Below are 72089 nucleotides of genomic sequence, written 5' to 3' on the forward strand. Positions count from 1 at the left end.
TGTCTTGGTTATCGGTCTGTTTAGGTATTCTAAGTCTTCATGGCTCAATTTGGGTAGGTTGTTTGTGTCCAGGAATCTATCTATTTGTTCTATCTTTTCCAGTTTTTTTTTTTTTTGGCATATAACTATTTGTAGTAATTTCTGATGGTCCTTTTTATTTCTGTGTTGTCTGTTTTTACATTTCATTTTTCATCTCTAATTTTACTGATTTGGGTTTTTTCTCTCCTTTCTTTTGTTAATTGGGTCAATGGTGTGTCAATTTTATTTATTTTTTCAAAAAACAGCTCTTTGTTTTGCTGATCTTTTGTAATTATGTTTCAGTTTTATTTATTTCTTCTCGAATTTTAATTATTTCTTTTCTCCTACTGGTTTTGGGTTTGATTTTCTCTTGTTTTTGGTCTGGTCTCACCTCACTCTCCAAAGCTGGTGCTGAGGCTCTCATCTGCTGGTGTCCTGAGTTATGTGTGTCCATACCCTCTACACAAGTCCACAGTGTCCCTCTAATTTGCATGTAGTTTCCTCCCTAACTCTTCCCTGAGGCTTGTACCCTCTCCACTTTTTAAAAACTATCTTCTGGGGCTGGCGCTGTGGCTCACTTGGTTAATCCTCCACCTGTGGTGCTGGCATCCCATATGGGTACTGGGTTCTAGTCCCGGTTGCTCCTCTTCCAGTTCAGCTCTCTGCTGTGGCATGGAAGGGAAGTGGAGGATGGCCCAAGTGCTTGGACTCTGCACCTGCATGGGAGACCAGGAGGAAGCACCTGGCTTCAGATCAGCGTAGCACCAGCTGTAGTGGCCATTTGGGGAGTGAACCAATGGAAGGAAGACCTTTCTCTCTGCCTCTCTCTCTGTCTATAACTCTACCTGTCAAACAACAACAACAACAACAAAAACTATCTTCCCCTAGACTAGAGCAGTAAACTCCCTTCCTATTCTGCCATCTTGGATCTTTCTATATTTTTATCCAAATCCCATAAAATGCACAACACCTAGAGTGGACCCAAGCATGAACTGTGGATGCTGGCTGATGATGATACCAGTGTAGGCAAATAACCTGTAACAAATGTATATGCTGATGGAGGATGGAGATGATATGGGAGGGTATACGTGTGTAGGACAAGCAGTATATGCTGCATCTTTTTCTTAATTTTACTGTGAATGTAAACTTGCTCAAAAAATAAAGTTATTTAAAAACAAAGAATATTCTCACAGAGATAACTGAGGATAAATATAAAATGATTTGTAAAGAAGAAAATAATGCATATAAAATCTGCAGTCATTAAAGAAGTTGGGTTGAACTGAATCACAGAACTAATACAGCTGAAATATGATATAGCAAGTAGGAATAACTTGTTATGAGACTCTCCTGTTGAACATAGGTGAAAAATAAAAATTTGGAAACAATGATAGAAAGGTAAGAAATGCAGAAGAATTTAATTGATGTGTCTATATCTGCCTAAAAAATCTCAGGATTAAGAACAATTAGACAAAAGGGAAAAAACAGTATCTGAACATTTTCCTCAAGCAACAGAAGGATGTAAGAGATTATTGAAAGGAATTCTTAGGAGGCTCAAGACAAGTCAGACAAGTAAGACACTGGAGAAAGTATTTGTGGCATACTTTTTTGGCTTTTTTAGTCTTTTCATTCCTTCCCTTTTGTCAATAGCAAATTTTACATGTTATGAGATTTGAGAAAACAATATTTACCAATCTCTCTTATCATTAGGGTGCTATGCAAGAGAGTCCTGGCTAAGGAGATGTAATTAGACATGTGCTATGGTACTTCTTAGAAAATTTTAATAAATGCAATAGGTAGAAGTTACCAATGTTGCCTTTTTTTCTGCTTTGCACATAAAAGTGACCACAAGAGTTGTGGGAGCAACTTGAAGCTTGGGGGAAGGAAAATGAGAACAGTACAGGTGTTGTATTAGCCTGTTTTCTATTGCTCTAATATAATGCCTGAGGCTGAGTACTTTACAAAGAAAAGAGGCCTATTTAGCTTATCGTTTTAGAGGTTTAAGGACACAGCATCAATATCTTTTATCTCTGGTGAAAGTTTCCTTGGCTACATCCCATCATGATTGTTAGATGTATTGCACTTGTAAAAGAAAAAACGAGAGAGAGGAGACAGAGAGATCAGATGGAGAGACTAGAACCTATAGAGAGTGGAGGGGGACAGTCTATTTCTATCATAACAAAGGTCTCATGGGAACTAACTGGTACCTCCCAAGACCTATGTTAATTGTTAGGCCAGTGCCTCCAAAGACCCAACTATGCTGCTCTGAGACCCACCCCTTAAAGGTCCCACCACCTCTGAACATTACTACATCAAAGATGATGCTTTCAATATGTGGACACTTGAGGGACAAGTCACATCCAAATCATAGCAGAATAATCCTAACATTATTGAACTGGTAAGCTATTGTCCACAGTCCCTTGACTCAAGTCCTTTTTACATTAGAAAAAGAAACTTAGGTCAATATTAACTGGTTTTATGTTATTTATACCTGCATATAAAAAGTCCATCAAGAAAAATAAATAAAGTAGATGTGAACACATACTTTGGGAAGGTTTATTGTCTAAATAAGCGATGAATGCAGCAACACAAGGAACAATTGACAGAAAAAATTATAGAATGACACCAATCTGACAGAGACCAATGTTGTGAGGGATAAGGAAGAGTGTAGGGAAGTTGAAATGAGAAAAGAAAGGAAATAGAGTAACTAGTAAATGCAAAATAAAAAGTAGAAATGTGTCTTTACATAGCAGTTTCATGATAAAAGTTTGCTAATTCAAGATTAATTCAAGCATTAAAATGTTTCCAAATATGATTAAAACTGCAATATTTATCTAAAAGTGATGTTTAAAATTAGGAGATACAGATGGGAGAAACAAAAAAAATGGCTTGTGATAGATTCTTCCACAGTCAGGTTAATGGTTGCAACATTTAATATTAGACAAATGGAATGATGGCACTGGTAATTGGAATAATAGGCAGAAAAATGACAAATATTTACATACTAATGCTATGTGAAAAGTTTTAAAAAATTCATGAGAAGTGTGAATTATGAAAAAACTGCATAGATTTCAACTTTTTTTGGCTCCAAAACAAAATTATCTTTTAATCCTTTCAGAATACCTTCATATATTTGCAATAACCAATAGTTCTATGGAGAGACAGACAAATAAAAAGTCATACCTGGAGAATTTAACACAAAAAATCAGAAATTGTTAAATCAAGCAGACCAAAAACATAAATGATCATTGAGCTTAAACAAAAAGATATGTAGAGTTTTACAGAATCAAACAGAAGATATGTGACCTTTAAAAACAAGTTAAAAACAAACAACTGCTAAAATGAACCAGATAGTGGCCACAGAGGAAGGCCTCAATATAATAAAATTTACCATTGCCATGTAGGTTCAAATCTCAATGCAATAAAATTAGAAAAAAAGTACAAAGAGAAGCTAAAGCAATTCAATATGTTTAAATACTGAACAACGTTCTACCAAATAACTCTTGTTAATAGATCGAAGAGAAATTATGGAATCCTTAGAGCTAATATACATACTATTTGCAGAATGAATCTATAGCTTTAATAAATGCATAGATTTGAAAATATCACCAAGTCAGTAAAATAGAAAAGAAATTAGATTAACATTCAAACCAGGAAACTAGGAAATAACGCATCATAGTAAAGCCAAACACAAATACAGATAGAATTAAAAAGGCATACATTTTAAAATGAAATAACAAAATCCCCAATAAAGAGGCTTAAAAAGACAAGAACTCAGTTCTTTGAGCAAGACTATAACTTCTGACATGAGGTGACTTCAAAAGTTCATGGAAAGTAGCATTATGAAAAGGCAGCGTGGATTTCAAAATCTTTTGCACCAAAATAAACTTGTCTTTTGATTTTTTTCTATAAACTTTTTAAAGTACCCTCATAAACCTGAGAGTAGATACAAGTTGTAAATGCCACAAAATCCAATGTAAAAGAATTTCCTAGACACAATAAACATAGAAATCATGAGGCTAAAATATCTAAACATACCTAAAAGAATTTGAAAATCTTGATGAAATAAATTCATTTATGGAAACCCAACATTTGTATGGAAAGTATTTTAACACCTGAATATACTAATAACTGCTTAAGAAAACAAACTATCTAGTTAGAAATCTTCCTGGGAGGGCATTTGGTGTGGGGTAAAGATGCCATTTGGGATGCCCATATTCTCTGTAGACGTGCTTGATTCCAATCCTGGCTCTGCTTCTTATCCATCTTCCTGCTACACATACCCTGGAAGGAAACAGATGATGGATCAAGTGCTTGAATGCCTGTCACCCACTTGGAATACCCAGATGTAAATGCCACAAAATGCAATGTGAAAGCCTCCAGACTTTGGCCTGGCCAGCCCCAGTTTCTATGGGCGTTTAGAGAGTGAACCAGCAAATGGAAGATATCTCTCTCTCTCTCTCTCTCTTTCCATTTTTCTGCCTTTCAAATAAAGTGAAAATACATACATACATACATACTAAAACAAAGCCAAAAAAGAAAACAAAAACCCCCTGTTTCCTTATTCTCCTTCCCCACAAAAGGGCAAAGCATCAGTAGTTTAAAGATGGGTACTACCAAATTTTCAAGTCAGAGAAACCCACTACTATAAAGAAGTTGGTCTATAATGCGAAAAAGGAAAGGAAAGTCGGACAACTCACAAGTTGAAACTCTGATGTCCTTTCACTGTTGCCTCTGAGTAGGACCCACCTGCCTTGGCAACAACAAAACAGGTTGTTTTGGTTTCTTATATCACAGCTCACTTCACAGACTGCTTTTCTCCACTTCCTGTACAGTGAGGCCAATTAGCACAACAGCTAAAGCAACACTAAACAATTGCCTGGTTTATTTCCTTCTCTGACACTTACATGTCAGTGGAAGTGTCAGCAGTCAAGTAGCAGGCTACTTAAGGTGCTCTAACACAGGCAGATTAGCACTGAAAGTTTTATACAAAATTTGAAAGAATCCTGTTTTTATTATTTCCTCTTTTTATGCTACCAAAGTTCTCTCTTGCAGTCTACCTTGGGATGTGTCAACATCCTTGGGAGTTCATCAGGCCAGTACAGGACAAGATGGGTTTGGGAGCCCAGGTTCTCTTCTTTGTGTATGTACAACCCTTTCATTGGGGTATGTTTTATACCGGGTAGGGTAGCTTTCTTCTTATTGTTGCTATTGTCATTGCTATGTAAATAGAATCTGTGTGAGAGCTGGATTTTCTCTTTTTGTTATGATAAGAATTGTCATGTAAGAGTTGCTATTAAGCTAACCTTTTTACTTTTCACTGTCCTCTAATTTGGTTTTATTTCATGACTGAGTTTTTTTAATGTAGATTATTTTTTACATCTCAATGCTTGTTTTTAAACAGCTATACAGCAACACTCACATTTTATTTAATCTTTCAAAAGCTCTGATTTTTAAACAAGAAAATGATAGTTCAAGTACATTAAATTATAGGCTGATTTCACAAAAAACAAGATGTGAAAATTCATAAAACAAATCATAGACTTTATTTTTATTTATTTACTTATTTATTCAATTACTTAAAGTATATCATGATCAAATAGAGTTTTTAGCAATAATTAAAGTATGTGATAATTCACATGACATAAGTATATAATAATTCACATTTATAGTCCATTGAGTACAAGTCCTATAATTATTTCAGTAAGCATCTCATACAACATACTTATTAAGGTAAGTATTAGTAGAAAAGTTTCTTATCCTAATATGAAAAACTAGTGCCAAAGAAGAGTAAATATAGTATGTGGAGTATTTAGTGATCTTTCCCTTAAGATTATGAGTAATATTACATGTATGTGATAGCATCATAAGGTTCTATGTAATATTTTTAGAACTAGAAAAATTAAAAGAAGAACAAGCAAAGTACATGAAGGAATAGAAGAAATAATTGGCATAAGTCTTCTTTCCAGATATCTATACAGCAAACTGAAGAGATTCAAATCCACATGTGCTGTGTTGCTTATTTTCTCTCTTCCTTTGAAGGCTTCTTTGATATCCGACTGAGCAAGCTGAGTTAGCTCAGTGAAAAAACAAGATGATCTGGTTGCTGAGATTCAGAGTATCTCCATTCCTAAGAACACTGCTACATTTATCAATGCTTTTCTTTAAACATGGTAATGTAACCAATCTTTGCCCTTATAAATGTGTGAAATATTATAGGGAGAATAGTCCTTTTATTTAGAAAAATTGGCAATGCATATGCACTACAATTTTGTGTTGTCTGAGCTGTGGAATAATGAGAGTTCCCAGAATTTTGTGTGTTCTACCACTTTTCTATCAATACTATTTCCCCACAATTATATCTAAAGCATGTGATACTAATGTTCCAAGTCTATTATTCCTTAGTATAACACCAAAGCAAATTCATAGGGAAATTACTATGATTAATACATTAGTTTGGCTATTTGCTAGATACAAATTCAACTTACAAAATCAATATCAGTAACACTAACTAACAAAAATAATAAACAATAAAATATTTGCAAGAACAATAAGAATTATGAATATATAGGACTATTCAACAAAGGAGGAACAAGACCTTTATGGAGAAAATATTAATTTAGCAAAGGGTATAAGAAATTTCCTTTATAAATTAAAAGTATAAAACTATTATGGATTGAATGATACTTGTTTACTGACCAAAATGGAATTTAAAAGATATAAGTAGAAGAAAGCCAACTGGAAAATTTTAAGTACTTAGAAAGTAAGCAATATTCTTCAGATTAACCTATAGTCAAAAAATAAATCAAAGGGAAAATAGAAATAAATTTTGTAATGATTTATTTATTTATTTGAAAGACAGAGTTGCAAAGAAGGAGGGAGAGAAACAGCTTCCACCTGCTTGTTCATTTCCCCAAATGGCTCCAAAGCTGGAGCTGGGCCCATCCAAAGCCAGGAGCCAGAAGCTCCTTCCAGGTCTCCTACATGGGTGCAGAGGCCCAAGAACTTGGGCTACCTTCTACTGCTTTCCCAGGCACAGTAGCAGGGAGCTGGATGGGAAGAGCAGCCAGGACTCAAACTGATGACCATATGGAATGCCAACATTGTAAGTGATGGCTTTACTCATTACGCCACAATGCTGGACCCAAATAGAAAAAATTTTAAATGAAGAAAAATAAAATGAAAACATATCAAAATGTATGAGTTGCAGATTGAACAGGGCTAAAATGAAATTCATAACATTAAACAAATGTGTGGCATATACTAGAAAAGAAATGCTAAAAAATGTGATTCATGAATTGGATGATAAGCTCCCCAAATTCAGAGTAAATATATCAAAAAAATGAATTTCTAAAAATTATTAAGTGATGATTGCAAGTTGGGATTTAACTAAATACTAGCTATAGAGCATACAAAGTTATAAAATATCTTGAAGATATATTTAACAAAATATGTAAAGAACCATATCTTTAAAGACTCAAAATCCTATTGAAAGAAATTTAAAAACAACAAAATAAATAGGGAAATAAACCATATTTAATTCTCCCCTAAATAATTTCCAGAGTCAGTGTAATCCCATGCACAATCTTGGCAGTCTCTATTTTCAAAGTTGGCAAGATATTTGTAAAATTTATATAAAATTTAAAGAATCTTTAATATGCAATGCAAGCAATTTTGGGGTAAAATTTTGTAGAACTCATGCTATCTGATGTCAAGACTACTATAATAAAAACAATTTGAGGTTACTATAAGGGTTTACACATACCAACAGAATATAAATGAAAATCCAAAAACAAATGAACTTTATGCCAGGTTACATTAACAAAACTGCCAAGATTTTCATTAGGGGAAACAAAGTCCTTTCCAGAATATGCTAAATAATCCAGATATGATACAGGAAAAGGAAATTTCCATTTTTATCTCATGCCACAAATAAAAAATGGACCGCATATTTGAATGTAAAAGTTAAGATTGTAGAATCACTAGAAAAAAAGCCAGAGAAAAATACCCAGGTCCTTAACTTAGGCAAAGATTTCTTAGCCAGGATACAAAAACATTAACCATTAAAAAAAAAAAAAAAACAAAAAAAACTTGATAAATCAGATCATCCAAAAAAAAAAAGTTTTTTCTTTCAAAGGTACCACTGAAAGACTGAAAAGGCAAGTTATAGACTGGAATAAAATATTCTTTGTACAGTCTTCTTAGATGTGTAACCAGGATATTTAAAAAAACTCTCAATCCTCAATAATACGACAACCGAACTGAAAACACAGCTAAGGATTTGAATACTTTCTAAACAACATACACAAATGACCAATACGCTTAGGAAAGCCTGATATAAATCACTCATCTTTAGGAAAATCCAATTAAAACCACAATTAAGTAACTACATACCACTAGAATGGCTAAGATTAAAAATATGATATCAAGGGCCGGCACCGCCGCTCATTAGGCTAATATTCCGCCTGCGGCGCTGGCACCCTGGGTTCTAGTCCCAGTTGCGGTGCTGGATTCTGTCCCGGTTGCTCCTCTTCCAGTCCAGCTCTCTGCTGTGGCCCGGGAAGACAGTGGAGGATGGCCCAAGTGCTGGGACCCTGCACCCCATGGGAGACCAGGAGGAAGCACCTGGCTCCTGGGTTCGGATCGGCTCAGCGCGCCGGCTGTAGCGTCCACTTGGGGGGTGAACCAATGGAAAGGAAGACCTTTCTCTCTGTCTCTCTCTCTCTCTCATTGTCTAACTCTGCCTGTAAAAAAAAAAAATGATATCAAGTGGTATTGGGTGTATCTAGTAACCGGAATGGTGATGAATTCCTGGTTGCAATGTGCAAGATATAACCATCTTGGAAATCTGCAGAAATGAAAACCTAAGTCCACACAATGACTTAAACATATTTAAAGCAGAAACACCTCTAATGTATATTAACAGGCAAACAAATAAACACGATGTGGTATATTCATTAAATTGTACACTATTTGGCAATGGGAATAGCAAACTATTGATACACATGACATGAATGACTCTTAAAAATATTCTATTGAGGAAGGCAGAGAGTAAGAGTATGATTCCACCTTTGAGTAACATTGGAAGAGACAATTCTAATTTGTCATATCAGAAAATACATCAATGGCTGGCGCCACACTCAATAGGCTAATCCTCCGCCTAGCGGCACCGGCACACCAGGTTCTAGTCATGGTCGGGGCACCAGATTCTGTCCCGGTTGCCCCTCTTCCAGGCCAGCTCTCTGCTGTGGCCCGGGTGTGCAGTGGAGGATGGCCCAAGTCCTTGGGCCCTGCACCCCATGGGAGACCAGGAGAAGCACCTGGCTCCTGCCATCGGATCAGCGCGGTGCGCCGGCCACAGCGTGCCGGCCGTGGCGGCCATTGGAGGGTGAACCAACGGCAAAGGAAGACCTTTCTCTCTGTCTTTTTCTCTCACTGTCCACTCTGCCTGTCAAAAAAAAAAAAAAAAACAAAAAACATCTGGCATCCTGGGGTTACTCTGATCCAGAGACTGAAGGTACAACAGGATACCAGAGATGTGCTTGACCAACCAGCTATTGAGTTTCCATGCATTTGCTGGTAAGTTCCCTTCATCCACCTATTTGCTCTTAGGTGGTAGAAAACCCTAAATCAGTAGGTTCCAACTTATTGGCCTGAGAACTATGTGCTCTGAAAAGAGAAAAAATAATCAAATGTGAGAAATTTTTCAAAGTGCTAAATTTATTCAATTGTAACTGACAATTCATTATTATGAAATTATCTCTTGTAATTTGGTGTTAAAATATCCATTTATTTTATGCAGTGGTGTCAGTTTGTAATGAAGTTGAATTTTTAATTCCCATAACTTGACAAAATAGACATTAGACAGGTTAGGATATCTTAAAAAAAAATAACAAAGGAGAGGAGGAAGATAATAGAGGATAATGTCTTGTTCTAGAGAAAGGTTTCTTTATAGAAAATCCAAAGAGTCAAAAGTACTAAAAACAGTGAAAAAGAATAAGCAAAATAACTGAAACAGAAACTTAACTGAGAAATTTAACTACAATCCAAATAAAAGTTTATGTCCAGTAAAACATATCATGGAAAGTGTTAACATATGGACTTTATAAAACTGCTTAATTTTGGAAAATACTTTTTTTAAAAAAGATTTGTTTATTTGAAAGGCAGAGTTACAGAGAGGCAGAGGCACACACACACACACACACAGAAAGAGAGAGAGAGAGAGAGAGCGCGAGTGAGCGAGCGAGTGAGAGAGATCTTCCATCTGCTGGTCAATCCCCAGATGGTCGCAAAGGTTGGAGCTGTGGTGATCTGAAGCCAGGAACAAAGAGCTTCTTCTGGGTCTCCCACACAGGTGCAGGGGCCCAAGGACTTGGGCCATCTTTCACTGCTCTCCCAGGCCATAGCAGAGTGCTAGATCAAAAGGAGAGCAGCCAGGACTTTGAACTGGTACTCATATGGGATGCCAGCACTGCAGACAGTGGCTTTACACGCTATGCCACATCGCTGGCCCACAAAATGCATTTTTTAAAATATGCTATTCACGTTAAATTTTTTTTTGAAAATTTGAGCATTTATAAAAATGAACATCATAGCTGAAAAGTACAATTCACATGAATGGCTAATAAATATGTAAATTGATTCCCAGAACCACTACCTCTTATGGAAATGAAAATTAAAACAAAATGGTATTTGAATAACACCAATAGCAGATGGTAGAAGGTGGGAAAGGATGTTGGGAGGAAGAAGACTCTACATGCACAATGTAAAATGCTACAAGGATGCTGGAGTGAAGCTGACAGAAGCTGTATTGTAACCGTGCCTGGACCCTACAGCCTGGCTCATGAGAAATCACAGGACTTAATGGGAGGTTTTTACAGGAGTCCTGCTTGAGATAGCAGGAAATTGTGGGTGACCTGAGGGACTGGCCAAGTAAAATGAGGTGTATGCATGTACCAGACTGCTACAATGCTATGAGCTACATTGACATAGGACAGCAGGGAATGATCTCAAAAAAGTGGTGAATGAGAAATAGTAAGAAACACAATATCTAGCATTACCATTTATTCAAATTAAAAGAGCATGTAAAAGATACTCTTCCATTTTTAAGGAATGCAACACATCTAAACAACCACTTAGATGGAACGTTAGAAGGGTGACAGAGGTCGAGAATGGATAAAAAGGAAAATGTAACAGTAAAAGCAAACTTATGTAAAACAGATCAGTCCTTAGTATATTGGTGGTGAAAGTGTGATGAATGGAAAGGTATGATGGATCTTATATGCTTTAAATCTTAACAAAATAAACTACAATAAATCAGTACCCTGCGGATTATGTGAGAATGGAAGAGTATGAGCTCTCTCTCTTTTTTTTTTTTTTAATTTTTTGAGAGGCAGAGTGGACAGTGAGAGAGAGAGACAGAGAGAAAGGTCTTCCTTTGCCGTTGGTTCACCCTCCAATGGCCGCCGCGGCCGGCGTGCTGCGGCCGGCGCACCACGATGATCTGAAGGCAGGAGCCGGGTGCTTCTCCTGGTCTCCCATGGGGTGCAGGGCCCAAGGACTTGGGCCATCCTCCACTGCACTCCCGGGCCACAGCAGAGAGCTGGCCTGGAAGAGGGGCAACTGGGACAGAATCCGGCGCCCCGACCATGACTAGAACCCGGTGTGCCGGTGCCGCTAGGCGGAGGATTAGCCTAGTGAGCCGCGGCGCCGGCCGAGTATGAGCTCTTGACCACGTGTGTTTTCGATCAATCCTTCATTCAGACACTTTTGTATGTCAGTACACAATGCTGTGTGTGTGTTTGTATATTGCTTATCATTAAAGCTCATCGTTAAGTTTTTTTCAATTCTGATTATTCCAAACCCCTTCTTAGATAGTAAACTCTTGAATAGCAAATTCTTTGGTTTTTCTTTCTGATCCTTCACATTGCAAATATCAGGCACATAAATAATACAGCTCCTTTGATTAACAGAACTAAAAGGCTGGGGTTCTTGAGTGTGTGACTTCCTTAGATACATTTGTAAACAATTGCATATTGTAAGCAATAACTATTGAAATAGCTTTACCTCCATTCATCCTTATCAAATATTCTTATCTTATCTGTGGTTTCCAGTTTATTTTGCTTTAGAGAAAATTCCTGTGCTAGGTGTTTCATGGCACTTCAACAGGTTTGTTGTAAGGTGACACTCTAAGACCCTAATAGTTTTTCTCATAACAGTATCAGATCCTTTTTTTGAACATGGGAACAATATTTCTGGGTTATTTCGCTTGTAGAACTTCTTCAGCTCTCCTCCTTTACATATTGGCTTCCATTTTTTCACTGTGTTCTGAATGCTTTATTTCTATTCCTCCTCCATTTGTTCTATGAGCATTGTTTCTACTACTGGAGGACAATAAAATGAAAAAAAATCTCTTTCTTCTTACACTTCTGACACCAAATAAGTAGGCACCACAACCTATAAACATCACTCAATGACTTTGGGACTTCAACATCTATCTCATGCACTGAGGAGCCAGATCACTTGTTAATGCAATTTCTAGTCCCTCAGGGGTGGGTGAAGCTCCATCCCCAAGTCCCCTGCTTCTAGTCATTGCTTGGTCTTTCTGTTGACCAGTCCCTGTTCTGAAATCATTCTGGTGCCCACCATCAATTTTCTCATTAAAACAGTAAAGTCTCTTATCACTCAGGACACACCAAAGAATTTAGGAATTCTGTATAAAATCACCTATCACTCCTGTCATTCAGAAAATCCCTAGGGTTTCAGTAGCTCTGTGACAGGAACAGAGGGAAAATCATGTTCATACTCTGTCATAGTCATGAAGTGGAAAAGTTAGCAGTCATGCTTACACAGAGTCAAGTCTTCAAGTCAGTTATTGACTGTGGGATCTTGGGTAAGTTCCATTAGCTTCTCTGGCTCAGCTTTCTCATTTATAATTAGAAGAAAATTTTACTTTTAAAATAGGACTCTATTAATAAGGAAATTCTATTAATTCTATTAGTGAGGGAATAATGAAATTATATTAATAAGGAAAGTTTGTTTAGGGGAGCTTAACCTTTTAGATATACTCATTTTAACCTTACAAAAATATTGATACTCTTATATGATATTCTTATATTTTGATGGCACCCTCCCTAGTGTTGTTTTTAGTATTTTAGTAAACAGAGACTCACCCCACATCTCAGTTTTATCCAATTAAGTGTCTTCATTTCTTCAGACCTGTCCATTATTAAAATTTCACCTAGGAATTGGGCACTTGGCAGAGTGGTTAGGATGCTTGCATCCCATATTGAAGTGTCCGGGCTCAAGTCTTAACTCTACTTTTGATTCTATCTTCCTGTGAATGTGCACCATGGGGGCAGCAAAGGCAGATTCAGTAACACAGTGATAATTTCCACTATACCCTCCCTCCTGCCCATGTTCCCACACTTCTTGCTCCAACCTCTCCTATTCCTACTCTTAATTTTTACAAAGATATATTTTCAGTTTATTTTATACTCATAAGATTAACCCTACACTAAGTAAAGAGTACAAGAAATAATGTGAGCCGGCGACGCGGCTCACTAGGCTAATCTTCCACCTTGCGGCGCTGGCACCCCGGGTTCTAGTCCCGGTCGGGGCGCCACATTCTGTCCCGGTTGCCCCTCTTCCAGCCCAGCTCTCTGCTGTGGCCAGGGAGTGCAGTGGAGGATGGCCCAAGTGCTTGAGCCCTGCACCCCATGGGAGACCAGGATAAGTACCTGGCTCCTGCCATCGGATCAGCGCAGTGTGCCGGCTGCAGCGCGCCGGCCACGGCGGCCATTGGAGGGTGAACCAATGGCAAAAAAGGAAGACCTTTCTCTCTGTCTCTCTCTCTCTCACTGTGCACTCTGCCTGTCAAAAAAAAAAAAAAAAAAGAAATAATGTGAAGAAAATAACACTATTTCTCAACAGTGGAGACAATGGCTGTAACGATCATCAAATCTCAAAATGTCAATTACACTCCAATACATTATATTTTAGATACTCTACCAGTTACCACAGATCATGGAAAACATATAGTATCTGTCTTTTTAGTACTGGCTTATTTCACTAGGTGTAATGGTTTCTATCAATTGTTTCTATTTTGTTGGGAAAGACAGGATTTCACTTCTTTTTTTTTTTTTTTTTTTTTTTTACCACTGAGTAGCATTCCATAATGTGTGTGTGTGTGTGTGTGTGTGTATATATCATAATGTCTATCCAGTCATCAGCTGATGGAGATCTGGGTTGATTCCATATGTTAGCTATTGATTCCAGATGTTAGCTACTGTGAACCGAGCTGCAATGAACGTGAGGATACAGATAACTCTTTCATGTGCTGATTTCATTTTGTTTGGGTAATTCCCAGGAGTGGGATTGCTGAGTCATATGGTGTATCAGTTTTTAGATTTCTGAGGTATAGCCATACTGTCTTCCAGAATGGGTATGTCAGTTTACATTCCCACCAGCAATGGATTAGGGTACTTTTTTCCCAACATCCTTGCCAACATATTTATTGTTTGTTGATTTCTATATTGGAGCCCTTTTAACTGGGGACAAGTGAAACCACATTGTAGTTTTGATTGGCATTTCCCTGATAGCTAATGACCTGAGCATTTTATGTGTCTGTTTGCCATTTGAATTTCCTCTATAGAAAAATGTGTTTAAACCCTTTGGCCATTTCTTAACTATATTTTTTGGTTATTGTGGTTGAGTTTCTTGAGCTCTTTATAGATTCGAGATATATCCTTTATCAATTTCATAGTTTGTAGATATTTTATTCCATTCTGTCAGGTGCCTCTTCACTTTGCTGAGAGTTTTTTTAGCAGTGCAGAAGCTTCTCTGCTTGATGAAATCCCATTGTCTTTGTTGGCTTTGATTGCCTGTGCTTCTGGGATATTTTCCAAGAAGTCTTAGCCAATGCCAATATCTTGCAGAATTTCCCCAATGTTCTCCTCTAGTAATGGGATAGTATCAAGTCATAGATATAGGTCTTTGATCCATTTTGAGTGGATTTTCATGTAAGGTGTATGATAGGAGTTTTGTCTCATTCTTTTGCCTGTGAAGACACAGCTTTCCCAGCACCATTTGTGGAAAAGACTGTTCTTTATCCTTTTGATTTTACCACCTTTGTCGATGATAAGTTGGTTACAGATGTGTGGATTGATCTCTGGAGTTTCTGTTCTGTTCCATTGGTGTATCCATATGTTGTTTTGCCTGTACCAAGCTGTTTCGATTATAACTGCTCTGTAGTGGGCCGGCGCCGTGGCTCTCTAGGCTAATCCTCCACCTTGCGGCACCAGCACACCGGGTTCTAGTCCCGGTCGGGGCGCCGGATTCTGTCCCGGTTGCCCCTCTTTCAGCCCAGCTCTCTGCTGTGGCCAGGGAGTACAGTGGAGGATGGCCCAAGTGCTTGGGCCCTGCACCCCATGGGAGACCAGGAGAAGCACCTAGCTCCTGCAATCGGATAAGCGTGGTGCGCTGGCTGCAGCACGCTGGCTGCGGCGGCCATTGGAGGGTGAACCAATGGCAAAGGAAGACCTTTCTCTCTGTCTCTCTCTCTCACTGTCCACTAAAAGAACAGGTCATCAAAGAAGGAGGTACCTTTCTCTGAAGGGAGGAGAGAACTTCCACTTTGACTACGATCTTGTCTAAATATGATCAGAATCGGTGAACTCAAAAGGCTTCCATAGCCATGGCAGCTCATGACAAGAGCCTAGGGTGATTACTGATGCCATAAACAAGAGTGTCAATTTGTTAAGTCAACAACAGGAGTCACTGTGCACTTTCTCCCCAGGTAGGATCTCTGTCCTTAATGTGCTGTACATTTTGATTTAATGCTATAACTAGTACTCAAACAGTATTTTTCACTTTGTGTTACTATGTGGGTGCAAACTGTTGAAATCTTTACTTGTATACTAAACTGATCTTCTGTATATAAAGAGAATTGAAAATGAGTCTTGATGTGAATGGAAGGGGGGAGGGAGAAGAAAGGGGAGGGTTGCGGGTGGGAGGGAAGTTATGGGGGGAGGAAGCCATTGAAATCCATAAGCTGTACTTTGGAAATTTATATTCATTAAATGACAGTTAAAAAAAAAAACTGCTCTGTAGGCCGGCGCCGCGGCTCACTAGGCTAATCCTCCGCCTAGCGGCTCTGGCACACCGGGTTCTAGTCCCGGTTGGGGCGCCGGATTCTGTCCCGGTTGCCCCTCTTCCAGGCCAGCTCTCTGCTGTGGCCCAGGAGTGCAGTGGAGGATGGCCCAGCTGCTTGGGCCCTGCACCCCATGGGAAACCAGGAAAAGCACCTGGCTCCTGGCTCCTGCCATCGGATCAGCGCGGTGCGCCGGCCGCAGCGCGCCGGCCGTGGCGGCCATTGGAGGGTGAACCAACAGCAAAAGGAAGACCTTTCTCTCTGTCTCTCTCTCTCACTGTCCACTCTGCCTGTCAAAAAACAAACAAACAAACAAAAAAAAAACAAAAAAAAAACTGCTCTGTAGTATATTTTGAAATCTGGTATTTTGATGCCTCTGGATTTATTTTTATTTTATATATATATATATATATATATATTAGCTATTTGGGACCTCTAGAGTTTCCATATGAATTTTAGCATTATTTTTCCTAGATCTGAGAAGAATGTCATAGGTATTTTGATTGGGATTGCATGAATATGTAAATTGTTTTTCGTAGTATGGGCATTATGATGACATCAATTCTTTCAAGAATGAACACAGAAGATTTTTCCATTTTTTGTGTTTTCTATTTATTTCCTTAATGTTTTGTAACTTTCATTTTAGGGATCTTTAACATCCTTGGTTATATTTATTCCTTGGTATTTATTTATTTTTTTTTAATTTGGTAGCCATTGTGTACGGGATTAACCTTAGTAGTTCTTTCTCAGCCATGGCATTGTTTGTGTGTACAAAGGCTATTGATTTTTGTTTGTTGATTTTATATACTGCTGCTTTACCAAACTTTTTATGAGTTCTTAGTATTTTTTTTTCTGGTATAGGAATGAAGATGGTGCTGGCTTCATAGAAGGAGTACCCTCCCTTTAACTTGCTTTGGATAATTTGAGAAGAATTAGAGTTAGTTTTTCTTTAAATGTCTGGTAGAATTCAGCAGTGAAGCCATCTGGTCTTGAGCTTTTCATTGTTGGGAAGGTCTTTATTACTCATGTATCCTCCATCTTGGTTATTGGTCTGTTTAGGTGTTCTACGTATTAAAGACTCATTTTGGTTGATTGTAAGTTTCTAGGAATCTATACATTTCTTCTAGATTTTCTGATTTATTGGCATATAGTTCTTTGTAGTTATTCCTGATGATTCTTTTATTTCTCTGGTATCTCTTGTTACATTTCCTTTTTCATATCTAATTCTGTTAATTTGGATCTTCTCCCTATTTTTTTGGTTAGTTGGCTTATGATGTATCAATTTTGTTTATTTTTTTCAAAAAAATGCTCTTCATGTCACTGATCTTTTATATTTTTTGTTTCAATTTTGTTTATTTCTTCTATGATTTTAATTATTAATCATTAATCCTATTAATTTTGGATTTGGTTCGTTGTTTTTTCTATATCCTTGAGATGCCTTTATAGCTCATTTATTTGGTATACTTCCAATATCTTGATGTAGGCACTAAGTCCTATAAACTTCCCTCTTAATATTGCTTTTGCTGTATCCCATAAGTTTTTTTTAAGATTTATTTATTTATTTGAAAGTCAGAGTTATACAGAGAGAAAGGAGATGCAGAGAGAGAGAGAAAAAGAGAGAGAGAGGTCCTCCATTCGATGGTTCACTTCCAAGATGGCTGCAATGGCCAGAACTACACCAATCCGAAGCCAGGAGCCAGGAGCTTCCTCCAGGTCCCCCACACAGGTGCTGGGACCCAAGGACTTGGACCAACATCTATTGCCTTCCCAGGCCATAGCAGAGAGCTGGATTGGAAGTGGAGCAGCTGGGTCTTGAACCAGCACCCATATGGGATGCCAGTGCCTCAGGCCAGGATGTTAACCCACTGCACCATGGCACTGGCCCCATCCCATAAGTTTTGATATGTTGTATTGTCACCTTCATTTGTTTCCAGAAATGTTTTCTTTTCTTTTCTGATTTCTTCTATGACCTGCTGTTCAATGAAGCATGTTGTTCAGTACCCATGTGTTTGCATTGTTATCGGATTCTTGAGCTGTTGATTTTCAGGGCCATTTCATTGTGTTCAGAAAGAATTCATGGTATGATTTTGATTTTTTTTTAATTTGTTAGGACTTGCTTTATAGTCTAGCATATGCTTTATCCTAGATAAATTACCATGCTGATGAAAAGAATGTGTATTCTGCAACTGTGGGATGAAAAATTCTGTAGATATCAGTTTGGTCTGTTAGATCCTTAGTGTAGGTTAGCTCTGTTGTTTCTTTTTAAATTCTTCCTGTTTGATCTCTCCATTGATGAAAATGGCATTTTGAAGTCCCCCATTACTTTTGTATTGGAGTCTATGTCTCCCTTTAGATCCATTAGCATTTCTTTAAATAGTCAGGCTTCATGTCATTGGGTGTATATACATTTATTATAGTCATGTCTTTCTGTTGAACTGATCACTTAAACATTCATAGTGCCCTTCTTTGTCTTTTTTTTTTTTAACAGTTTTAGTGTTAAAGTCTATTTTGTCTGATATTAGGATGGCTATACCTCCTCATTTCTGCTTTCCATTATCATGGAGTATCTTTTTCCATCCTTTCCCTTTCAGCCTGTGTGTATCTTGTTGGCAGGAAGTAGCATGTCTTATTTTTTAATCCATTCATTCAGCTTGTATCTTTTAATTGGAGAGTTTGGGCCATTTACATTCAAGATTACTATTGATAAGTAAAGACTCGACTTTCCATTTTTCCATAAATATTCATATTGTTTGCTTGCATTTCCTTTGTACTTTTATTGGGAGATTTTCTGCCTTCATATTTTTCATGATGATAACTTTCTGTGTTTCTGTATGTAGCACATCCTTAAGCATCTTTTATAAGGCTTGGTGAATGGAGACAAATTCTTTCCCTTTGTTATAAAAGGTCTTATTTCACTTTCATTCATTAATGAGAGCTTTGCAGGGTACAGTATTCTGGGTTGACTCTTTTTTATCTTTTTAAAAAGATTTATTTTATTTATTTGAAAGAGTTATAGAGAGAGGTAGAGACAGAGAGAGAGAGAGAGAGAGTTCTTCCATCCACTGGTTCACTCCCCAGATGGCCGCAATGGCTGGAGCTGAGCCGATCTGAAGCCAGGAGCCAGGAGCCTCCTCCAGGTCTCTCATGTGAGTGCAGGGGCACAAGGACTTGGGCCATCCTCCACTGCCATTCCAGGCCACAGCAGAGAGCCAGATCAGAAGAGGAGCAGCTGGGACTGGAACCAGCACCCACATGGGATGGTGGTGCTTCAGGCCAGGGCTTTAGCCCATGGAGCCAAGCACCAGCCCCGACATTTTTTTTTATCTTAATACTTTCACTATGTCTCTACTAGCCTATATGGTTTCTGATGAGAAATCAGCTGTGAATCTCATTGGAGATACTCTGAAAGTAACATGGCATTTCTGTTGTGCACATTTTAGAATCTTTTCTTTATGTTTTACGGTTGAAAGTTTGATTAAAATGTGTCGTGCTGAAAATCTGGTCATGTCTATTGAGAGTTCTATGTGTCTGACATACTTGGCTGTCCCTTTCTTTCTCCAAATTCAGAAACTTTTCTGTAATTATTTCACTGAGTAGGCCTTCTAGTCCACTCTCTTTCCACACTTCCAGGATCTCCCAAGACCTGTATATTGCGTCGCTTTGTAGTATCCCATAAATCTCCAACACTATTTTTCAGTTTTGTTATTCTTTCTTCTTTTCTTTCTTTTGGTCTGACAAAGATTTCCAAAGATTTGTCTTCTAGTTCTGATATTCTTTTTTTCTGTCTCACCAAGTGTGTTGTCAAGATTTTCCATTGTATTTTTTATTTGACATATTGAATTATTCATTTCTAATACTTCAGTTTGATTTCTCTTCAAAATCTGAATTTTGTGGGAGAATTTTTTATTCACGTCATATATGCATTGTTTTAAATTTATGAATTACTTTTCATTGGTTCTGAGTAGTCCTATGATTAATCTTAAATTCCTTTCCAGACATTTCATCAATCTCTTCATTTTCATGTTCCAAAAAAAGCGTTGTTGTGCTCCTTTGGTTTGGTCATATTATCTTCCTTTTTCTTATTTCTTGAATTTCTGAGTTTATTTTTCGGCATTTGTAGTGATACTTGGATTTTTTTCCTCTGGTATCTTTTATCTTTGAACTATGCCTCTGTGGCTTAGTAGAATTGTCTGCTCTTTCAGTGAATACCCAGAGTCGTATGCTGTATATGGCCAGGGAGCTCTGGTCAGTGCTCCAGGGTGGGGTGAGTATGGAGGGTGACACCCAAATTGGGCATGATAGATCTTTTTTTAGCAGAAAGGAAGGTATGATCACCTCTGTTGGCATAATCACACCCTCACCTCCTCTCTACCAAGGTGATCAATGCCCACAGCGAGTACAATAATCATCTGTGCTGCCATATGAATCACACAAAGAATCTGCAGTCCTCAGTGTGAGCACAGATCGCATTGCCTGGTCCCAACCCAGACAATCATGGAGGTTGAGCATTGGAGCTGCTCACTTTGAGTGTCCAGAAACCCAACTATACTCTGTGCTTACTTGTTCTGCACAGAGTTCCCACAGTTTCAGCACACAAGGCTCCCACAATCATGATGTGCAGAGGGTCCACTCCACCCTCCTGGCCTATCCTGAGACGTTCCCAGAGCCAGCTCCCTGTGATGCACCTCATAAGCAATTTGAGCCCGGGGGCCCTGTTATATGCTGAGAGGCTCACGGCACCTCAGAGTCCTACGTGGGTGTCCAGCCACCTTCAATCCTCTTGGTCAGACTCCAAGTCAGTGGGGAACATGGATTTTTTCCTCTGGTAGCTTCCAGCCACAGTGCCTCCTGGTTTCAAAATTTTGCCTTCTCTCCACCAGTTTTGAGTGTGTACACCCGTGCTGCTGACACTGCTACTACTGACAAGATGGTGTGTTTTCCTGGACAGTGCTGGCCACATGCGAAAGAGCTACTGCAGCTGCTCCTTGTGACCAAAATGGCACCTGCCCACTATCAGCCAGTTGCCAGGCCCCATTGTGGGGGGAATAGGAGAACAGAAATATGCCCCCCCATTTTTTCACTGGATTAGTGGGCACCGTATCCCTCTATGGCTCCAGGCCGTACTCACACCAAGCTCTCTCTCTGTCTATATCGCCAGTCTGATCTCATCTCACTCTCCAAAGCTGTCTGTTCCTCTGGCTGGGATCATGTGTAGTGTCCATGCTCCTGCTGCGTGTTCACACCTCCCACACAGATCCATGGTGTCTCTCTTCCTTCCATAGAATTTCCACTATGGTTTTCTCTCTAACTCTCCCCTCAGATTAAACTTCCTCCATTTTTAAAAAAATTTTACTATTTACACCTAGCCCAGTGGAGCATAAGCTTTCCCTATTTTGCCATCTTGGATTCTTCTCCAATTCACCTTTATTACTGGCAAAGTCTGTCAGTTGCCCCGATGGACTTCCCAATGTGAATCATAAAATCAAGAAGACATTTTATTCAGTCCCAGCTCCAGGGCAATGTTTCTCTGGGCTGGGCTTCCCAAAGAAGGAACATGATTCTTATCACTACCGAGGTATGTCTTTCTTCTGTAACAAGTGTTTTTCGCTGGGATAGTTTATTATTTTTCAGATTCTTCGATTCTTTGCAAAGAGGCAAAGCACAAAGATCGTGTGTGTTGTTCCTGGCACACTTTCTGTGAATTGGCCTGTAGCCAGGTTTCCTCAGAGAGATGGGAGCATGCCTTTGTCTCACCTTGTAGGGAATAGGAAAATGAATTAACTTGGACATGCTTTGGATGGTTTTCAGCGTGAAGACTGATATACATGAGTTTGAAATGAATTTACTCTCTAAATATTTGCACTCATAACAAAGTTTAGATGAAAAAATTCTCATGATGAAAAGGCAGAACACTAAGCTATAAGAACATTAGAATCATTTTAGAGAATTTAAAAAGACAGATTGAACAAATTTCCCATAGGTGGAAGTGGACATATCTCTGACTGTGACTGCTTGAATACACTTCTGAGATATTTTTCTATCTTTTGAAGAAAATTTCCATGTTTGAAGAAAGGCTTGGGTTTTTTATTTGCTCATGTGATGTAATTGATCTTTACTGCTTTTTCACATAAGGAAGAATAAACATCATTAAGACATTTCAAGACCATAATATTGCCCAATTCACTAGTAGCAGGAAAAGTTTTAATACGTTTTAATACCTTTTTTCCATTCTGGGCTTTATGTAATAAAACTATAATAAAACCATGAAAACAAGTTTTAGAATGATTACAGAGGATTAGAAACATTTTTTTCTTGGTTAGCAATTTGAACTACATACTAAAACAGAAGAAAGAGAAGGAACAGAAAGAGGAAGTGGGGAGCATGGAGAAGAATATCTTGATAGTTTTCTTATTTTTTTTGAGGATTTTTCTCTTTTTGTTAATGTAAAGAACACACAATTTCAAAACTTAGATTTCTACTGTGATTCTAATTTTTCTATATAGAAATATACCATTCCTGTTGTTAATTTGATAGAGGTTTTCCCAAATTGGGTATTGTGTTGATATAGAAAATAACTCCCATGAAAGAAGGGAAGCACCCTGATATTAAATGGGATTGAAGGAACTCAACAAGTGCTTATGTATCCACAGATGGAACCTTTTGAAAAACACTTCTACTGTTTCTTAATTATTGTATTTATTTATGAGAGTAAGTTTCTTTTTAGCAACTGCCATTAATCCTGTCAGCTTTATTAGGCAAAGGCTAATGAGCTTAGTTAACAAACTGCAGTATTCTTGCAGTTTTCTAGACTTGCCTCATAAACTTGTTACTCAACAGAGTCTTGAACTGAGGGAAAGGAATTTTCCTGAGAAGAGAACTTTCAACATCCTGATAACCATGACCACACTCTTTATGACTATAAGTCCCTGGGAGTCACCATGAATAACTAGCTAAATGGGAACCTCATGGGCACAGTTTAAGGATTAGAAGTTCTGAGCAAACACTTAGTGAGGACTTTATTATCTGTGGATTTACAATTCAGGGAGAAATTATATGTCTTTTCATTTTACTCTGTACCCTAGAGCTGTAATCACAAGTGAGAATAGAATACTCTGAGATTAAGCCATATTTTAAAACATCTCTCAAAATGAGTTTGCATGTTTAGCAAGAAATACCCATGAGTGCTGCTTAAACGTACTTACAGTTCTTTTATGAAGTCATTTGGCAAAGACTTGTTATGCTCTGATTAGCTTATTAGTTCATTCTGGATCTGATAGAGAGTTTTGGGGCATTGTCTGTCAACTTGCTAGGAATTAGGACAGCAAATGCCTTCGAATTGTCTTTGCTCATTTAACCATGTCTCTGCAGATGTTTGCTGTTTTAACATGTTTATTATTTGGAAAGTACACTCTCTGTATAATCAATTTGAGGTGTACAATTTTGAGTAAATGGAAAAGTTTCTAAGTAGATTAAAATGATAGAGACATAGTTCCTCCCAAAATAAGGCTGGCCTGCATATTAATTCTGAGTGTCAAAAGATCATTTCAAGCTCCCTTGTTCATGCAAGGATAATAAAAACTGTTACAGTATTTAGTTTATGAAGGCAGTTCATAATGATGCTTACTTCCTACTTAAGTTACTTACAAATGATTATCAATTATGTTTTTGTGTAAAATTGGTGTCTTAGTGTGATTTCTGTTGCTACACAAAATACTCAAGACCAGGTAATATATAAGGAATCTAAGTTTATTTGGCTCATGGTTTTGGAGTTAAGGAAATCCAAGAGCATGATGAGGGACTCTTTCTAGCATTATAACGTGATGGAGGGCATCTTGTGGCAAGGCAGAGGGAATATGTGGGATAGCTTGGGGGTCTCTCTTCCTCTTCTTATAAAGCCACTGATGCCAGCGTGGGGCTCCTCTCTCATCACTTCATCAAATCTTCCTTTCTTCCCAAAAGTCCTACAACCAAATATCATCAACATATGAATTTTAGGGATTAAGTTTCCAACACAGGAAATTTTGGGGAAATTGTTCAAACCATAATAAGTGAAAATATGGGAATGTTGTTGATTTAAGGATTAAGGTATGTAAAATAATTATGTAGAAACATCAGATATGTTTTAAGGAATTGCAATGAAAAACTCCTCTTCCTATATTATTTCCCCAATGCCTACTTACTCTGTTACTTTAATATGAACTAGTTAGTGAGATGTTGTGATAGTACAGTAAAAAGAGATTGGATTTCAAGGCAGATATGGGGCCATGGCACTGGTTAGCTCCAATGATTGCCATTCATATAACAGGCTCTGTGATTGGAACTCCCTGGAACTGTGCAGTATAAACATGTGTGACCATCCACAGTGGCCATGAGATAGACTACTGTCTACAAATGTCTTAGATTAACGAAGACCTGATTAAGTAGCATTGAGAAAAGTTTCTGGCTTTTCTCTGAGACTTCATTATCTATAAAATGACAATGATTTCTCCTGCCACAAATAGTTCTTTTGTGGATTAAATGTGGATTTTCAGTAATAGTTCCTATTGTATTACTGACAGCATAGTAGGTGATTAACAACTGTTGGCTCTGAAAGTAAGCAGTTGAGATGGAATTCAACAAGTGATTAAAAAGAAAGAAAAAGATTATGCTCACTTAGTGATCTAAAACTTAAAAGAAAGGTCTTTTTTTTTTCTTAATTGGTCTGGAGAAGGCTTTGGTTGTTTTTTTAAGATGTATTTATGTGTTTGAAAGTCAGAGTTAGAGAGGGATAGAGAGAAGAGAGAAAAGAGAAGAGAGAAGAGAGAAGAGAGAAGAGAGAGAGTTTCTATCCCACTGGTTCACTCCCCAGATGGCTGCAACAGCTATGGCTGGGCAGGGAGGAAGCCAGGAACTAGGAGCTCCCTCCAGATTTTCCACATGGGTTGCAGGGGCACAAGCACTTGGGTCATCTTCCACTCCTTTTCCCAGGCCATTAGCAGGGAGCTGGATCACAAGTGGAGCAGCCAGACCACAAACATGTGATCCCTGCATCTCAAGCAATGGCTTTATCCACTATGCCACAATGCCAGCCTTTAGAAAGGCTTTTAAATAATTAGCAGTGTTACACACATGTATGCATGTGCAAATGACATGTCTATATTTTAGCACAGTCCCACAATTTTGGATACTTAATTGAAAAATACTAATTTCCATCATATGAATTTATGTATTTATAAGAAAATATAAAACAAACATTCATAATTATTGTCATCTAGAAAAGCAAAAGACATTACAACAAAAGAAAAAGATAGAAGCAAGTTTGTATAATTCAATATAATAAAAAGGTAAGTGTAATGAGAATTACTGTAGCTATCAATCTTCAATAATTTGTGCAGAATCCAGCTTCAAAGGCAATGAAGCTTTATAAAATTTGTGATTATAGAGTGTAAAATATAACAGATGCTACAATATTTAGATGCCTGCTGGCATTTACCTTTTCCTGTGCACAGTTCATTTCAGCTATATGAAAATTTCATGTGTTATATAAAAGTAAAGAAAAAGAAATTTACTTGTAAAATAACCACAGGAGAATTGGTAGTGTTTTCAGCAATGTGGTATTTGATTCTTTTGACTAGATGAACTATGTGAGAAAGGGGAGAAATTGGGTGATGCAGCATTATTTTCAGTTTTTTTTTTTATGGTAGAGGATTTATAGGTTAAAAAATAGCAGTGATATTGAATTCAGTTACTTTATTTGTGGCATTTAGAATTTAGGATGGGAGACCACTATTCATTGGGGAAATGGCTTTGTTTTGAAGAGTGATGGCATGGTGTCATTGGATATATAGACAGTTTTATGTATTTTTAAAAGTTTAAAATTTATTTTTATTGATTTAAAGGCAGAGAGAGAGAGAGAGAGAGAGATATTTCTTCCATCTGCTGGTTCACACCCAGATGCCTGCAACAGCCAGTGCTGGGCCAAGACGTAGCTAAGAGTCCAGCACTCTATTCAGGTCTCCCACGTGGGTGGTAGGCATCCAAGTAATCATCTGCATCTCCTAGGATGCATTAGCAGGAATGCTGAATCAGAGGCAGAGTAGCTAGAACTGATCTGGAACTCCATATGGGATATGGGCTTCCTGAGTGGTGGCTTAACCCTCTGTGCCACAATACCTACTTCACCAATACTATTTTTTAAAGGCAAGATGATTTGGATGTAACATCTGGGGTTTTGCTTTTTCTTTAATTGAAATTGTTTTTTGAGAATGATTTATGACAGAGAGAGCTCCTATCCATTGTTTCACTGCTGAAATGCCACCATGGCTATATGACCAAAGCTTGGAGCCAGGAATTCAGTCTAGTCTTTCGTGTGAGTAAGCAAAAATACCAAATTGCCTACTTTTGAAGGTTTATTCTCCCTCTTAAAAGGTTTGTTTTTTATTTACTATTATGTTAAATCTATATTATTTAGAAAAAAATTTAAAATTTGTAGATTGGTAAACTGAAAACCTAGGAAGTCATTTTAGGGCATCTTCATCTCTATCTTCCCAATATCTCATAATTCATCTTTTCTATCAACTTTATTTTCTGAATATTTGCTAAATCTGTCTGCTTCTCTATATCATGGCATCTATATCTCTTGGCTTGGTTCTCTCCTATAATGCAAAGCCTCTGAATTAATTCTCTCTATATCTACATGCATCTCAGTGAAGTCCATTTTGTGTAGTGTTTCAAAATGTCAGTCTGACATTATTCTACCTTAATTATTTCAAGAGATTCCCACTGACTTAGGATGACTAACATTCTTTTTTTTAAAGATTTATTTCTTGTTTATTTGAAAAGCAGAGTTACAGAGAGAAGGAGAGGCAGAGAGAAAGAGATCTTCCATCCTCTGGTTCATTTTCCAAAAGTTTCCAATGGCTAGGGTTGGGTCAGACAGAAGCCAGGAGCCAAGAGCTTCTTCTGGGTCTGCAACATGGGTTCAGGGACCCAAGAACTTGGGTCATCATCTGCTGCTTTCCCAGGTGCATTAGCAAAGAGCTGGATCAGAAGTGGATCAGCAGAGACTCTAACTAGCACCCATATGGTATGCCAGCATCACAGGTGATGGCTTTACCTGCTGTACCACAATGCCGGCCCCATGACTAACATTCTTAGTGTGACCCCTGAGCACTGAGGAGGCTCCAAAACTGTCTATTCTCAGCTTTCTCTTCTGCTCTGCCTCTCTACAGTCTGCTCTACAGAGTCTGCTTCCAAATCTTGTGCAGGAAATTTCCCCATATCAGTTGGCTTCACACTGAGGTAAGCATACACTTGGTTAAGCATCAAGGAATGCATATGCACTGAGAGTTATTTTTTCTTTATTTTTAAAGTAAGTGATTTATTTTATTTATTTGAAAGGCAGAGAGACAGGAAGAAAGGGAGAGACACACAGAGGGATCTTCCATCCCCTGATTCACTCTCAAATGACTAAAACAACTATGTCCAAGCCAGGCCAAAAGCAGGAGTCAGGAGCTTCATCTGGGTCTCCCACATGGGTGGCAGAGGACTAAATACTCTGGCTTCCCAGGAGCATTAGCTGGAAACTAGATTGGAAGTGGATCAGCCACAACTCAAACCAGCACTCCAATATGGGATGCAGTTATTGTAGACAGCATTATAACCTGCTGCACAGTGGCAATGGCCCCACAGATAGTTTTTTTAAAAAATATTTATTTTATTTATTTGAAAGAGTTACACAGAGAGAAGAGAGGCGCAGAGAGTGAGAGAGGTCTTCCATCCACTGATTCACTCCCAAGTTGGCTGCAATGGCTGGAACTGTGCTGATCTGAACCCAGGAGCCAGGAGCTTCTTTCGGATCTCGCACGTGGGTGCAGGGGCTCAAGGACTTGGGCTGTCTTCTACTGCTTTCCCAGGCCATAGTAGAGAGCTGGATCAGAAGTGGAACAACCAGGTCTTGAACCGACGCCCATATGGGATGCTGGCACTTCTGGCCAGGGCGTTAACCCGCTGTGCCACAGCGCCAGCCCCCACACTGATAGTTTTTAACAAGCCACTTTCCAGATCCACAGTGTTCAGGTAGACTTTTCCTACATATGTCCTGCCTCAAGAAAGTATCTCCTGGTTGGTGTGCCATCCTTCTGTTTCTTTCCTCCATTTACACTTTCACAGTCACTGTTCTTTTGTTTTAGAAGCAAAGCAAAATGGACAAGACAAGGGGTGGCTCTTCTTGATTCTGGTTCTTACTGTGGAACCCTGCCACAAGCATGGTCATCTGCACATCAGAAGAGGTGCAGTTCAAACTACCAGTGTCTGTGAAACCTTCTTTCATCACGGTGCTCTGTCTTTTCCCTTCTCATGTAGATTTCTGTTAAAGAAAAGTGAGATATTAGAAATGAGCTATTTTGGCCTGTGTTTGAATGTTCTGAGTTCAGGTAGTTTGTGGAGTGTGGCAGCACTTTCCTTGGCCATCTCATCTCTTGCATCCCCCAAGCGCTGGCAAAGAAGCATTGCTCCTTATGGAGTTCTTGGAAGAGCATAGCAATGCAAGAGTTGGTAAGAAATAATGAAGGCTTCAGTATTTATGTCCAGAAAAGTCTCCCTGCTTTACACCTACTTATCGTTTTTTAAAAAAACTTCATTTCATTCAAAAGGAAGAGACAGGTATCTTCCATTTGCTGGTTTCCTCCTCCAGTGCCTGTAACAACTAGAGAAGAGCCAGATCAAGGCAGGAGCAGGAACTCAATCTGGATCTCCCACCTGAGTGGCAGTAACTCGAGTATTTTTGAATCATCATCCAGTGCCTCCCGGGATGCATATTAACAGGAAACTGGAATGTAGAGCAGTGAACATAGAACTCAAATCAGGTGTTCATATATTTGATGTGGACACCCCAGGCAGTGACTTAACCTCTGTACCAAAGCCCACTCCTGTTCATCTTACATTCATTTTGTCTCTATCTCTTGTAGAATATTCAAACTTTGTAAAAAACAGTCTGGGAAACATGCATTTCCTCTGAAATGCATTCTTTATAGTTTTACACTTTCATTAATTAGAAAGACCATTTGGATTACTCTCATTCACATTTTCTTTGCATCTTAGGTGCACATTTGACATTCTGTCTAGGAATGGGAGTTGATAATGTTGTTGTTTACTTCTGATAGACCAATGTTATAGATTTGAATAAGTTAACATGTATAGAGCATGAGTTAAATTTTATTTTGGAGCCGGCGCCGTGGCTCAATAGGCTAATCCTCCGCCTTGCGGCGCCGGCACACCGGGTTCTAGTCCCGGTTGGGGCGCCGGATTCTGTCCCGGTTGCCCCTCTTCCAGGCCAGCTCTCTGCTATGGCCAGGGAGTGCAGTGGAGGATGGCCCAGGTGCTTGGGCCCTGCACCCCATGGGAGACCAGGAAAAGCACCTGGCTCCTGGCTCCTGCCAGGATCAGCGCGGTGCGCCGGCTGCAGCGGCGGCCATTGGAGGGTGAACCAACGGCAAAGGAAGACCTTTCTCTCTCTGTCTCTCTCTCACTGTCCACTCTGCCTGTCAAAAAAAAAAAAAAAAAAAAAAATTTTATTTTGAACATTTCTTAGTAGTGTGTTAGGAAATTTATTATTTTTGTTAATGTTTCTTGATGGCATAAATTTGTATCAAATATTTTACTTAAATGGAAATACATGTTTATCACATCCCAAACTCTTGCCATTCAGAAATATCCTTTCAAAATATTTGCATGCATCGGGAATTCCATCAGCTCCAATTTGTTTAGAGCTCACACCTACATTGAATGTCTTTCTTGGCACAACTCATCCTTGGCCTCATTCTCACAGTCTGGTGGAAATTTTGTCTTCTCTTTCTTATGTTGGATTTGCTGTTCCTATTTCCCTTGTGTTTCCTTTTCTTGGTAAACTCTTGCTAATTGTCTTGAAGGCTATGACAAGTTGCAATTACTTTGCACTTGAAATTGATTAGACTAATGGCCACCCAAAGACATCAAATCCTAATACCTGGAATTTTCACATGTTGCCTTATAGGGTTAAGGGCTTTGCAGATGCAAATAAATTAAAAATTTTGAGATTGTGAACTGAAGTTGATCACTTGGACTAGTGAGATGGCATTGGTACATGCCACCTTGTTGGGATTGTATTCGAATCCCCTGGCACATTTCTAACTCAACCATTTGGGGCAAGCCCAATTGAGCATGTCCCAAATTGTACATCTCCTCTCTCTCTTATTCCCACTCTTATATTTAACAGGGATCACATTTCAGTTAAAATTTAAACACCTAAGAATAATTGTGTGTTAATTACAGAGTTCAACCAATAGTACTAGAACAAAAAAAATACTAAAATGGATAAAGTATTACATTGTACATCAACAGTCAGGACAAGAGCTGATCAAGTCAGGACAAGAGCTGATAGGTCTAAGAGTCAAAGGGATCACACAAACAAGACTAGTGTCTGCTAATACTAACTGGTAGAATCAAAAAGGGAGAGAACGATTCATCATGGGAAGTGGGATACACAGCAGACTCATAGAATGGCAGATGTCCTAAATAGCACTCTGGCCTCAGAATCAGCCCTTAAGGCATTCGGGTCTGGCTGAAGAGCCCATGAGATTATTTTAGGCATGGAAAGCCAAGACACTCTGGAAAAAAAAAGAAGACCTAAATGAAAGATCTCTGCGAGTGAGATCCCAGTGGAAAGAACAGGTCATCAAGGAAGGAGGTACCTTTCTCTGAAGGGAGGAGAGAACTTCCACTTTGACTATGACCCTGTCGGAATAAAATCGAAGTCGGTGAACTCAAAAGGCTTCCATAGCCTTGACAACTCATGACTAGAGCCTAGGGAGATTACTGACGCCATAAACAAGAGTGTCAAATTGTTAAGTCAACAACAGGAGTCACTGTGTACTTACTTCTCATGTGGGATCTGTCCTTAATGTGTTTTCCAATGTGAAGTAATGCTATAACTAGTACTTAAACAGTATTTTACACTTTGTGTTTCTGTGTGGGTGCAAACTGATGAAATCTTTACTTAATATATACTAAATCGATCTTCTGCATATAAAGATAATTGAAAATGAATCTTTTTTAAATTTTTTTTAAACTTTTATTTAATGAATATAAATTTCCAAAGTACAGCTTATGGATTACAATGGCTTGCCCACCATAACGTCCCTCCCACCTGCAACCCTCCCCTTTTCCACTCCCTCTCCCCTTCCATTCACATCAAGATTCATTTTCGATTCTCTTTATATACAGAAGATCAGTTTAGCATACATTAAGTAAAGATTTCAACAGTTTGCTCCCACGCAGAAACAGAAAGTGAAAAATACTGTTTGAGTACTAGTTATAGCATTCAATCTCAATGTACAGCACACTAAGGACAAAGATCCTACATGAGGAGTAAGTGCACAGTGACTCCTGTTGTTGACTTAACAAATTGACACTCTTGTTAATGGCCTCAGTAATCAACCTAGGCTCTTGTCATGAGCTGCCAAGGCTATTGAAGCCCCCTGAGTTCACTGACTCTGATCATTGTTAGACAAGGCCATGGTCAAAGTGGAAGTTCTTTCCTCCCTTTAGAGAAAGGTACCTCCTTCTTTGATGACCCGTACTTTCCACTGGGATCTCACTCGCGGAGATCTTTCATTTAGGCTCCCCCCCCCCAGAGTGTCTTGGCTTTCCATGCTTGAAATAGTCTCATGGGCTTTTCAGCCGGATCCACATGCCTTAAGGGCTGATTCTGAGGCCAGAGTGCTGTTAGGACATCTGCCATTCTATGGGTCTGCTGTGTATCTCACTTCCCATGTTGGATCATTCTCTCCCTTTTTGATTCTATCAGCTACTCTTGTAGACACTATTCTTGTTTATGTGATCCCTTTGGTTCTTAGTCCTATCATTATGATCAATTGTGAACAGAAATTGATCACTGGGACTAGTGAGATGGCATTGGTAACATGCCACCTTGATGGGATTGAATTGGAATCCCCTGGTATGTTTCTAACTCTACTGTTTGAGGTAAGTCGGCTTGAGCATGTCCCGAATTGCACATCTCTTCCCTCTCTTATTCCCACTCTTATATTTAACAGCGATCACTTTTCAGTTAAGTTTCAGCACTTAAGAAGAATTGTGTATTGATTACAGTATTCAACCAAAAATATTAAGTAGAACAAACAAAAAAAATACTAAGAGGGATAACATATCAAGTTGCTCATCAACAGTCAGGGTGAGGGCTGATCAAGTCACCATTTCTCATAGTGTTCATTTCACTTTAACAGGTTTCCTGAAAATGAATCTTGATGTGAATGGAATGGGAGAGGGAGCGGGAGATGGGAGGGGTGCGAATGGGAGGGAAATTATGGAGGGGGGGAAGCCATTGTAATCTATAAACTGTACTTTGGAAATTTATATTTACTAAATAAGAAAAAAACTTTTGAGATTGGAAGATCATCCTGGATCATCAGAGTGGGCTCTAAATGCAATCACATGTCTGGCCTGCAAGAGGGGGGCAGGGGAAAACTTGATGCAGGTAGAAGAAAACAAGTGACTAGAGAGACAGGGATTGGAGTGATGCAGCCACAAGGTGAGGAAGGAAAGGAGTTTTCTCTGGAGTTTCCAAAGGAGCATGGCCCTGCAGTCTCATTCAGGCTCCTGGCGTCCAGGGCTGTGAGAGAATGTATTTTCATTGTTTGAAACCACGTAGTCTATGGTGATTCATTAGTAGCAGCCACAGAAACCTAGTGCAGTTGAAAAATAGTTTTTAGTTTGGAATTTTGATGATATTTCTCTATCATTTTCTTGTTTCTACTGAAATTTTTTGGAAGTCCAAAATCATTTGGTACAAAAATTGTGTTTGTGTTAACCAAAAGGAAAAAATGAAATGGCTACTCATGTTTAACACTTATGTACCCAAACCCTTAACTACTGTAAGCTTGAAGCCTTCTGTTTTCCCCTGTGATCTAAGATTTCATGTTGTGTCTCAGGAGAGCCTATTTTCATTCACATAGCATCTGAATCTCGACTAATGCAGGCTGAGATGATACAAGTCTACAGGACACCATGTAAGCCATATGACCTTCTAGAGGTTTAACTCTGAGGATTTCTGTGCTATATCATAGATGCTTCATGAGCAGGGAAACTTACTTGATTGCTGGATTTTAATTCTAGAATAGCATTGTTGAGTGAGTGTGCTACACCAAATAAATTAGCCGCTAATGTTAGGCACTTGTTCACATTCATAAAAACAACAAATAATATTATCTTGATCATATCCTTCTGAAGGCATAGTGATTAAATGATGTCTGGTGTTTTCTTTGTGTGCACTTTTTTTCTAAGAGGTGTGGGAAACTGATTTGATTTTGATAAACCTGTGTTGCCTACAGATTGATATCCACAGAGTTCCTACTTTATTAATTGTCCCAGCGATTTAGCCAGCAATGATTCGTATGAAATATTCCCTCCTGATGCAGGGTGTATATCAGCTAATTGATTGCTGTATGAATTATGCATCCTAAGCCAAATGCAAGGGTGTCTGAAAAATGCTGCCAAGGTCATTTCCTCCAAAGAGAGCTAGAGTGACTATATGCCTTTTTAAGATGGGTCTCTATTACTTTAAATTTTTCTCCTTTCTTCATGTATACATCAAGTCCAAAGTAATGAACAAATTCTAAAGTCTCACTTAATTTCTAAACCAATGCGGGCACACAGAGTTCCATGTCTCAAAGCCAGACAAAGCCTGTAATTTAATTAATTTGGTAAAGTTAAGGAAAGAACCAGAAATGGCATGCAGGTGCTTTGTAGCTTGTTCGAAATATGCCAAATCTCATCAAATTTGCCTGTAGTTTATTTACACTCAAAAGTGCTCCAAAAATAAGCATTTTAATTAGATTAAGGGCCTTATAGGACTAAGTGCAGAGTGTTTGACATTTCAGCAGAGGATGAAGGACAGTTCTGAAGAGTCACAACCAATTATCATTTATTCATACTAAGAGAAGAGAGTGATTTATGAGTTTTAGAGGTTGTATAAAGGGGAGAGGGATTTGTGGTACTTTATCAAAGATTTCACAATTAAAACAAACTGGAGTAGTAAAAAGATCTTAGTCTTTGGTGCTAAACATTTTGCTATATATTAGTTATGTGTCTTTAGACAGTTTAATCCTCCTGGATCTCAGTTTTCTTATGCAAAAATGGGTAGAATAATACATTACTTGCATGGTTATTTTAAACATAAACATGCCTGTAAAAGCAAGTGGAATCAACAACTAGCTTTCCACAGCACCTTGATGCCTAATCAACAGAGCACACTATCAGATACAGTACCCTTTGACTTACAAGTTTCATGTCAGGTTTTTCAAGCAAGGCCACATGGCCAAATTACTCTAAAACAAAGAAACATCTTTTAATACCAATATTTTCCTAGACCCAGAGAACTCTTCTTTGGCAAAAACAAACCACAAAAGGCATGCTTTTCAGGACACACTGTAGGCACCTGAGGTATAACAAAGCACACGCAAACTGTGATAGATAACACGTGTACTGTGATTTCACATTAGAGCACAGACGCTTCAGATGAGAGGATTAATCACACACTCTTCAGACCAGTGTTTCATGCCTGCATGCATATAGCAATCACCTAGGGGACTTGTTAAAAATGGTGATTCTGGTTCAGCAGGTCTGGGATTCAGCCTGAAGTTTCTGCAGTTCCAACAAGCTTCCTGGTGACATAATGCATCTGGTCAATGGGCCATAACTGGGTGTTACAAAGCTGAGTGCTTTACAGACCTGACTACACAGATTCACCTGAAGAAATATATTTTCAAATGATGCTTGAGTTTTTTGGAAGACCAGATAACTCTCCAGGGTCGAAGTCTCCACTTGGGTACTTTTGAAAAACCTCCCTGAATGACATTTATGTTAAGAACCTGGTTGAGAATCAGGTCCTTAGATGAAAGGACAAGTGATTCCATTACATCGTATCAGATAATCTTTTTAAATTCAATGCTGGTGAAGTGCAGGTTGTATGGGGGAGAGATCCTGGAGCCAGTGCTTCAGGGGTCCTACAAGGGCACAGCAGAGCTCTCTGCACGTGTTCAGCATCCTCAATTAGGAAGAAAGCTGTCGTGAGAACTTCTTACAAGGTCTTGCATCATGGGTCAAAACCTCATCCTTTCCTTGAAAAAAGTGTAATTGGTGATTCTGGAGATGTGCTTTGAAACTGTAGTGAGGAAAATTGCATATGACATTAAAAAACCAAATACTAAGTATTTACAGGTTTTATTTATAAATGACCACCCTGATGAGGAAGTTTGGCTGCTATTGAAGAAATCAGTTCTGCTTACAATTATCAATAAGCCCAGTGCCTTTAAAATGTTTATAAGTTGTCTACAAGAAAAGCTACTTTTTCCTTTTAAAAAGCATTTATTTATTGTTTGTAAGGCGAGGCGAGGCCAGGCGAGGTGAGAGAGAGAGAGAGAGAGAGAGATCATTTTCATCCACTGATTGATTCTCCAAATGGTTTCAACAGTTGGAGCTGGACAAGTATGAAGCCAAGACCCAGGAAGTACATCCAGATCTCCTATATGAGCCACAGGAGCCCAAATACTTGGACCATCATCTGCTGCTGCCTCTCAAATGTGACCCAAATTTAGTGGATATACTTTTGCTGAAATTAAGTGTAAATTTTGTAAAGAAATATATTCTGAGAGTTTGGAAAAAATGTGGAATGCAGTGAATAAGACAAAAAGGAGGAAAAGAAAAGGAGGAAGAGGAGAAAACAGCAACATATGTATCTTAGTCTAGACCTCCAATAAATTCCTGCATATTAGAGATTTGAGAAGAGGAAGTCTAGAGATGTAGAAGAGACATATGTTTTGCATAGTGAAGTTTTAGAATCAGAGTTAAAACCAATGAACAAAAGGTATTACTAGAAGAGAGATTTGGGTTTAAAAACTTTCTAAAAAAATATTGCCTTCATGAGAGTATTCTGTGTGTCTGTAAATATTGTCTTTCTATATATGTATATATACTTGATCTTTGTAGAAATCTACTTTACATATCATAGAATTAAGTACAATGATGATATTGTGAAATGTGCCCTGGATGAGTATTGCTTGGGGCAGTGGGTTAAGAAACTGCTTAGGATGCCCACATACCATATTGGAATGCCAGTTTGAGTCCTGCCTTCTTAATTTCCAATCCTGCTCCCTCCTAAAGACCTGGGAAGTGGTGCATGATGGTCTAAGTACTTGGGTCTCTGCCACCCGTATGAGAAATCTGGATGGAATTCCTTACTCCTGGCTTCAGGCTGACCAGTCTCAGCTTTTGTTGTCATTTGGGATGTGAACAAATGGATGGAAAATTCTCTCACCTGGAACTCCATTCAGGTACCTCAACTCAGAACCAGAGGCCTAAATACTTGGGCCATCATTCTCTGTTTTCTCAGGCATATTAGTAGGGAGCAGGATCAGAAGTAGAGCAGCTGGGGTTTGAACTGGTGTTCATGTGGATTTCCAGTATTGCAGGCAGCAACTTAACCCACTGTGCCACAATGCTGGTCCCTCTAATAAAATATTTAATAAAAAATAAATTCACCTAGTTTCCAGCCAAGAGATAGCAGAAATAGAATTGAACTTACACAGTCTGGCTCTATGGGCTATAGGCTTTACTGCGAGGATGTGTTAGTTCTCTGATACTTTGAGATGTAATGGGATTCACAATGAGCAAGTGGCTTTTTCTTTATATTATTAAACTTGTTTAAATGAAAAATGACTAGTTTCTATTAGCCTCTGTCAATGCCCTATCAGCTACTCACTAGGGGAAATTTCTGCCTTAGAAGTTGTACTAGATGACCATTAATGTCTCTTTTTAATATAAGATCCTATCATCAAATAATGTGACCTTCTTTATTAAACTCTCAACATTATTGTTTGCTACTCACTTCAGTTTGTGTATAGTATAAACTATACTTCAGCAATCAGGCTTTAATCTGTTCTGGTGATCATATTTATTCAGAATGCAGAATGATTCCATGGTATAGAATATTGTTATGGCAGCTCCAGTCTTTACAATAACTGTGGTCTGAGTTGTCATATATAATCAGAGAAACAGCTTTAGGGAAACCTGAAATTATATCTATAACCGAATTACTTTGTATAACAGAGTCTGGTGCTGTCAAACATAATTTGACCAACAATGGGGCAATTTAAAAAGTGTAAGTGAAGTAGATTTGCCAATTTGATATAGCACTTTATAAATGTGTGTAACTGATCCCGAGGAACTAATAAGTATCCGGAGAGCTCAATAATCAATTTAAAAAGTAATCAAGCCATGTAATTCCATCTGAGTTTTCAGATCCTGGGGAGAATTATCTGAATCAAGAGAAAGAACATGGAGATTTCAATTTGTCTCTGATATTACTTAATTAGGTTGGTTACCATGTTGCTATAAATATCATACCATTTTCTGCAGCCTGTTGATTATCATTATTTTGAAATGAAATCTGGGCTTAGGTAAGAGAAATATGAATAACAGTTTCTTTCCGTTTGCTATAATGCAATTTAAGAAAATAATTACAAATGAGTTGTGGGAAGTTAAACTTATTTGATGTTCTAAATTAGGAGCAAGGGAGGAGGGGGTGTGAGCCCGATGGTCTTTTCTTAGTAACCTTCAATATTACTTGAGAAATCAATCCATAATCCCAAGCACAATGACATTCATTCTGCAAAGAATGCTATTCCAGTGCAAACTAATTAAAACTAAAAATCTGCCTATGAAATTAGGAATGTATCAGGTAGTGCTACTGAGCTGTCTTGGGGGCTAATTTTGGTAGCTACAAGTGAAGTGGGGCCACGTGTTCAATCGTAATGGTTCAAAGAATTTACTTAGAATTCAAATTACAAAAACTCATCGAATTTTCAGTTTTTCACATTCACCTTTTCTAAACTCAGAGTTTTCATCATAGTTTTCCCACTCGGCATTCATATTTGTACGTTACTGCCATTTCTGAGATAACTGAGTTTCAGAAGAGTCCTCACAGAATCTATAAGGACTCATTAGAAAATCATTAAGGGATGCTGTATGCAAATATTTATCTTGAAGTCATATTTAATCAAGATTTCTTAGAGCCTCAGAGGATCAACCTGCAAACAGAAGAAATTTTAGAGTCAATAGTATAATGATTGAATTATTATCAGATTTTTAATCTTTTAACTAGTAGTTTGCAATTTACAGAAAGATAACAGTAAATGGTTAGATAAAAATAGTACTTAACAGGGAGCAGTGTTGTGGTATAGCAGGTTAAGCCACCACCTGCTTAACCATGTGGGTGCCAAATGGAAACCTGGATGCTCCATTTCCAATCCAGCTCCCTGATAATGTGTCTGTGCACCCACATGGGAGACCCGGAAGAAGCTCTCTGCTCTTGGATTTAGCTTGGAATAGCCCTGGTGTTGTGGCCATTTAGGGGACTAAACTGGCGAATGGAAGATCTCTCTCTCTCTTCCTCTCTCCCTCTCTCCCTCTCTTCCTCTCTTCCTCTCTGTGTAGCTCTGACTTTAAAAATAAGTACTTAACAGTGAAAAATTGGCAAAATTGGGTGCTGACAAATTAAGAAAAATTATGACAAAATTATATGGTCATGTCTTTCAAAGTTTGTGTCAGCTAATTTTTTAAAACTACTGATTTCTACCAAATATTAAAATTTTAGTGTTCGTTTTTAAAAATCTGTATATTTGAAAGGCATAGAGATATAGAAAAGGTGATTGAGAAGGTCAGAGAGCTTCTATCCACTAGTTCACTCTCCAGATGCTTGCAACAGCCTAGGCTGGGCCAGGTGGAAACCAAGAACCCAGAACTCAATCTGGGCCTCCCATACCTGTGGCAGAGACCTAAGTACTTGAGCCAACACTTGCTGCCTCCCAGGGGGTAAATGAACATAACACTGGAATCTGAAGAAGAGCTGGGACTCCAACTAGGTACTGTTTGAGTAATAATTATAGCATTAATTTACATTGGACAACACATTAAGGACAGAGATCCTACATGAGGAGTAAGTGCATAGTGATTCCTGTTGTTGACTTAACAAATTGACACTCTTGTTTATGGCGTCAGTAATCATCCTAGGCTCTTGTCATGAGTTGCCATGGCTATGGAAGCCTCTTGAGTTCGCCAACTCCAATCTTATTTAGACAAGATCAGAATCAAAGTGGAAGTTCTCCCTTCAGAGAAAGGTACCTCCTTCTTTGATGGCCTGTTCACTCCACTGGGATCTCACTCGCAAGATCTTTCATTTAGGTCTTTTTTTTTTCTTTTTTTTTTTTTGCCAGATTGTCTATGCTTTCCTTGCCTAAAATACTCTCATGGGCTTTTCAGCCAGATCCGAATGCCTTAAGGGCTGATTCTGAGGCCAGAGTGCTGTTTAGGACATCTGCCATTCTATGAGTTTGATGTGTATCCCACTTCCCATGTTGGATAGTTCTCTCCTTTTTAATTCTTTCAGTTAGTATTAGCAGACACTAGTCTTGTTTATGTGATCCCTTTGACTCTTAATCCTTTCATTATGATCAATTGTGAACTGAAACTCATCACATTGTCTAGTAAGATGGCATTGGTACATGCCACCTTGATGGGATTGAATTGGAATCCCCTGGTATGTTTCTAACTCTACCGTTTGAGGTAAGTCAGCTTGAGCATGTCCCGAATTGCACATCTCTTCCATCTCTTATTCCCACTCTTATATTTAACAGTGATCACTTTTCAGTTAAGTTTCAGCACTTAAGAAGAATTGTGTATTGATTACAGTATTCAACCAAAAGTATTAAGTAGAACAAACAAAAAAAATACTAAGAGGGATAACATATTAAGTTGTTCATCAACAATCAGGGCGAGGGCTGATCAAGTCACCGTTTCTCATAGTGTTCATTTCACTTTAACAGGTTTCCTTTTTGGTGCTCAGTTAGTTGTCACCTATCAGGGAGAACATGTGGTATTTGTCCCTTTGGGATTGGCTCATTTCACTCAGCATAATGTTTTCCAAATTCCTAACAGGGATCACTTTCAATGCCGCATCTTTTTCAGTCTTAGGGATTAAGGTGACGCTGGCTTAATAGAAAGAATTTGTGAGGATTCCCTCTCTTTTGATTGTTCTGAATAGTTTGAGAAGAATTGGAGTTAGTTCTTTAAATTTCTGGTAGAATTCAGCAGTGAATCCATCTGATCCTGGTCTTTTCTTTGTTGGAAGGGCTTTATTACTGATTTAATTTCTGTCTCAGTTATGGGTCTGTTTAGGTTTTCTGTTTCTTCATGGTTCAATTTAGGTAGGTTGCATGTGTCTAGGAATTTATCCATGTCTTATAGATTTCCCTGTTTGCTGGCATACAACTCTTTGTAGTAGTTTCTGATGATTCTTTTAATTTCTGTGGTGTCAGTTGTTACATTCCCTTTTTCATCTCTGACTATTGATTTGGGTCTTTTCTTTTTTTAGTTAGTTGGGCCAAATGTGTGTCCATTTTATTTTTTTAAAAAAACCAGCTCTTCTTTTGGCTGATCATTTGTAATGTTTTTTGGATTCAATCCTGTTGATTTCTTCTCTGATTTTAATTATTTCTCTTCTACTAGTTTTGGTTCTGGTTTGCTGCAGATTTTCTAGATCCTTGAGGTGCATTGAAAGCTCATTTATTTGGTGCCTTTCCAATTTCTTGATGTAGGCACCTATTGCTGTGAACTTTCCTCTTAACACTGCTTGTGCTCTATCCCATAAGTTTTGGTATGTTGTGTTGTTATCCTCATTTACTTCCAGAAAGTTTTTGATTTCTTATTTCTCTTTTGATTTCTTCTATGACCCAGTGTTAATTCAGGAGCATGTTGTTCAGTCTCCATGTGTTTGCATACACTCTAGGGATTCCTGAGTTGCTAATTTCCAGCTTCATTCCACTGTGGTCTTATAAGCTGCATGGTATGATTCTAATTCTTTTGAATTTGCTGAGACTTGCCTTATGGCCTAGACTCTTAAATACTGGAATCATTTGCATAATCCTGTAACATTATTAATCTGATAGATTTCTTTTTTTTTCTTTTCTTTTCTTTTCTTTTCTTTTTTTTTTTGGACAGGCAGAGTTAGACAGAGAGAGAGACAGAAAGGTCTTCCTTTTCCTTTGGTTCACCCCCCAAGTGGCCGCTACAGCTGGTGCGTTGCGGCCCGTGTGCTGCACCGGTCCAAAGCCAGGAGCCAGGTGCTTCTCCTGGTCTCCCATGCAGGTGCAGGACCCAAGCACTTGGCCCATCCTCCACTGCCTTCCCGGGTCACAGCAGAGAGCTGTCCTGGAGGAGGAGCAACTGGGACAGAATCCGGCACCCCAACCTGGACTAGAACCCCGGGGTGCCGGCTCTGCAGGCAGAGGATTAGCCAAGTGAGCCATGGCGCCCGCCAATCTGATAGATTTCAAAGGAAGAAGTGCCTGAGCCGCCACCAACGTACTCTTGCGTCATCAACAGCAGGAACAAGATGAAGAATCCAGTGCCACCACTGGTATTTGTGACTGGCTGGGAAAAACAGACAATGCATTTAGACTAGAAAGGGCTGTATGAAAAAATAGACCAAGTTGTATTTTCAGATGATTTGACTGCTTGACTGGGAAACTATGAGGAGTGAATGTACAAACAATATTGGCAATCAATCCAGGAATTCAAAAGACTCTACAGATAATTCAGACATGCAGGAGATGTGTGTACCCATTAAAGACTAAAAAAGGAATTAAAGACTTGAGCAACTGAATCTGCCACTTCCTTGAGAAAATCTTGATGCTGCGATGAACATAATTTTTCACCCAAACTGTTTTATATGTTTGCTTCACTCAGTTTAACATTTGCCAAGTAATATTAATGATTAAAAGGTTTAAAGACATATATACACTTGCATGCATGCATTTTTTATGAAAGAAGAGTAAGAATAAATAATGTGATTAATATAAGGAGAGGGAATTGCACACAACAATCAGAATCAGGTTAAGAGGGTTTTAGAAATTGAATATAAAAAACAGCAAGTGTGTAAAATAATGTTTGCTCTAATCATAATGAAGACACTGTTTTGGTTTGTATTTTGGCAATGGTCTCAGTGGTAAAGCAATGAAATCCTGGAGATAGGCAGAGAACAGGCCATGAGTTTTTGATGTACAAGTTATAGATCATGGAGAAAATAAGTGGAATTGAATTACTTACAATTAAGCAGTTCCCCAACAGCAAAATGGAAAATCTCCAAAGAAGAAACTCCCTACTTGCCAACGACCCATGAGTGAAAGGTTTGGTGCTCTGAAAGTTGGCACTCCAGGTGGACTGGGCTTGGGAGCTGACCTCTGACACAATCCCTCTATATGGCTCCTGTGTTCAGGTGCAAGGCCTCCTATCCTCACAGATGGCAGTGTGCAGGTCCTGTCATCATGTCTTCCATGCAGTGTGCTCACTGACTTGGACAACAGGACTCATTAGGTTTCTGATGTCTGGTGCTCTGCAGCACCCCAACCAATACACTTACAGAGGGATTTAAGTGGACTCTGGGAGGAGAGCACTTCGTATTATAATTGCTTGATGTGTCTACTTAATACATTTTTATCTTGCAAGTGCTTTTTTAGATTTATTTATTTACTTCTTTGAAAGCAGAGAGAGAAAGATTAATGAAGGGTCGGGGGCGGGGACAGAGAGACAGAGACAGAGAGAGAAATATCAATTGATCTTCCATCTGCTGGTTCATTCCCTAAATGCCTACAACAGCCAGGACTGGGCTGATCAGAATTGAGAAGCCAGAATTTCCATGCAGATCTCCACAGGAGTGGCAGGAACTTGAATACTTGAGTCATCATCTACCACCTCTCAGGCACATTGGAAGGGAGCTGTATCAGAGGCAGAGTAGTCAGGACTTGAATGGACACTTGTGTATGACATGTAGGCATCCTAAGCAGTGGCCTAACCCACTGCGCCACAACCCTCGTCACTGCCCTGTATTTGCTTCTGACTTTGTGGATGTATTTAGAAATCCAGAGGTTGTTGGTCTTTTTCCGAAATCTGATTCTTTGTTTTTCCACCATTGTTTTGTTTTCTCTCTGAAATAAATTATGCTAAACTTCTACATGCACACACACACACACACACACACACATGTGGGCACTTATGTGATTCCTTGAGAGGTCATCTGACAACAGATTTTTAGAGTAGTCAGGCCTTAGGTTCAATGCATTTGGTCCATTAGAAATAATTGCCTCATTGCTAATTTTTAGATGTTGATTTTAACTCACTGTTTTATATGTACGTTTTAAGATAAATTTTAATTTTGAACAGTCTCCCAGAGATTATATGAAGTATAGCTAACTTTGGTTGAAATACACAATCCAGCAATGATCATTCCATGGCTTATGTACACAAATGTTTTTTATACAGCCTGCTTACCAAAATAATAATTAAGCTTGCAACTTGCAGATACAGTCCAAAGCAACTGCATATATTAGGCTAGGTTAAGTGTTCTGTGATTTGTGGTTATTATAGCCGAAGGTTTTTGCTCCCCATTATTCCAAGAAATAAAAGTTACAGTGGAATTTACCAACTGTTGAGCTTCTGCTTCCTGTGCCATTGGCAATAAGTTACAGTTACAATCCATCCATTCTGACTTCTGCATCACATTGTTGTTTCCTGGAGGGAATGGTCTATCATTATTCATTCGCAGTGCATGGCCAGGTTCCTATTTGGTCGGTAAAAACCTTCTGATTGGATATTCGTTCTTATGGTGGCTGATCTCAGATGGGAAGAATCACGCACTCCTAGAGCCAAAAAAAAACTTTGAGAGATTATAAAGATTAGTGTCTTACTTTAGAATTAGGAGCCTCTAGAGGAGGCATTCACCTCATTAAAATGTGCAAAAGTGGGGTCTCACTACAGTTCTTGGTAGACTGTTCCACGGTCTCATTCTCTTTATTATGAAAAAGACAATGTATTGAGTGCTCGTAGTTCTGGGCGCTGTAGAATGAAGCAACAAGCAAAACAGAATCTCCGATCTCATAAAGTTTTGGACTAGTGAGCTGTTCACAGTTAAAGCAAGAAGTAATCTTTAATAGAGATCATTCTGTTCTACTCTGATTCCTTTATTACATAGGCCAGTGTTTTGGATTGAATATTCGTGAACTGCAAAAGTTACCCCAATGTGATGCTATTAGTAGGGCAGGCCTTTAAGTGTAACTAGGTCATAGGGGATGGAGAACACATATATGCAATTAGTGTCCTTATAAGAAGTAGTACAAAAGAGAAGATTATCTTTCTTGGCCATGGGAGAATACAATAAGAAGAAGGCTGTGTACAAACCAGGAAGAGTGCCCTCCACAGACACTAGGTCTGCTGGAAGCCTGACCTTGGACTTCTCACGTTCCAGACCTGTGTAAACAAAACAAGCGTTTGTTTCAGCCACACAGTCATGGTGTTCTGTTAGAGCTGACTGAACTAACACAGTCATTATACCTGTACTCAAAAAAACTAGAACTTTGCCTCAGATACTACAACTGGAATTCCCACTTCCAAGTTCTTTGCTAGTGTTTTAAATGCACTCGCATTTAAAATTTCAGTGTAGACTTTGGGCCTTGCTTCCTTATATAATTCACTTACTCTTTTTTAATTTTAAACATTATACTTTATATGATATCCTCTTATTCAAGTCAAGATTACTTAACTTCTTTCTTCCCAATCTGAATGCCCTTTATTTCTTTGCCTTGTCACACTGCCCTGGTTAGAAATTTTTATCACAAGGTTGATTGATGTGATGAGGGTAGTCTTGCTTCATTCCTGACCTTAGGAGAAAATTATCCAGTTTTTCACCCTAGATTTTTCTATTAACTATGGGCATTTTTTGTAGATATCCTGTATTATATTGAAGAAATTCTCTTATATTCCTAGTCTCCGGAGAGTTTTTATGTCTCAGCATTAAATTTTGTCAAATTCATTGACAAATGACAAATTCATTATAAGCATCTGTACTGTTTTTAGTTTCTGTTAATGTAGCCAAAATTACATATTTAAAGTAAGATGTATTTATTTGAAAATCAGAGTTACAGAGACAAAGAGGGAGAGAGAAAGAGAGAGAGAGAGATATCTTCCATCTGCTAGCTCACTCCCCAGATGGCCTCACAGGCCAGGGCTAGAGGGACCAGCATTGTGGTGTCGTGGGTAAAGCCCCAGTCTGCAATGTTGGCATCCCATGTGGACACTGATTCAATTCCCAGCTGTTTCACTTCCAATCCAGCTCCTGGCTAATGTGCCTGGGAATGCAACAGAGGACAGCTTAAGTACCTGGGTCTGTGCAGCCAGGTAAGAGGCCCAGAAGAAGCTCCTGGCTCCTAAATGACCCAGCTCCGACTGTTGTGCCCATTTGGAGAATGAACCAGTTGATGGACGATCTCTCTCTCTCTCTCTCTCTCTCTCTCGTTCCCGCTTTCTTGCTCTCTGTAGCTCTGCCTTTCAAATAAATACAAAATAAATCTTTAAACAAAAATAAAAGGCCAGGCTGATGCCAGGAGCCAGGAGCTTCTTCCAGGTCTCCCACATGGGTGACAAGGGCCCAAGCACTTACGCCATCCTGTGCTGCTTTTCCCAGGCCATTAGCAGGGAGCTGGATCAGAAGTGAAACACCCAGGACACAAACCAGGGCCCATATGGGATGCTGGCATTGCACGTGGTGGCTTTACCTGCCATGCCACAATGCTGGCTCTACATTTGCTTTTGAATGTTAAAGTAATCTTGGCATTCCTGAACTAAACCAACTTGGAGTTAGGATTTCTATATGCTCTACCTTGTTGAGGATTTCATATCTGGTATCTGGGGATGAGTGACTGGGTCAGCCCCATCTCAAAATATCCCAGTGACATTCTCTGCTGATATACTCCATTCTTCTGATATTTTATTTCCTCTGATTATTATGTACAGTTGTTAACTGCCAGCGCATCTGATTCTCTGCCATGTTTATCATATTGCCCATGGTCTAGGTAGTGCATTTCTTGACTTTAATATGAAAATCAGTCCTTTGGCTAGATACTCTAAACTCAGATTTCACAGCAAGAGAAGCCAAGTTTCTAACAAACTCTGTTCTGCATGCTGACACCTGGAGAAAAGAAGTAAGACCGTGTCTAATTAGAGACAATAAAATTAGTCTATTATCTACTGTCTTCACATGCTATAAATTTATTTTTCCAAAGTGTTTTAGGCTAGAACGTCTTATAAATTAAAGAGTTAAAGTTGACTCTTCACATTCTGCTTCCTTAATCCTGCACAATTTCATAAGCAGAGTGAATACTCCCTGTTAAGAACAGCATACTTATCTTTCTAGATATTTGTTTATTCTCTTTTTTTAAACTTTTATTTAATAAACATAAATTTCCAAAGTACAACTTTTAGATTATAGCAGCTTTTTCCCCCCATAACCTCCCTCCCACCCACAACCATCCCATCTTCCACTCCCTCTCCCATCCCATTCACATCAAAATTCATTTTCAATTATCTTTATATACAGAAGATCAAATTAGTATATATTAAGTAAAGATTTCAACAGACTGCACCCATGCAGAAACACAAAGGGTAAAGTACAGTTTGAGTACTAGTTATAGCATTAATTTACATTGTACAACACATTAAGGACAGAGATCCTACATGGGGAGTAAGTGCACAGTGACTCCTGTTATTGATTTAACAATTGACACTCTTATTTATGGTGTCAGTAATCACCCAAGGCTCTTGTCATGAGTTGCTAAGGCTATGGAAGCCTTTTTTTTTCCAGGCAAAGTGGACAGTGAGAGCAAGAGAGACAGAGAGAAAGGTCTTCCTTTACCGTTGGTTCACCCTCTAATGGCTGCTGTGGCCGGCGCACCATGCTGATCCGAAGCCAAGAGCCAGGTGCTTCTCCTGGTCTCCCATGCGGGTGCAGGGCCCAAGGACTTGGGCCATCCTCCACTGCCTTCCCGGGCCACAGCAGAGAGCTGGCCTGGAAGAGAGGCAACCAGGACAGAATCCAGTGCCCCGACCGGGACTAGAACCAGGGGTGCCAGCGTTCCAGGAAGAGGATTAGCCTATTGAGCCGCTGCGCTGGCCCTATGGGAGCCTTTTGAATTCGCCAATTCCAATCTTATTTAGACAAGGTGGTAGTCAAAGTGGAAGTTCTCTCCTCCCCTCAGAGAAAGGTACCTCCTTCTTTGATGACCCGTTCTCTCTGCTGGAATCTCACAGAAATGTTTCATTTAGGTCGATTTTTTTTTCCAGAGTGTCTTGACTTTCCATGCCTGAAATACTCTCATGGGATTTTCAGCCAGATACGAATGCCTTAAGGGCTGATTCTGAGGCCAGAGTGCTGTTTAGGACATCTGCCATTCTATGGGTCTGCTGTGTATCTCGCTTCCCATGTTGGATCGTTCTCTCCCTTTTTTATTCTATCAGCTAGTATTTGCAGACACTAGTCTTGTTTATGTGATCCCTTTGACTCTTAATCCTATCATTATGATCAATTGTGAACTGAAACTGATCACTTTGACTAGTGAGATGGCATTGGTACATGCCACCTTGATGGGATTGAATTGGAATCCCCTGGCACGTTTTTAACTCTACCGTTTGAGGTAAGTCCGATTGAGCATGTGCCGAACTGTACATCTCTTCCCTCTCTTATTCCCACTCTTATATTTAACAGGGATCACTTTTCAGTTAAATTTATTCTCTTTTTAAAGATTTGTTTATTTACTTGAAAAGCAGAATTACCAAAGAGAGAGAGAGAAAGAGAGAGAGAGAGAGACAGAGACAGAGAGAGACAGAGACAGAGATAGAGAAAGATATCTTCAAGTCTCTGATTCACTACCCAGATAGCTGCAATGGTCAGGATTGTGCAAGACTGAAAACAGGAGCCAGGAGCATCATCTGGCTCTCCCCTGTGGGAGGCAGGGGTCCAGAAACTTGGGCCATTTTTTGCTGCTTTTCCAAGTGTATTAGCTGAGAGCTCTATCAGAGGTGGGGTAGCTGGAACATGGGCCAGTGCCATATGGGATGCCAGTGTAGCAGGCAGTGGCTTAATCCACTATGCCACAATGCTGGCCCTACTTTGTTTATTCTTAAACAAATCTATGTATGTATATATGTATCTATCCATCATCTATCTATGTATACTTCCAATGATCTTCCACTCATCCACTCATCCTTTCATTTCTGCACCTTTAATTGGCATACCAAGTACATGGAAAAATTGCTTATTTATATTTTTCTAATTTAAAAATACATTTTATTACTATTCCAAATGATCTTATAACTTAAATGTTGAATTATAGTCTATCCAGTATATCTATCAATAAGTAATACATTCCATGGGACCTCAGTATTTATTTAGCTCTATATTTTTGTGTATATCAATAGTTTGTTCTTTTTGTTGAATGATATTTTACTATATGGACAAGCATCAATTTGTTTATCCATTCACTAGTTGATACAAATTTGAGTTCTCTGCATTTCTCAGCTAATATGAATGAAACTGCTGTGAACATTCATATTCATGTCTTTTGTCTTTTTTTCTAGGTGTGTATATATATATATATATATTTCCTTAGGTAATTAGCTAACCATGCTGTTAGTGTATGCTAACTTCATAATAAATTATAAAACACTTTTCAAAAATAATGATATTATTATTCAGTAGCAGTGCATGGAAGCTTCTGTTGCTCCACATTTTCAGAAGTACTTAGTATTGTCAATCCTTCCTAAATTTTAACCATATTAGTTGGGTGTGTAGCACTCACATCATGTTATTCCAATTTTAACTTGTGTTTCCATGGTGACTCATTTTATGATCACAGATTCTGAATATATGTTGTTTGGGACTTAATTGAGAGAGCTATTGTCAGCTTTGGTTTCTCTTTTCTCCCAAGGAAAGACTTTGATTTGCTTCCACCAGTTAGCTTGTGTCACTATTAACCTCAGCCACTTTAGTTTTCCATGTGATGCTTCTCAGATGAAGCAGGCAGTATGAATTCAAGACCCCAAAGCTAGGAGCACATGAACATTTTGAGGAAGATGTTTTCCTGCTTCTATTAGCACTAACAGACATTCCAACAAGTTTTCTGACTCTCTCTTCCTATGATTCATTGTCGCAGTGGGATCCATTCATTTTTTACTTTTAGAGAGAAGTCTATCCCATTCCTCAACTTTCTTATGTCCTATGTAACAAATGCCTTCTACAATGTCTTGTTTGGCCATCAAAACAGAAGTTCACACTGACTGGCATTTAGTATTGAGTAATTATTTAGAGTATTTAGACCAAAAGATGACTATACTTGTATTTGCCAGAGTTTGATCTTCAGTCTTTTTTGAAGTCTTTCTTCTGATTATTATTTTATACTCACTTGATTATTTGTCTAAAAGCAATTCTTAAAAATTGCTTTAAATAACACAATTTAGGATAATAATAGTTAACAATAGTATACTATACTTTCCTAAATATCTGGAAAAAAGACTTCTGAATGTTCTACTACAAAGAAACCTTGATGGCCGGCACCACGGCTCACTTGGCTAATCCTCCGCCTGCGGCGCCGGCACACTGGGTTCTAGTCTTAGTTAGGGCGCCAGATTCTGTCCCGGTTGCTCCTCTTCCAGTCCAGCTCTCCGCTGTGGCCAGGGAAGGCAGTGGAGGATGGCCCAAGTGGTTGGGCCATCCTGCGTGGGAGACCAGGAGAAAGCACTGGCTCGTGACTTTGGATTGGCGCAGCACGCCTGCCGTAGCGGCCACTTGGGGGGTGAACCAACGGAAAAGGAAGACCTTTCTCTCTATCTTTCTCACTCTCTAACTGTGCCTGTCAACAACAACAACAAAAAAAGAAACCTTGAATACATGAAGCAATGGATGTTAATTATTCTAATATGATCATTAAAATGTATTCATATATCAAAATATATTGTACCCTATAAATATGTATAATTACTGTCCATCAATAAAAAATAAATAACTCAATCCTTCAAGCTCTCTCATGCCTCCTGTCAAGATAAAATATTTTCCATTTAATAAAGTATATTGATATCTCATAATTTTAAAATGTTTCTTAAATATATAATTTCAGTATATTAGTAATGCCAATCTTTTGTCAATGTATTCCAGCTATTTTAGTGCTATCAGTAAGATTTATTTTCTTAGTTATATATATTTTGTTTATAAGAGAACCACTGATATTTTTGTATATTTGTGATCATCTTCAGGTTCTATAATGAACTGAATAATCTTTTATTTTTTGACAGATAGAGATATACAGTGAGAGAGAGAGAGAGACAGAGAGAAAGGTCTTCCTTCTGTTGGTTCACTCCCCAAATGGCCACTATGCTGGCGCTGTGCCGACTCAAAGCCAGGAGCCAGGTGTTTCTTCCTGTTCTCCCATGCAGGCGCAGGGACCCAAGCACCTGGGCCATCCTCCACTGCTCTCCCGGGCCACAGCAGAGAGCTGGACTGGAAGAGGAGCAACTGGGACTAGAACCGGAGCCCATATGGGATGCCAGCACTGCAGGTGGAGCATTAGCCAAGTGAGCCACGGCGCCGGCCCCTGAACTGAATAATCTTAAAGAATTTTTGTTTTTTACTCTTCCTTTCAGATATTTATATTTCTGATTTCTTTGTATCATATAATCACATTGCATAGAACTTTCAGAATATTATGAAATGATGCTACTTTTACCATTTATTTATACTTTAGAAGTTTCTGGTGGAATGTTGAAGCTTTGTCAACACAGTTTTGTCTTTAATTGAGGTGCTTACTATTTTAATTCTTCCTCTGAACTAGTAATGGTGATTTCCTATATTTATTTTATTGAAATATTATTGAAATGCAATTTGGCAAGGTCTTCTATGTTGATGTCCTACTTTTATATTCTCTGATCTTTTTCATTGGCATTTATAAGAGAGTATTTTGGCTAGTCGTTATCTTTTCTGCTATTATTACTTTATTGTTATATTATTCTATTACAATAATTTTACAATGTTTCTTCTATTTCTACCAAATTTTATTACCACATAAATTTGCAGAACAAAATTATTATTTTTTAAAAAAATATGTGTTTATTCAAAAGATGGAACAGCAGAGGGAGAATAAATGACAGAGAAAGAAAGAAAACTTCTGTTTTACTCCCCAAATATCTACAACAGCCAGGTTTGAGCCAGACCAAAGCCAGGAACCAGGCACTCCATCCAGGTCTTCCACATGGATGAAAAGGGCCCAAGTACTGGGGCCATCTTCTGCCATCTTTCCAGGTGCATTATGAGGCAGCTGAATTGGAAGTGGAATGGCTGAGACTTGAACTGGCACTCCAATATGGTATGCCAATGTTGCATGTGACAACTTAACTCATTGTGCCACAATGTTGGCTCCAGAGCTAACATTTAAATCTGCTGTTTCTGAAGCTGACATCATGGCAAGAATAAAGAAGTGGGCAAGTAGAAAACGTCAATAATATTCTCATTTTCTTCTGATTACTGTCCTGTTTGTTTTTCTTATTACTAGCTGTACTTTTAAAAGATATAAATTTTGTATTTAGTTGTAAAATAAATGCACTCAAATGACCGCTTTATTTTTCCTCAACAGAGCTCTACTGTTTTAATGCTTTCTTTTTGGAAAGAAAATTTATACCACATATATAGTATTGAATTACAAGCTATAAAATGAGTTTATAGATAATGAAATGATGGTATTAAGACAAACATTGCAACAGATCTAATGTACTCATTTTCTAGGGCTGCCATCACAAATTGCCAAGAACGCAGTGGCTTACAACAACAGCATCCTGTTCTCTCACATCCTTGAGTCCAGAAGTTCAAAGTCATATCTAAAATGTCAGAACTTCCAAAGGCTCTAGGAGAGAATCTTATCCTGCCAATTCCAGCTTCATAAAAGAACACTCATCACTGAATTTAAGGCCCACAAAAATGATCTCATTTTAAAATCCTCACTTAAGTCATGTGTGCATAGAACCTTTACCAACTGAACTCATACCACAGGTTCTGGGTGTTAGCACATGGGTGTATCTTTTAGGGGTACCACCATTTAACGTACTGCATGTGATAAAATTAAATATTCTACAAATTGCTTTTTCAGGTTGAAACCACTTATTACAAAAAAAGTAAAGATAAAGCATTAGAGTACTATAATGACCAAATTAAGGTTCTTATACAAACTCATGACAATAAATTATTCACAGTTAGAAAGCAGAATATTGACCTTGCTCTTATAAGGTAATCCAGATATTAACTCAGCCTTATGATGCTAAGATATAGAATTATAGAATAATAGTTTAAATATAATGCTCCCTCTATCTTCTGTATACACATACTCAGAGTTTCTCTGTGATTGCTTCTAGTTTTATGTCTTTATCATAGCTGATTTGTTGTATTTATAGTCAGTGATAAAGACTATCCTAGACTTTATGTTCTAAAAAATAACTGAGTTCACATTTCACCTTCTCTCCAAGGATTTTAATAAAATTATAACTTTTGTCCTATAGTTTCAATTAATATTTTAGCCGAACTAGAACAAATTTTTAAAGGTTTTATATATTTTGTTCTCATGGATAATTTTTGGCATTTATACTAGAAAACACCTTTATTTTATCCACATTTCAAGTTTATTTAAAAAAATGTAATAATGTATAATTAAGTTTTTCCTCTCTATTTGTAATTCTCTCTCTGCCTTCCTCCTTCCATCTCTCCTTCTCTTCCCTCACTCTCTTCTGCCTTCTTTCCCCTACTTCTCTGTTTTGAATTAGTTAGCCAATGACTTATTGAATTTGTTAGTTTTCACAAACAACCAGTTATTAAATTGACAGTGAATTATTGGTTTTTCCTTTACTATTTATTTCTGCTTTTGCTTTAATTGGCTTTATTCTATTTTGTTGGCTTTTAATTCTAATTTTAGTTTCTAAATATGGATAATGGCTATTGTCTTGGGCAGTGCAGTTTAAGTGAAAGCATCCTTGCTATAGCATTGATGGGTGAATTGTGAGGCACAAGAGGGAATGGAGGATAATGGATATTGTTTGAGAAGGCAGAAGTGTGGTTATTTTTCCTGAGGCTTTGTTGTGACTAGAAGGTGGTATGGGGAGGGCTCTGGGAATATGTAATGTTTTGATTCTTGATCTGTGCAAATTTGTTGAAATGGTAAAATATTCAAACTTTGGAAACTTTTATATGCAAATAAAAATTAGATGTTAAAGAAGAGAAGAGTCCATTTACAATAGAAAAAACTAAATGTAGGCATTAAATATATGAAAGTAAGCTTGAATAAATGGAAAGATATAGATACTATATATTTCAGTATAAGACTTACATTAGAGATTTTCAATTTATCCTAAATTATTCCTGGTGTTATTGCAATCACATAAACAGTTTTTCCTAAAAGGAGAATCGTGGATTATGAAATTCATAAGGAAAAATAACTATAAAGGAAAAGCCAGAGAATTCCTGGAATGACAAATCTGTGTGGCAGAAATGTGGATATGCATCTGGAGAGAGAGATTGCTCACCCTGAGATGTTACAACATTCAATAACATCAATGTAATTAAAACAGTGTGCTGTTGGTGTATGAATACTTATCAGACCAATAGAATTAATTAGGAAAATCCAGAAAAAGGCCCACATGTGCATGGGATTTAGTATATGAATAAGAAGATATCTTAAATCAGTAGAAAACAATAACTATTTTGGGATAAACTGGAAAAGCTGAAATACTGTCAGTTTCTACAGGGTCAGTGATTCCAATGTAAGCAAGAAAACCATATACATACAAATGCTTTTCTTTATAATCAGAAGTGGGAAAAACATTTCTGCATGTAACTCAAAATGACAAAGTGGGGACTATTCAACTTACAAATGGTTAATATTCCTTGTATCCTTAAATATAATAACTAATATAAACAGATTGCTAGTATCCTCCTGTAAACTCAGAAAAGCTATGCTTGGTAGAAAACTGGGTACAAGGAAAAAAATGTAAGTTCCCTGTAAGTATGTGAAAATATGACTACCTTCACACAGAATGAGAAAAATACAAATATAAACGTAAACTCTGCCATGGTACTGTTTCTCACCCAGCATAATGGCAAAAATAGAAAAGTTTTATCCTATGCCCTGTGTTAAGACTGGGAAACAAGAAGGCATACATTTTTACAATTATGAAATAGAATGTGGCAAACTCTAGTAAAATTTCACGTTCATGTGCCCTTTGACCCAGCAATTGTACTCCCCAGAAACCATGCCTGAAGAACACTGGCAAATATTAAGTGACCTAATATATTTGTGTGTGTGCGTGTGTGTGTGTGTATGTATATAAAGTCTTTTTGTAGTCTCCCAGAGAATCCTGCTTTCTAACCTAGCTAGAATTCTTTCCCAGAGTAAGATTAATCTAAGAGATTTCCTAAGTGTCCTAATTCAATTTGGTATTTGAGGTTAAATATTTTCCAAGCTCATGTCAAACGACAGAATTACAAAAAATTTAGTTGACTTCATTAGTGACTCTAGAATTGGACACAATTCCATAAAGGGAATAACTATTCCAATAAACTGAGCAGACCAGTTTGGTTTTAAAAGCAGTGAAGAAAGTGAAAACAAAGAACAATCGAGGGGATGAGTAATTTCCAAGTTATTTTGTAAGGTGGGGGCAGGGGACAGGGAAACAGAATCAAAGAAAGAAAACGGATTGGTTATTACCAGGCTTCTTCCCTTTTCTGTGTGAGGATTAAAGCAGAGGTAACTTTGTTATCATTCTGATTGAAACTGGCCTGCTTGTGAAATTTGGCTGTTACCTCACTCTACCTGATGCCTGGGAAGGTCAGATGAAAACTTAGATTTGATTTGGTGACCTAGAATGTTAGCATGAGTGACTCCATTTTAATTTTTAGTCTGATGTGTTGGGGGACAGTGCAGGAGCCTAGTTACAAACAATGTCATCTATGATCTGTAGTTAATGTCACCAAGAAAAATGATCCCAGGTGATAACTACAATCTGTGAGGTTCAGTCTGCTCTCCAGGTATATACCTGTAGGAATTGTTCAAATTTTTTGTGAAAACAAAATAAACAATGGATTCATTAGAAATGATAGACATTCACATTGAAAGTGAAATTAATTTACCTCAGTATAATGTGCAAAAATTCTAGATGTTCAAGGTTTGCTTTTACACTAATTTTAATTTTATTATCCTTGAAGAAGTGTTACAGAATTTTAGGTATAGCTATCAGCTTCCTGGCTGTTCCTAAGTGCCCTACAGTCCTCATTTTTCTTTCATTTTAGTGTCTCCTGATTAATTTTTGTGCACCATACTGTTCTTTTTTTAAAGATTTATTTTATTTATTTGAAAGACAGAGTTACAGAAAGAGGTAGAGACAGAGAGAGAGGTCTTCCATCTGCTGGTTCACTCCCCAGTTGGCTGCAGCAACTGGAGCTGAGCCAATCCGAAGCCAGGAGCCAGGAGCTTCTTCCAGGTCTCACACACAGGTGCAGGGGCCCAAGGACTTGGGCCATCCTCTACTGCTTTCCCAGGCCACATTAGAGAGCTGGATTGGAAGAGGAGCCGCTGGGACTAGAACCTGTGCCCATATGGGATGCTGGTGCTTCAGGCCAGGGCTTTAACCTGCTGCACCACAGCACCAGTCATACTCTTCTTGAACTTGGCAATCTGTTATTGGACCCTAATGCTTAGTGTCAGTTTCCTTATGATTTCAAGCAGACTCTACATGTGATTACTCAAAATTCACTTAAAAATATCAGGACTCTGCAAAACTCCTGCTGCTAATAATTAGTGTCACAGGTTGCTAAACTACATTTCAACTGATGTGCTAGAACACAAAAGATTAGAAATTCCAAAGTAAGGTGCTAAAGCAAAATGAGTTGAGAAATCCAGAGACACAGATTCTCATCTCTTGAAACCTGCCATCCACTTTTATAGACTTAAAAAAAGTAGAGAGTGGATATGATATGAAAAGCTGTGAGAGGAGGTTTCATGGGTTTTGGATTGACTCCAGGTTAATGCACAGGTTGCTCAATTACATTAGAGTTTCAGATTGTGGACTAAAAAGAAACAAATAAGAGGACTTCAAAAAGTGTCGCTCCCCCTCTTCGTGGAGGAACGACACAGGACCCTGCGCTGTTCTTTCGTCTGCTCGGCCCTCCCCGGGTCTGCTGCTGGTTCCTCCCGGGTTGGCTACTATCCCTTCCACCTCCGTGGAAGGGCAGTTCCCCCTGGCCACATTCCCCACTTCCGCAGGGGAGCGGCACACCGCCGGCCGGCTCGTCTCGGGGGCTGCACAGGTGTTCCTTCAGCTAGATGTTCCCCATAGATGTTCCTGGTGCATGCCGTCTCTCTCCTCCTTTATAGTCCTCCTCCGCCAATCCTAACTCGGCTGCCCACACGCCGAGTACGCTGCTCTCCAATCAGGAGCAAGTCCTACAGTTTATTGGTTGAACTGGAGGCAGCTGTGTGGAAGCTGTTTACTTCTCTCCCAGCGCCATACTGTGGGAGAGCAGATGCATAGAATAAGTCTTAATTCCAGTAACTTAGTCTAGTCCGGATTGCTCCCCACAAAAAAGTTCATAGAAATGGAATTACAAGATATTTTGAAATTTTTGCATACAAAGGATCTTAAATTCATGAAATGCGCATATTATGAAAAAAAACTATGCATAGATTTCAAAGCTTTCTTGCACCAAAATAAACATCTCACTGCACCTTCCCATAAAGTTTTTGAAGTGTGTTTGTATTTGGCCTTTGCCTTTAGTTCTTGACATAGAGATCCTAAAACCCTAGAATTTTCCTGAGTGACAGGAATGCTTTATGTTATTGATAATGGTATCTTTTTAAATCATACCTGAGTTTGTGCTAATGATATAACATAGGGTGGAGCCTGTAGATAGCCTTATCTTAGTCACTGGAAAGATGAAGTGGTTGGAACTTTCAGCCTTACCCATAGGTATCCTAGAAGGGGAGGAGAAGGATGGAGAGTAAACTCCATACAAACCCTTGACTTGCTGAATATCCAGTGAACACCTCTGTACTCGGAGGGCAGTACACCAGAGAGGGTAACGAGAACTCTGCACTGACCTCCCACCCATTACTTGCCCTATACATCGCTCACTGAGCTGTTCCTGTCTTGTATTCTTTACATAAACTAGTAATTGGAAACAGACTTTTTTCTTGAGGTCTGTGAACTTTCTAGAAACATATCAGATCTTCATAAGGGATCATAGGAACCCCCAATATACAGCAGGTCAGGCAGAAACAGGAACCTGGAACTTGTGACTGGCATCTGACGTGCAGAATATAGTTCTGTACTCTTATGCTGTGGGGTCTGTGCCAACTCTGAGTAGTCATAACTGAACGATGGAAGAACCAGTTGGTATCTAGAGATTTGGAGAATTGGTTGGTGTCAGAGAAAGCAACCCGCAGATAAACAATTAATAATTTTGGCTATAGTTCTGTCCCAGTTATTTGCATGGGACATACTTATACTAAAATGTTGTTGTTTACCTGAAATTAACATGTAGCTGGATCTCCTGTTTTTATCTCACAATCCTATTTGGGATAGAGCACACCCTGAGCTCTAACTTCTCCCACATCTCCACCCAAAAGTTTATTACAAGAGTGGCATCCACAGTCCCACATGGAGAATCTGCCAGGAGAGTGCCAGGCACAGTGGACTGGTCTGACATCTGCTCAGGAAATCTAGAGGACAAGAGAAACCAGGAAGATGCATTGGCAGTGTGGGGGCTCAGAAAATGACGCCTTAGAATATGGTGCTTTTGTCTGCTGATTATTTTAAGTTAAAGGCACTTGGAGACCAGCCCATTGCTATGTACGGTTTTTCTTTGAAGTTCTCCTATCTATTGAAAGTCTGGATCCACCAAGAGGAACAAGATTGCCTTCCTTCTTCTTGCTGAAATTTCATTGGCCAAGGGAGATTAAACTCATGTCACAGAAGATGGAAAAATCAAATACCACACCTAGAGCCCAGAGGACCTTTTCCCCAAGCCATTGCCTGTTTTTCAGGCTCAGTTGCGGGGATAAATCTTACCCAGTTGAATAAATTGTCAAGGGACTGTGGGAGTTGACAACAAAATGCTCTGCTTACACATTGTGAGTTGTGCTTTCTAAAAGTAGAGTTATTCATGTTCATTCTTCTTAACCTATACATTTTTCGCTCTGCAATTATGCACTCTCATCAGAGCACCCTCAGGTTTGCATTCTGTGGTACCTTGAGATGATGAAGTGAAAAAAAATTTATTCTGCTTCCTTTTTTGATGGGAAAATAAGAGAAACTTCCTGATTTAGATCCAACACCCATAACTTTTCCCATAACTACTTTTTTAAAAAATATATTTATTTATTTGAAAGACAAGTTACAGAGAGAGGGAATAGAGAGAGAAAGACAGGTCATCCATCTGCTGGTTCGTGTTCCAAACAGCCACAATGGCTGGAGCTGGGCCAAGGAAAAGCCAGTAGCTGGGAACTTCTTCCGTGTCTCTCACGTAGGTACAGAGGCCCAAGGACTTGGACCATGTTCTGGGCTTTCCCAGGCTCATTAGCAGGAAGCTGGTTCGGAACTGGAGAAGCCAGGACTTACGCTGGCACCCATATGGGATGCTAGCACCCCAGGCAGCAGCTTAACCCACTGTGCCACTGCTCCAGTCCCTGGTAACTACCTATTAATGGAGGCTGGCACTGTGGCATAGTAGGTAAAGCTACCGCTTGCAGTGCCAGTATCCCATATGGGTGCTGGTTTGAGACCTGGGCTGCTCCACTTCTGATCCAGCTTTCTGCTGTGGCCTGGGAAAGCAGTAGAAGATGGCCCAAGTCCTTGGGCTTCTGCACCCGCATGGGATACCCGGAGGATACCTGGCTCCTGGCTTTGTATCGGCGCTGCTGCGGCTGTTTCAGTCATCTGGAGTGAACCAGCAGATGCTAGACCTCTCTCTCTCTCTCTGCCTCCCCTTCTCTCTGTGTGTAACTCTGACTTTCGAATAAAGATAAATAAATCTTAAAAAAAAAAAAAACTACCTACTAATGTTATGAAATGTATTTTTTCCTCTTTGGAGCAGTTTAATCTAACCTGCTCCAAGTAAGTGTAAATGAAAGGCTCTTCTGGGAAATTGCTACTAAATTTACAGGTAAAAGTGCTTCTCTTGCAAAGAAGTTTAATAAATAAGCAAAACCTACAATCTTTTTTTTTAGACAAAAAATTGAAGGGCTTTTCATTTGAAAGTGGACTTGATGAATCAAATTTCTAAGGGACTATTTGAAATGGCAGCATGTTCGTAACATTTTTGACTACAGAACCTTTTACTTTTGGAGCACCAATCTCAGAATTTCAGACTAATGTTACAGAAAAAACATATTTTTAAAAAAAATCCTAGCTCAGCCTTTCAAATACATCATGTACTAATTATGCTACAGCTTCTTTTTTCTGTAATCTGTGGAGATGTCACATAATGACCAGTTGTCTCAAAGTGTACACTTTTCACCTTCTTAGCAGAATTATTTCAGTGCATTTGTGAAACATGCAAATTACTGGACTCTGACTTAGGTCTGGTGAGTTGATTTCACTAGAAAGCATATGGTCAATGGGGGCTGGAGTCAGAATTTTAAAGCTGCCCAGTGTTGGAATCTTATCTGCACTAAAGCCCAAGAACTCAGGTGAGGAGTTTTATCTCTGGTTGTCCCTTCAGGATCCACTGCTGAATTTTTACATTCTCAATATTTTCCAGTTCTTTTTTTTATTTTTATTTTTTTTTATTTTTTGACAAGCAGAGTGGACAGTGAGAGAGAGAGACAGAGAGAAAGGTCTTCCTTTGCCGTTGGTTCACCTTCCAATGGCCACCGCGGCCGGCACGCTGCAGCCGGCGCACGGCGCTGATCCGATGGCAGGAGCCAGGTGCTTCTCCTGGTCTCCCATGGGGTGCAGGGCCCAAGCACTTGGGCCATCCTCCATTGCACTCCCTAGCCACAGCAGAGAGCTGTCCTGGAAGAGGGGCAACCGGGACAGAATCCGGCGCCCCGACCGGGACTAGAACCCGGTGTGCCGGCGCCGCAAGTCGGAGGATTAGCCTAGTGAGCCGCGGCGCCGGCCATCCAGTTCTTCAGAGTCTGGATTTTCCTTTCAAAGCAGACTGCTGAGGAAAGAAGTAGAAAATTACTTAAACTCTTTCTACGCAGAAAAACAAAAACTCGAGTGATTAATTTTTGCCACTCAGTAGGTGCTAACCTTCCCCTGTGAGCTTAAATAAGACACATTCCTTCCTACCAAGTGATATTTTTAAGGGTGTTTGCTGGTTATGTGTTACTTGATATTAAATATAGTGATTCCCTCCAGCCACTCCTTAAAAATTAGTGACAATTACAATTGACTCTTTAAGCAGTGATAGTTAAAATTTATTTCTAAAAGAATATAAAAATCTTATTTGATCATGCTTTTAAATTTATTCCATAAAGAATATTTATTAAAATCTTATTTGGTTATGCTTTTTGAAAGATAGATTTAACTTGACCTTATTCAGTGTCACTGGATTTAGACAGAGAATGGTAGAATAATTTTCATTTGTAAAATCTAAATTAAATATTTTGGCCTTTATATCCTCTTATATACATTCAGTATGATGGAGTGTTTTCTCTTTTAGTGTATTTTATTTGTTTGCCTGTGTGAAGCCTCTCAAATTTCATTTTCTGCTCAATATGGAAAATGAGGTATATATTGCTAACTGTGCAGATAGAATGAAATCCACGTAAATGTTCTTTTTTTTGTCGTGAGCTGGCTGGGTCCAGTTCTCATCTCAATGTAGGAAGGAGTTCAAGAATGAGACAGTCAAGATGCATCAGATGGATAAAGTAAAGTGGGGCAACAAGATTTATTTACAAAGTCAAAGCACACACTGCAGAGGGAGTGCCGTCATGCCTGAGAATGAGCATTTACGGAGGAGCCATCCCCTTGTGTGATTTGTAGGATGATGTCTGGGTTGAGGTTTAACTGAGTACTCATTAGAAGTATTGTTTTTAGGGTGAGGTTTCAGTACCTGTCATTTTCTTGCTTTCTTTGGAAATCTTGAAAGTGTCATGGCATCAGGTGTACAATGGGAGTAGAACGTCCTCCATGGCAATTTTATTTAATGGTGTTACAATAGGCGATAGGACACCCCGCACAGTCAGTAGTCATGTTGAATACTTTCAGGCAGTGCGTGCTCAGGGTGATGGTTTTGTGACAGTGGCAGTTTTCTGCAGAACAGAGGAGTGAGGGTTTGGCAGGTGAGGATGTAGGAAAGGGCTAGTCACCGCAGGGCCCTCTATTTGTTTTACATACCTCCTTGCCTATATTATCTTTTTCTGAATTAAGAAATTTCCATCCTCTAATTTTTATGGAAGGTCAAAGGAAGGAGTTTCATGCTGTGTCAGAACGTCATCCTTATCCAGCCAGGGAATGGAAATTCCTTACTGACTGATCTACAGTTTCCATTGGAGGAACTAGAGGTTTATCACGAGCCATTGGTCATGACTGTGATCTCTTCACAGCTATCACATTTACTTGAAACTGTTGAATTATTGAAGAGCAAATTTGACAGTTGAGTATACCCGGGTCAAAAAGGAGCAAGAGTAAGAACCACCTGAGAGAAGGGAGAGCATTTTCATCACTTCCGAGATAGCTGGAAGACAAGAGATTTCCTTTACTAAAATCATTGTGAAGATCTTTTCTGATCATATCAATTAGAATTCTATGTGCTTCCTGTACTTGGGTGTCCCTTTCTTTCTCCAAATTAGGAGTTTTCTGTAATTATTTCATTGAAAAGCTTTTCTAATCCATTCTCTCCACACCTGCAGGGACTCCTAAAATCCGTTTGTTGGGTCATGTGATAGTATATCATAAATTTATGATACTGTTTTTAGTTTTCTAATTCCTTTTTTTTGGTCTGACTGCAAAATTTCCAGAGATATGTCTTTTAACTCACATATTCTTTTTTCTGCTTCATCCAGTCTTGTTAATGCTTTCTACTGCATTTTTTATTTGATCTACTGAATTCTTCATATCCAATGTTTCATTTCGATTTCTCTTCAAAACCTCAGTTTCAAGGGAAAAGTTGATTTTGTATGACCACTTTAGCTATAGGATTTAAAGAAATTTATAGCTGCTCTGTATCCTGGATTAAGTCGCTCAAGGCAACAGATAGGTTTCTTGAAGTGACATCATCATATGTAGCAATATTTTTATTTCTTTGCTATCATGTTAGAGATCTTTACCAGGCGTTTTCCTACCAATGACAGCTTCCTAAGAAAAATACTAGAAGTAGGTAGGAAAACAATGTTACCTGGGAAGTACAACAACCTTAATATCTTGGTCTCTTTAGGGGAAGTTTATGATGCAAATAAAATATTACTTATCTTTTAGTGTTTTGAAGATAAGTTTGAGGTTCTCAATTGGCTTACAAGAGTAAGCAGAATTAATCCTATGGGTGTACCATGAATATTTAAGAATTTGAGGTTCAATCCTTGATATATGTGCCCAGCTAGAAATTTCCTCTAATTTAACTGCATTGGGAGAGCTAAGTATTACCTTAGAGAGTTGTTTCCATTAGGCAATATTTGGTCATAGGGGAATCACTCGCTCTGAATTTTTTTTTTTTTTTTGGACAAACAAAGTGGAGAGAGACAGAGAGAAAGGTCTTCCTTTGCCATTGGTTCACCCTCCAATGGCCGTCGTGGCCGGCGCACCGCGCCTATCCGATGGCAGGAGCCAGGTACTTATCCTGGTCTCCCATGGGGTGCAGGGCCCAAGCACTTGGGCCATCCTCCACTGCACTCCCTGGCCACAGCAGAGAGCTGGCCTGGAAGAGGGGCAACCAGGACAGATTCCAGCGCCCCGACCAGGACTAGAACCTGGTGTGCCGGTGCTGCAAGGCGGAGGATTAGCCTAGTGAGCCACGGCGCAGGCTCGCTCTGAATTTTTAACTAACCTGTCTCTTCTGGGAAAATTTGCTGTTCACAATTTTTGGAAGATGGCCAGAATATTGCTGCCATATTCTGTCCAAGCCTTCTCTACCAGACTTAGGTTTATAACATGCTTTATTTGTTCTTGGGTAGCTGAATCAAAAAGGATAGTGGAGGTGAGGCAGAGTCTTCTATACAGTATCTCAATAGGGCTAAGCTGTGAGGTAGTCTTGGGTGCAAGACTCATCCTATTGAGAGTAATGGGCAATAACTTAGGATTCTGAGATCTCTTGACATAGTTTGACCAATGTCTTTTAAGACAGTGATTGGCCATTCCAAGTTTTCCTGAGGATTGGATCTTCCAAGAGTCAGGAAGGTGGTAGGAGATTCTCAGAGCAGTGGTTATCTGTTAAGTTGCTTTAGAGACAAAGGAGGGGACATTGTCTCTGGAGAGGAACTCTGGGAGCCCAAAATGTGACAGTATTTTTCTTAGTAGATTATGGATACTTCTTATGCCCATTATGTTCAGGAGAGAAAGCCTTTTATCCATCCAGAAATTATCACTGCAGATCAATATTTAGGACCATTTGTTAAGAGCGTGTTAGTGAAGTTTATCTTCAATCCTCACCGAGGTAGGTTCCTCCCCTTTCTAGGGTAGTGAGTAGAGGAGATAGCTTGGTGTGTCTGCCAGGGTTATTTTACACACCCAGGGGCCAGGGTTTGGTCCCTTCCTTTATAACAGTATGTAGTCCTTTTCTTCCAAAAGACTCAAGTGACTGTTTGAATTAGTGCCTCTCTTCCAAGAAAAGTAGACATGAGACACCATTGGGAGCAAGATTTTATGGCCTAATGTTTACTACCCATAGAAATTTTTGCTTCAAACTTATTGCTGAGCCCATTCTGTCTCAGGCATGGGATAGTAGTGAGTTCCAGATATCTCTAGAGGCTAGGGTATTAGAGCCATTTCCAGCATCTCCTGAATAACATCTTTGCTGTGTTGTTGACCTGCGCATTTCCCCTGATGGCATAGCTCTTCCCATTTTGATGGTCCCTGCAATGAGTGACAGCTACCTCTAGAGGCTCCGAAACTGCCTGGAGGAGAGCCAAAATTTCTTCACCATGCTTTTTTTTTTTTTTTAAATTTATTTTATTTATTTGAAACACAGAGCTACAGAGAGAGGTAGAGGCAGAGAGAGAGAGGTTTTCCATCTGCTGGTTCACTCCTTAGATGGCTGCAACAGCCAGAGCTGAGCTGATCTGAAGCCAGGAGCCAGGAGCCTCTTCCAGGTCTCACACACAGGTGCAGGGGCTCAAGGACTTGGGCCATCTTCGACTGCTTTCCCAGGCCATAGCAGAGAGCTGGATCGGAAGAGGAGCCACCAGGACTAGAACCGGCTCCCATATAGGATGCCTGTGCCCCAGGCCAGGGCTTCAGCCCCCTGCGCCACAGCACCAGCTCTGTTTGTCATGCTTAGTGGGGGAGATTTTTGCTGTCAGTGGGTTACTTTCTCTTCAAGTTTCTGCATGTGCGTGTAGTGCCAAGAATGCATATTTGGAGTCTCTCTGGCATTTCCTTAAGTTTTAAGGCTGTAGGGAAACTGATAAATTTGAACTTTTTAGCCAAGGTGTTGGGAGGTAATTTCTGGACCTCCACAGCTTGGGTAAGATCTACTGTGATATATCCTGTCTTTCTAACTCCTTCCTTCATTGAAATACTGCCATGTGTGAACCATCCAACTGGTGGGTACTCTGGAATTTCATTTTGTAGATCAAGTCTACAAGATTAGTTGTACCTAGTTGGTAGGATACATCATGTTGAGTGATTCTTGTCATCAGAGAGGGAAATATTGGGTTGTAGGGTGGAGGTGTTGGGCCATTAGGAGTTAGAAGCAAATTGAGACTTGAGGGAGAGGAGGACTCATCATCCTCCATGGATAGTTTCAGTAATGGAACTTACTGAGCTCATGGTGAGCTTATTCAGCCCTAGATGGTGGAAAAACACTCAATAGCAGGTTATCCACCATATTTATCTCCTATTCCTTTTAAACTGGTGTCTCTAGGATGATTTGGACATAATAGATCCTATAGTTCCCTTTAAGAGTGAGGTTTTGGAATTGTGCTATGAAGACCTGGATATAAGGAATTTCTGATCATTTTATGATCTCTTACAGAAGAGGTCAAGTTTGAAGATGATATGAATGCTCATGGTCCTGATAGCTGCCACTGTTTTCTGTTCTCTGCCTTGCATTGTCAGACAGTACTGCAACAGAAAATGTTATTTTTTTGAAAAAACCGAGTTTAAAATTTACTAATTTTAAGAAATGTGAGTCCAGAGAGATGAAAGGGAGTTACCCATGGTTGAAAAAGCCTCTTTGTGGGGCTGGCACTGTGGCACAGCATGTTAATGCCCTGGCCTGAAGCACCAGATCCTGATGGGCACTGGTTCAAGACCTGGCTGCTCCACTTCCAGTCCAGCTCTCTGCTATGGCCTGAGAAAGCAGTGGAAGATGGCCCAGTTCTTGGACCCCTGCAACTACGTGGGAGACCCAGAGGAAGCTCCTGGCTCCTGGCTTTGGATTGGCACAACTCCAGCCATTGCAGTCTTCTGGGGATTGAACTAGTAGATGGAAGACCTCTCTCTATGTCTCCTTCTCTCTCTGTAACTCTGTCTTTCAAATGAATAAATCTTTTAAAGAAAAAGAAAAAGCCTCTTTGTGACCTAGGGAGACAAAAAAAGAAACAAGGATAAGAATGGATCATGGCTCTCAGATTTGTCATCACAGGATCTTAACTCCATCATTTGGCAGTTAGTTAGTTAGATTCCTGAGGAATCTTTTTGTAGGTCAATCTGGATCTAATACCCCAGTATCTTGAATGCAATCCGTGGTGCTCAAGTGCCCTTGGACCCCTTCATTTTAACCATGTGGCCCATAGGGCTTTAGGGGAGGGTAACAGAGTTGAATGAGAAATGTTGGGCCTCATTTTTAGCGTTTTATCAAGGTGGTAGCCTACCTGATGCTTCAGATCCTGCTTATAGCAGTGCAATGTGACCATTAAAATAATCCTTAAAGTTACCAATTGAAGGAAGAATAGAGGGCCTTTCTTTTGAAGAATATGGAGAAACTCTTGAATGGAGTATTCCTTAGAGAACGCATCAGTCTTTTTGGTGTTAGAGCCAGGAACATGAGCATGACCATATGCCAAAAGATTTTCCACAGAGACAGCAAGAGTTCTCAGAGATCAGAGGGTGACAATATTTTATATAGATAGAAGCTATCTATCTTCTTTGATTTGATCACAATATGCAATGGAGTACTTATCCAGAAGGAGTATAAAGGCTGAGAGTTCAGAGATATAAGCCAAAGAGAGGTCAGGCTGTCCTTGGTAAGATGGCAGTAGAGACAAGGAAACCCTCAAGTCATTGCATAGCCTTGAGGCAACAACTCTTATGTATCATCTTCAAATTTCTAATTTGTACAGTGTCAGTTCTCAAGCTTCCTACCTCCAACAGCTTCTATAGGGACTGGATATGCTAGTGTGAAGAGGAATTGTTCCATAACAGGCTGGAACAGAGTAAAGAGAGACAATTAATTCAAGAGTCTCAAGTGCAAGCGAGGCAAGAGTTAGGAGAATGACTGACTTAACCAACTTCTGGATTTTTTTTTTTTTACTTCCTGGCTGACTTGCCACAGATGTCATGAGATGGCTGGGTCCAGGTTCTTTTCTCTGATCCAGGAGAGAATTCACTGTGGGGATGCAATCAGCACTCATGTTGGGTGTTTTTAGCCGGTGCCAGTTCTGCGTGGTTGTTTCACAGAAATAGTGATTTTCTGTAGCACGAAGAGGGGTTTAGGTGGAGTGGCTGGGGTGACAGCAAAGGACTGGTGGCTTTGACTCCTTCTCTTTGCCTTAAATACTTCTTTGCCTATCATTTTTAAGAAGGCTTTTATTTTTCTAGTTTACAAAATGTTCTGCTTTTCATTAGGGATGGACTCTAAGGCCATTCAGGAAAATAACTGCAGTTACTCGAATGGAAGCACTTAAGTCCTAAAGATGACAAAATAGCCATTTTAAGGAATATAGTTTTAATTATAGCTCCAAGTTTTGAAATAACTAATTGATGAAAGAGGAAGAAAATCAAAAAGAAATAGAAAAGTGCCATCTTCTTTACAGAAAGAAACTAATTATGGTATAGATAAATGAGTGTTTCCCAAACTTGAATGTGCAACAGAATCACCTGGCAATTTGTTGATACAGTGTGCTAGTCCCTCCTCCCCTACCTTCAGGGTTTCTGATTCAGCAGGTCTGGGTGGGACCAAGGGCCAGCATCTCAGACTGCAACCAAATATAAATAACACCAATCATTTTTAGTACTTAAATGGGAAGTTGGGAAGTTAATGCTTTGAGACTGGACGGCTGGCTTCCCGCTTGCCAATATCTTAAGGCACAAATTGCTTGTTCATTATCTCAACTTTTTTGTTGCAGAACAGGATGACCTGGTCCAGTTAGATCTAATCACACCACCTGTGGACCTCAAGGATACCATGACAAAACAGAGAAGGCATGTGCTGTCACTGATTTAGTGGCAAGCCTTGGCTCCTGGCACCAAGACCTGCAGCTCTTTCATTTTTTAATTTATTTTATTTTATTTTTTTATATTTGACAGGCAGAGTGGACAGAGAGAGAGAGAGAGACAGAGAGAAAGGTCTTCCTTTTTTGCCGTTGGTTCACCCTCCAATGGCCGCCACGGCTGGCACATCTCGCTGATCTGAAGCCAGGAGCCAGGTGCTTCTCCCATGGGGTGCAGGGCCCAAGTACCTGGGCCATCCTCCACTGTACTCCCGGGCCATAGCAGAGAGCTGGACTGGAAGAGGGGCAACCGGGACAGAATCCGGTGCCCCGACTGGGACTAGAACCCGGTGTGCCGGCGCCACAAGGCGGAGGATTAGCCTATTGAGCCACGGCACCGGCCAACAACCTGCAGCTCTTTCATATTGCACCTTACCAATCCCCCTTTCCTTGTTGCCCTTTCTTAGGATCTACAACATCCTCACCCAGGAGAGCAGTCGTCCTTGAGACCCTCACAGCAGTCAACAGATTACATGTTCTCTTTCATTCACCCCAAAAGCTTGTCCTCATCATTTCGATTAGGCACTGGGGACAGGGACCAGCTTTCGGTAACGTTATATAACAAGTTCCCAGGTGATGCTGGCTGTGTCTAGGAATCATACTGTATACTTCCAAAGGCACAGCTGATTTCCAGCTTTCTAATTGACCCAAAAGAAAGAAAAACCATTTCTAAGTGAAGAGATAAAATCTTTGGGGAAGCATGTAAGCAGCAGCATAGAAGGTCTGAGAATCAGAAACCTAACTTCGAGATTTTATTTATTGTGCTGATTACCAGCTGAGGAGCTGGTCTCTATATAGGACACAACGTCCTGAAAGTGCTGGGATGAGATTTTTGATGATATGCAAGATATGCTGTAGCACAGAAATGGTGAGAAAATAGTGAGAATAACAGAGATTATTCAAAAATTACTCTAAAACACGATTTTAAATAAATTGGTCACTAAGTGGTATGTTCTCTAATCTTTAAACTACATGTTGGTAAGGAATGGGAAGCATATGTTTGAAGGTTAGTGACATTTTGCAGAAAAATAGTTATTCAAGTTTTAATTTGTATTTTGTAGGGCAGTCCATGGATTCTGGTTTCGAAGAATGTTATCCATGAATTTCAGATCTTAAACTCTGAGTATAAAATTACTAAGCAGCAACATCAACAAACTACTTTTAGAATTTTTTTTACAAGAGAACATGTTTCTTCTGAAGTGTTTTCAAAATACAATGTAAAATGATAAAGTCCCTTTATCCCCTTCAATACAAGTATTATGCTCTTTATTGATGTAAACTATTTTAGTTTTCAGTAAGAATATGCTTGCATACCTGCATTTGCTCACATAAAAGTTTTTTTAAAAATATATATACACTACACATATTATTATGTGACTTTTTAAAAACTTTATTTGAGAGACATACACACAGAGACAGATAGGGGACTCCTATCCACTGGTTCACTTCTCAAATGCTTACAGTGGCCAAAACTGGACTAGGCTGAAGCCAGGAGCAAGGAACTCAATCCAAGTCTCATGTGGGTGGCAGGAATCCAACTACTTGAGCCAAGACAGCTGCTTCCCAGGGACTGCATTAGCAGGAAGTTAGGAGTCAGGAGCTGGAACCGAGTATCTAAACCAGGCGCTCTAATCCAAGAAACACGCATCTTAATTGCCAGGCTATCCTGCTGTGACTTTTTTTTTTCAACTACTATTTTATACACAGTATAGTCCACCTTTTTGTTTTCTACATAAAAAAATTGTATATAAATAGTTGCTCGGAATTTGCCATAATTAACTTAGCACCATGTTGCTAGACATTCATTTTGTTTTCAGTGTTCTTCTGTTATGGATAATCTATAATAAAAATCTCTGTACATCTTAGTGCACCTGTTAAACAGTTATAGCAAAAGATTTCTGTGTGGAAGTGCATTGCGAAAAGGTATATACCTACTTGTTTTTCAAAAATAAGTGCCAAAAGTGATAACAAAAAGTGAACCAATGTAATACTGAAAGGTAACTCGGAAGAGGCTTTCCTTTGCTGACTTCAGCTTATGGTCAACAAATTACCCATCTCATCATCGTGCATATAGCTGCAAGCAGTGTTCTCCATCCTGCATTTGAATAATTCATCATCACATTTTAAAAATTAATCCACAACTTTCACACTAAAAAAGAGTTAAATTCTGAACATTAAGGTATAATGAAAGAGCCTGGAGGATAATTTAAATACATCGTTAACTGACTAATATGACAAGAAATTCCAATCAACCTTTATCAGTTGCATCTCTCTTCAATGACCCTTCAACCCACTTTTCTTTAAACTACTTTGAGCTGTGGAAGTACTTTGGAAATTCTCAGGAGAAATGTAAATGACTTGCATTTTCAGTCACCCCCTGACAATTTTCATTCACTATTTAACAGGCAATTATCTGGCCATCCAGAGTTACAAATAACTCTCCAGGAGAATGGAGTGTCCTTTTGAGTTCAGTGAAGAGGTGCAAATCCATATGCCAATAATATCCACAATTTTAGTCCTGTGCTCTCTTTTCTCCTTCAAGTCTCTTCAACAACTTTCTCCTCTGATCTTCTGAGCTTGATGAGTCTATTAATAATGCAACCCTTCTCAATACCTGCTAAATCCTATATACATTGTTTGAGAAACGTATTAAGCACTTCATATCTCTGCATCACCAGTTAATAATGTTTCATATGCTGTGCCTTATAACCATGAAGTATGTTTCTGAATCTCTGAAGGAAAGCATATGAAAGGTATAAATTACTTTCTTAACATTTAATTCAGTTAACCAAATATTTACCAGCCATCATTACTTCTCTAGGTACTGTTTTAGAAGCAAGCTATCTACAAAGGTAAATCAGATTGGAATGTATGTATGATAAAGAGGGAAAAATACTGTCCCCAGAGTCATAATAGAGAAAAGGTCATCACTGAACAATTTAAGAAAGGTTTAGGAAATATCCACAGGAGAAGGAAAGAGGGGGTGCTAGAAAAACATTCTGAATATATTGTTCCATGTAGCTCTGGCTGGCCACCACTAAACCTGTGCTTCTGGCTTCTTTTAATTGAAATAGGCCCCAGATGCTTGTCTCTGGAAGACCAATGTATTAGGGACAAGAGTTGTGCTAAGAATATAGGCTTATTCAGGAAGATAGCGATCTTGGGGTGAAAGCAGACTCCTCCACCTCAAAATGTTTTTGTGTGTTTTTCGTGTCTTCAGGTCAGCAGGAGGACTTTTTGAACAGTTGGAGGAGGCTAAGAAGGATAATGAGCAAAATTGACAATCAGGAAAACTTCCAAAGTCAGCTTGAAATTAACTGGGTAGTGGGCCCTTGGATGTAAGCTTGGTTCCTTTGGTGTTACTCTTGGTGGTCACAAATTCCAAGCTTGTCTGAAGTGTTACAATCTGGTCACTTCCCGGTAGTCAGGTAGTCAGTCCCTGGAATTCTTAAGCATGCATTATTTGCCTTGTTGACTTAAGCATAGGATAGGTTAGTCACAAGGTCATTAAGTAGTGTTTGTTAAGTAGAACTGTAGAAAGATAAAAGAAAATATATTAATTTTAGTTATAGTTACAGAAGTATTTATGATATTGATATAAGGATGAAAGCAAAAAAGTCAAATAATCACTAACTTGATTCATCTTTTGTTGTTACGGATTTGTTTTATGGTAGTGAAATAGCTGGGGTAGGCTAATATTATAGAGCAAATTAGAGGCCATGCCAAAGATCAGGCCGACTCCAATAAGTTGGCCTCTGGTGACGGTGCTTTTGCTGGCAGAGTCCCCAAGTGTCACATTGTCACATGAAAAGACGTGGAGTCCATGGGTCTGCCTATAACAGTCTCTGTCTTGTAAAGCCACCAGAATTCAATCAATGGAGCTCCACCCTGAAGACCTAACCCCGTCTAATTTCTACCCTCCTAGTGCCAATAACATAGGACTTTGGGGACTAAACTCCTGCGTGAGCTGGGAGAACAAGCATTCAAACAGTACCAGTTGTATATCTTATAGACATCTGGACTTTTACTCTCTTGATTCATCAAAAACAGTTCCATATAATATGAATTATTTATCTGCTCTATTTTCTGTAATCCTCCAGTTATCCCATTGTTTCTTTATTTCTCTCTGAAGTACTAAGTCGTAAGGATTATAATTGATCTTACACACCTGTGATACTTCTCGATAAACCTATGCTATAATAGAGTCTGGGAACCTTGGAAAGATTCCTAGAGGACAGAGTAATAAATTCAACAGCAGAAAAAAAGTAAAAATCCAAGTCAGGATTTATTTGAAAGGAAACCCATTTATTGTTATTTTCTGTGTGTGATTGTTC

Source organism: Oryctolagus cuniculus, chromosome 3 (genome assembly GCF_051225735.1).
Source record: "Oryctolagus cuniculus isolate XC-2025 breed Fujian yellow rabbit chromosome 3, ASM5122573v1, whole genome shotgun sequence".
NCBI lineage: Eukaryota > Metazoa > Chordata > Mammalia > Lagomorpha > Leporidae > Oryctolagus > Oryctolagus cuniculus.